General features: G+C 45.9%; 1 protein-coding gene across 1 annotated transcript; it reads left to right on the top strand.

Moving 5' to 3' along the window:
* Positions 1 to 57,829: 57,829 nt before the first annotated feature.
* On the top strand, positions 57,830 to 62,897 carry CCNO (cyclin O; the record flags this gene model as incomplete). Its single annotated transcript, XM_082253169.1, has 3 exons — positions 57,830 to 58,237; positions 60,046 to 60,231; positions 62,388 to 62,897. 3 exons carry the CDS (start codon positions 57,830 to 57,832, stop codon positions 62,874 to 62,876), a joined length of 1,083 nt encoding a protein of 360 aa, XP_082109295.1. The 3' UTR covers positions 62,877 to 62,897.
* Between the last annotated feature and the right edge of the window lie 9,192 nt (positions 62,898 to 72,089).

Here is a 72,089-nt window from a genome sequence, read left to right as displayed (position 1 = left end):
TTTTGCTCAGTGCAGTGAATTCCTGTGATTGTCAGCTCCATCCAGTTGCCATAATATGGTATGGTTCCTGGTATGGTGAGTAGCTGCTCCCCCTAGAAGGTTTGGGGGTGGACTTGGGCCCCTCTTAGGGATGGTCGGACCCTCAGGTTCCCCTACTTCCCGTCAGGCACCCCCCCCTTTCATCTGTCCCCCATCCTACCTCCCCCTCCACTTATGCTGGGGCTATGAGGGTGGTCTGCTCCACCTCTTGGGGTGGGGGCAGGGCGCTGGGCTGGCGATGGGGGCCGGGGGGGAGTGCGCCACCAGAAACCAGATGTGCGGGGGGGGGGGTTTACCTGGTGAGGGCTCCTGCCAGGGCCCTCTGTCCTGCCTGGGTCTGTCCTTGAGGCCTAGGGATTCCTCCTGGGTCCCTGGGAGCCTTGTAGTGCTGTAGCCTGTGTGTTTCTATGCATGGTGGCCATGTTTCAGTGGTTTGCCATTGAAAATAGTGGCAGCCATGACAGTGGAGCTCAGTGGGCGGCGATTTCAGTGGTGGGTGCCCCTCTTGATCCCCTGGTTGTGACTCCTGGATCTTTTCACTTCCTGATCGCCACACCTGGAGTGCAGACTATCCTGGTGACTGCAGGTGCCTGTTGCTGCTGGGTGGTGAGTCTGGTGGGGTTTCCTCCCTCTCTGCTGAGGATTGCTTAGTGCTTGTGCCTGGCGACCGGGTGTTTTACACTTGCAGTGTTTTACACTTTTTGTGGGATCCCTCTGGTGGCTCATGGAGTCTTTGGAGCACATCTCCCCACCTGACCCCCTCTCTAAGGCTGCGGGGCCCTCCGGGTCCCAACCATCTATTGATGCACTGATGGCGGTCCTGGAGACCTTTGTGTCCTGGGTAGAGAAGGTTTTCGGGCGATGGGCTAGCAAAAAGTGCCCCCCACCTTCCCCTGCCTCATCTGTCTCATCAGATCCTATATCTGATTTGGCCGCCGTGGACGCGGGTCACCCTGCTGGGTCTGCAACCACGCGCCCGGAATCCTCAGATAGTGAGGATGATTCCTCCACATCTGCAACCACGCACGAAAAGGCGCTGGTGGATGCACTGATTTGTATCTGTGCGTGAGAACTTGAAGATGGAAGATGCAGCTGCGACTGAGGCACAGGTTCCATTTGGCACTCACAAGCCATCCAGAGCGGCAAAGGTGTTTCCTTTCCCTGCCTATTTTGACAGAATTGACGCTAAAGAGTGGGGTTGACCAAAGCGTCCCCTTGGGGTCCCTAAGCGATTTACTAGGCGTTACCCCTATAGGGAGTCCCTTATTAAGAAGTGGACTGTTCCACCGGTGGTGGACACTCCAGTTTCCAGATTGAAAAAGGCAACCATGATTCCAGTTAAAAAGTCCATGGCCTTTAAGGATCCAGCTGACAGAAAGGCAGAGGCTGTGGCCCGCAATATGTACACTCTGGCTGGTTCGACACTGAGGCCGGTATTCACCATTGCCCTGGTGTCGCAAACTCTGACTGAGTGGGCTAAGCTTTTACGCTGTGACCTAGAGGGAGAGCAGCTCCCCCTGCCTTTGCTGAGCTGGCGGACCAGATGGTCCAGGGGCTGCAGTTTATCTGTGATGCCTCTTTGGATGCAGCTCCCCTAGTGGCTCGGCTCTCTGTTTTGGGCAGTGGTCTTTCAGTGTGCCTTTTGGCTTAAATGCTGGTGTGCGGATCAGACTTCTAAAAAGGCCTTGACTGATCTCCACTTTCAAGGGGATCGCCTGTTTGGGGCTACCCTGGATGACATAAAGATCTCACAGAGGGAAAGAGTATCTTTCTTCCGCAGGCTACTAAGGGCAAGGAACCTCGTCGTAGACGTGGGCCCTCCTTCTCGGCTCATACGTTTTTTTGTCCCTCAGGGTCGACTGACAAGGGCTCAAAGCCTTTCAGGGCCTCTTCTGGAGGATCCAAACAAACCTGGCCTGGCAAGCCAAGAGCGGGCTTCTCCAGACCCGCAGACAAGGCTCCTTAAGAATGAAGGTGCGCCCTCACCCGTATCGGGGATGGGGGGACATCTTTGTTGGTTTCCGGATCCCTGGTACGAGACAAGTGGATCCACAAAGTAATTCAGTCTGGCTACAAGATCGAGTTTCACTCTTGTCCCCCAGCAAGATTCTTTCCTTCCAACTTGAGCCTGTCCCAAGACCATTTACAGAGTCTGTTTGGGGCTGTAAAAGACCTGCTGCTTCAAGGGGTGATTGTCCCGGTTCCGACTTTGGAACGTTTTCAGGGTTTTTACTCAAACCTGTTTACAGTTCCCAGGAGAAAAGGCAAGGTGCGTTCATTCCTGGACCTCAAGGCGCCGAACTGCTTTCTGCGGGTGCAGAAGTTTAGGATGGAGGCCATTTGCACAGTGGGGGCATCCCTGCATCAGGAGGATTTTCTTGCCTCTATCGACATCAAGGATGCTTACCTTTTTACATTCCAATATGTGTCGGTCACAAGCGCTTCCTCCGCTTTGCTGTGGGAGAGGAGCATTATCAGTTTGTGACGTCACCTTTTTGTCCACCTCTGCTCCTCGGGTCTTCACAAAGTCTTAGCCCTGGTGCTAGTGTTGTTACGCCAACAGGGATCACGGTACTGTGCTACTTGGACGACCTCCTTCTGCGAGCGGAGTGGAAAATCTGGGAATCACCATACCAACTCTGAAGGAGTTCAGCTGGATTGTGAATTTTCAGAAGTCTGCTCTAGTTCCGTCCACAAAGCTGGACTATCTGGGTCTGACTCTGGACAAACTCCATAAATTGCAGGCTGCAATTCGTCTCCTGCTGTCCAGCAGATGGTCATCCTTCCAGACTTGCATGCGGGTGCTGGGCCTTATGGTGTCTACCTTTTGAGGTGGTTCCGTTTGCACAGTTCCATATCAGGTCCCTGCAAGGGAGATTCTGGCCAAATGAGACAAGACTCTGCAGTCTCTGGACAATCAGATCTGGCTGAGCTAGGGAACGAAGGAGTCCCTGATATGGTGGCTTCGGCTGGGCAAATCCTTCCTCCCCTTGTATTGGACAGTGGTCACCACGGATGCCAGCCTGTCCGGCTGGGCAGGCATCCTCGGCAAAAATTCTGCTCAGGGGATCTGGACCCTGGAAGAGTCCAGACTACCGATCAATGTTTTCGAACTCTGAGCAATCAGACTGTGCCTGGACCATTGGATGGATCGTCTTCAGGGATGTCCAGTGTGCATTCAATCAGAAAATGCCACAGCCGTGGCTTATGTCAATCACCAAGCGGGCACAAAAAGAGTCCTGGTGGCTCTCAGGAGGTAGCCAGCATTCTAAGGTGGGCAGAAAGGCTTGTTCCAGCCCTCTCTGCCGTATACATTCCCAGGGTAGAAAGCTGACAGGCGGATTACCTCAGTCGGCAGGCGTTGGACCAAGGGGAGTGGTCCCTTCATCCGGAGGTGTTTCATCAGTTGTGTCTCGGGTGGGGCATCCCCGAGGTGGATCTGTTGGTGTCTCGGCTCAACAGAAAGGTGCAGAGGTTTATGGCTCGGTCACAGGATCCTCTCGTGGATGCCACAGACACGCTAGTGGCCCCGTGGGGTCAGTATCGTCTGATTTACGCCTTCCCGCCTCTCAAGCTTCTGCCAACACTTCTACGCATTATAATGGCAGCAGGGATTCTGGTGACCTTAGTGGCTCAGGACTGACCCTGCTGGGCTTGGTACGCGGAGCTGGTGCTGCTGATTGCCAACATTCCTTGAAAGCTTCCTCTCAGGGAGGATCTTCTGTCCCAAGGACCAATCTTCCATCCTGCTTTACAGTCGCTGGCTTTGACAGCTTGGCTGTAGAACGTCAGGCGCTGATGAATAGAGGTTTATCCGAGTCAGTGATTCCAATGCTGTTAAAAGCTAGGAAATCTACTTCTAGGAAGATCTACCACCTTACATGGAAGTGGTACATTGCGTGGTGTGAGTCTCTTGGGGTTCATCCTCGCTCCTTCTCTGTGGCACGGATTTTGACCTTCCTTCAATGGGGGGTTGAACAGAAATTGGCCTTGAGTACCATCAAGGGCCAGTGACGGCTTTGGTGGTCTTCTTCCAACAACCCTTGGCCACACACTCACTGGTGTCTGACATTAGGTTCCTCCAGTGCGGTCCCTGTTGCCGCCTTGGAACCTCAATCTGGTGTTTTTGGTCCTCCAGAAGCCTCCTTTTGGGAATCTTATGGAGATTCCCTTGCTTACGCTGTCTCAGAAGGTGGCATTTTTGGTGGCAATCACCTATGCGCGCAGGGTGTTGGAATTGGCGGCGTTATCCTGTAGTTCACCTTACTTGGTGATTCACAGAGCTAAGGTGGTTATTAGCCCCTGTCCATCGTTCTTTCCAAAGGTTGTCTCTGATTTTCATTTGAATGAAGACATTGTGCTGCCTTCCCTGTGTCCCAGGCCAAAACATCCGTAGGAAATTGTCTTGCATGCCTTGGATGTGGTCTGGGCAATTAGGGTGTACCTGGCAGCTATGGAGTCTTTTAGTAAGTCAGACTCACTATTTGTGCTCACGGATGAGCCCCAGAAAGGGTTGACCGCTTCCTCTGCCACCATTTCTTAGATAGATCAGACAGATGGTGATTCAGGCCTATTCTATCAAGGGTCAGGTTCCTCCTTTCCCTGTCAAGGTGCACTCTACTAGGTCGCTCAGTGCATCCTGGGCCTTCCGTCATCAGGCGTCAGTGACGCAGGTTTGCAAGGCGGCCACCTGGTCGTCGGTGCACACTTTCACAAAGTTAGTTAAAGTGGATGTGTTGGCATCTGCGGATGCTTCTTTGGGCCTCTAGGTTTTGAAGGCTGCTTTTTAGAGGACCTGATCCTCCTCGAGGGTGTATTGTTTTTTTTTTCAGGTGGGCTCCAGTTGTTTTGGTTGAGCTCCTGTTGCCTGGTTGGCTACTGTTTGGCCTGGGGAATTTTTATGCTATTCTCACCCCTCATGTTTAACACTGCTTTGGGATGTCCCAATGGTTATGAAGATCAGGAGATGTGTCCGTCAATGAACGAAAGAGAAAATGGGATTTTTGATTTACCATAAAATGAATTTCTCTGATGTTCATTGACTGACACACCACCCACCCCTCTGTGGAGCTTTAATTTTTCTGATACTGCTTGTAACAAAACTGAGTACCTATAGCAGGGAGAGGGACTATACCCCCAGGGACTGCCCATAAGTGTAGACAGATTATTTTTCTGCCTAGTGTCCTACTCCTGTAGGGGACAGTAAACCCAATGGTTATGAAGATCAGGAGCTATGCCCGTCAATGAACATCAGAGAAATGGATTTTACGGTAAATCAAAAATCCATTTTCTCTTACGTCCTCCGACAGTCGCCGCCTCCTCTAAGTCATCACTATTGGGTATTGTCCACCTATCCGTAGGAATAGCTAGGCATATAGACTTGGTCAAAAGACAAAAGGTATTAGCATATACACACCCACGGGGGCTGTCCCATCTGGTCAATACCCCCCCTGCATCACCACTCCCAACTCAGTTTTAGTTTGCCTAGCATCAGGAATAGTTCAGGCTACCTTGTGCTGGGGCTTCAGTCTCAGCCTTCCTAAATATTTTATTTGATTTTCTTTTAAATGTCAGTTTTTTTCTCTCACTTTTCTAGCTGTTTATTTTGTTAGCTTTAGTGTTAGTTTATTCTTCGGATGAAGATGGATCATGCGGTGCTGGGATTCGGACTGGCCGCCCTGGTTCTCCAGGGCACAGAGGGTCAGATGGACCCCCAGCCCGCCATCGAGCGTTCAGCTATGGTTCGCCCTGGCATTAAGAACGACCCATCCCTGTTCGCTGTAGGGATGCAGCCGTGAGGTGGCTACCTCACAGGACTCGTCTGCGCTGCTGCAGCGTCATGTCCCTGGCTCACGGCACTCCCTGTCAGGAGAGGACAGAGGTTTATCCGTGCATGGAGGCTCCCCACGCTATCAGGTACAGGTAAGTACTTTTCTGTGTGGGGCCTCTGTCTGGGGTGGCAGTCTGTGTTGCTGTGTGTCCCCATGTCTGTGCCTGTGTGACTCCCTGTGCGATCCCTGCGGGGTTCGCTTTGTGCAGATCTGTATGTTTTTGCTGGGGGTCCCTGTGTCACCTTAGGTGCATGTTTGGGGGTACAGACTTGTGTGTTGTGCGGCTACTGCTGCGGGGGTATGTTCGCGCGGTCCGCCATGTTTTTTACTGCACATGGATATGGCCCCTCTGGGGCGAGTATACAGATCGTTTTGGCGCCCTCCGCCGCCATTTTGTGGGCTGTAGAACGATCGGTTCGGCCGCATGTCGGCGGCCATCTTGGTGTAGCCTCCAATGCATTTCCTATGGGCAGCCATTTTCCCTGAGGTCTGGCTTATAGCCAGCCCCTTCCAGCAGCATTTCCTTTTCCTCTCAGGCAGCAAGGACACAGGTAGCAACAATCTGCGGGCTCTGCAGTGTATCTCTCTGTCTTCTTCTGTATACTGCTTCTGGCTCAGTTTTTTTTCTCCTTTTGGGGGTCTTCATAGGTTCAACAGTAGTGGTGGGCTGCGCACTCCGCAGTGCTATTTAAGGGGACAGTACACTATTTTTTTGCACTGTAATTTTTTCTTGTCTTGAGCCATGGATTCTCAGGAAAGCAAGTTTCCTCCAGCTTTAGTGGGGGGCCCCAGTTCTCCTGTGGCTCAGCTGCGACCTGATCTGGCTGCTGTGGTTGCGACTTTAGTGGCAAATATGGAAATGCTGATGTCTGAACGGGCTGCGAGAAAACGGCCCAGGCTGTCTCTCTCTTCTGATTCAGATGGGGATATGGCTGCTGCTGCGAGCGTGCCCTTTTCAGGGTCCCGCTCATCCCTGGACCCCCCGGGGTCTGAGGGGGAGGCTGAAATTGAGAGTGTTGACACATCCTCCCCAGGGTCACCTGAAGAACGGGCGACCATGGATGAGTTAATTGTTTCTGTGAAGGAAACCTTGCATTTAGAGGATGAGCCCAACCCTCCGGGCGTTGTGTCCTCTTTTGGGACGCACAGGACCCGCAAGTCTGCGCAGGTTTTTCCCTGTCCAGCTGAATTTCGTTACACTGTTAATGAAATGTGGCGCACGTTAAAACGTCCATTCGTGGTGCCTAGTTGGTTAAAATTGCTTTATCCTTTTGCGCCGGCTACGGAATCGCGATGGTGTGTGCCTCCACAGGTAGATCACACTGTGGCCGTGTTGAACAAGGCTACCTTGGTTCCTACTGAGGATACTCTGGTTTTCCGGGATCCCACGGACCGGCGGTTGGAGTCTCTAGCCCGCCATTCCTATACGGTGGCGGGTTCGTTGCTCAAACCCGTTTTCGCGTCCGTTATGGTGGCTCAGGCGGTAGCTGATTGGATCAAGGTGCTTCGAAGCAACCTAGTGTCCGATGACGTGCCGCCTGCCCGACTGGAAATGGTGGACCAGATCCACCAAGGAGTCATGTATTTGTGTGATGCAGCCTTAAATGAGGCCCCCTTGGTGGCTCGCCTCTCGAGTGTCGTGGTGCTTAACCGGCGACTGATATGGCCGAAGAGCTGGTCGGCCGACCAGTCCTCGCGGAATACAGTTGCTGATTTTCCCTATGCTGGCTCTCGCCTTTTTGGCGAGGCGTTGGATACCCTGGTGAAAGGCGTCACGGGGGGCAAGAGCACTATGCTGCCCCAGAACCCGAAGAACAAGTCTTTCCGAGGCAAGCGGGGTTCTGCGCCTAGATCCACTCAGGGGTCCTTTCGTGCCTTTCGGAACCAATCCAAGGGCAAGCCCTTCAAGGCCCAGAGCAACCAGAAGAAGCCCTGGGCGGGTAAGCAGAAGGCCGGCAATGCCTGCTCGGCGGGACAATCCGCCTCTGCCTGAAGGGGCGCCCTCACCCATTTCAGGGGTGGGGGGACGTTTGCGCGGTTTCCTCCAACCTTGGCTGCTCCAGATATCAGACAGGTGGGTCCAGGAAATCGTTCGATCAGGATATCATCGGGACAACAGGTTTCGGGGGTTTTATTCGAATCTGTTCACTGTGCCCAGGAAGGAGGGCAAAGTGCGTCCTATTCTGGACCTGAAAGCGCTGAACCGCTTTGTGCGTGTTCAAAAGTTTTGAATGGTGTCTCTTCGTTCGGTTGTGGCCTCCTTGAGTCCGGGAGAATTCCTGGCTTCGATAGATCTGAAGGATGCGTACCTGCACATCCCCATTTTCGAGGGTCATCAGCGGTACCTTCGGTTTGCTATCGCAGAGGACCACTACCAGTTTGTGGCTTTACCTTTCGGTCTCGCTTCGGCACCAAGGGTGTTTACCAAGGTGTTGGCACCGGTCCTGGGCCTGCTACGGGCCCAGGGCATTGCGGTCCTGGGGTACCTGGACGATCTGCTTCTGAGATCAAGAGCCAGCCAGGACCTTGTGCGCGATCTGTCCATCACGGTACAGACGCTCCAGGAGTTCGGATGGACCGTCAACGTTCAGAAATCGGCGTTGTCTCCGTCGCTTCGCCTTCCCTACCTGGGAATGGTTCTGGACTCTGCTCAGGCAAAGGTGTTCTTGCCGGAGGACAAGCTCCGGACTTTGCGGGACGAACTCAGGTCCCTCAGGGACAGTCCGTCCTCGTCACTCAGGACCTGCATGCGGGGCCTGGGGTTGATGGTGTCGGCCTTCGAGGCGATTCCCTTTGCCCAGTTCCACACGCGGGCTCTCCAGACGGAGATCCTGGCCAGGTGGGACAGACTTCCTCAGTCCTTGGATCAGGATGTCTCCTTGAGTCGCCAGACCAGATTAGCTCTTCTGTGGTGGATCCAGTCCCTGGTGGTGGCGGAAGGCAAGTCCTTCCGCCCGGTGGTGTGGACGCCAGCCTGTCGGGCTGGGGTGGAGTCCTGGGCAACCTGTCTGCCCAGGGCACTTGGTCGGAGGAGGAATCCTCCCTCCCGATAAATGTGATGGAACTAAGAGCAATAAAACTCTGTCTCTTCCAGTGGTCGGACCGTCTCCAGGGCCTGCCTGTTCGCGTACAGACGGACAATGCTACCGCGGTGGCTTACATCAACCACCAGGGGGGCACCAGGAGTGCTCGAGCGGCCCGGGAGGTTACCGATATTCTGTCTTGGGCCGAGACTCATGTCCCGGCGATCTCGGCAGTTCACATTCTGGGTGTGGAAAATTGGCAGGCCGACTATCTGAGCCGCCAGACCCTGGACCAGGGGGTATGGTCCCTACACCCGGAGGTCTTTCAGATGCTGTGTGCGAGGTGGGGATCCCCAGACGTGGATCTGTTCGCATCCCGGCTAAATCGAAAGGTGAAAGGTTCGTGGCAAGAACGCGCTATCCGTTGGCGGTCGCCTCGGATGCGTTGGTGGCCCCTTGGCATCAGTGTCGTCTGATGTACGCCTTTCCTCTGATTCAGTTACTATCCCGGTTCCTTCGAAGATTGGCCTCGGAACCGCACATTTTGATTCTGGTGGCACCGGACTGGCCACGCCGGTCCTGGTACGCCAACGTTGTTCACCTGGCAGTGGCTCCTTCATGGCGCCTGCCTCTGCGGGAAGATCTCCTGTCTCAAGGTCCGATCTTCCATCCTGCTTTACAGTCGCTGGCTTTAACGACCTGGCTGTTGAGACCCAGGTCTTGAAGGACAAGGGTCTATCCTCTGAGGTTATCCCTACCCTGATCAAGGCTAGGAAATCTTCCTCTGGTAAGATCTATTACCGTACCTGGAAAGCCTATTTCACCTGGTGTGAGTCCAGGGGGTTTTCCCCTCGTTCTTACTCGGTGTCGAGAATCTTGGCTTTCCTCCAGTCTGGGGTGGATCAGCGCCTGGCGCTGGCCACAATAAAGGGCCAGGTGTCAGCACTGGCAGTCCTTTTCCAACGCCCTGTGGCGTCTAATTCCTTGGTGCGCACATTCATTCAAGGTGTGCGACATTTGGCTCCTCCCAGGAAGGAGCCTTTACCTCCATGGGACTTGAACTTGGTCCTGTCCGCATTGCAGCGTGCTCCCTTTGAAAATATCAGGGAGATATCGTTGCCGCTGCTGTCGAAAAAGGTTGCTTTTCTGGTGGCGATCACTTCGGCTCGCAGAGTGTCGGAGCTGGCGGCGTTGTCTTGCCGATCCCCTTATTTGGTAATTCACAAGGATAAGGTGGTTTTGCGACCACCCCCATCCTTTCTTCCCAAGGTGATCTCTGAATTTCACCTTAATGAGGACATTGTCCTGCCTTCGCTTTGTACGAAGCCTAAGCATCCGAAGGAGATTGCTTTGCATTCGTTGGATGTTGTCAGGGCGATCAGGGTTTACCTGAAGTTGACGGAATCCTTTCGGAAGACGGATTCTCTCTTTGTCCTTCCTGAAGGACCTCGGAAGGGCATGGCTGCATCAGCAGCGACTATTGCCAAGTGGATCAGACAGACCATTGAGCAGGCCTATGCCTTGAAGGAATGGGTTCCGCCCTTCCCTGTTAAGGCGCACTCTACCAGGTCTTTGAGTACTTCCTGAGCCTGTTGGCATCGGGCCTCGGTGGCCCAGGTGTGCAAGGCGGCGACTTGGTCGTCGGTGCACACTTTTTCCAAGTTCTACAAAGTAGACGTTCTGGCATCAGCTGATGCTTCTTTTGGCCGCAAAGTTCTCAGTGCGGCTGTGCCATGATGGACCCTTGTATTTTTCTCTGGGTCCCTGGCTGTTGGCATTTGCTTTCCTGGGCTGTTGCTCCTGTTGAGCATTGTTTTTTTCTGTTGCCCAGTTGGTTCTTACGGTGCATGTAAGATTCCTTTCTCTGATGTGGGTACTGCGTTGCCTTTTCTACGGTTGCGTCTCCCACCCCTCATGTCTATACTGCTTTGGGACATCCCAATAGTGATGACTTAGAGGAGGCGGCGACTGTCGGAGGACGTAAGAGAAAACTGAATTTTTGTAAAATCTTACCTGTAAAATTCCTTTCTCTGAGTCCTCCGACAGTCGCCGCCCCGCCCCTCATTTGGGGTTCTTATTACCTACTGCTATGCTACCAAACCGAGTTGGGAGTGGTGATGCAGGGGGGGTATTGACCAGATGGGACAGCCCCCGTGGGTGTGTATATGCTAATGCCTTTTGTCTTTTGACTAAGTCTATATGCCTAGCTATTCCTACGGATAGGTGGACAATACCCAATAGTGATGACTTAGAGGAGGCGGCGACTGTCGGAGGACTCAGAGAAAGGAATTTTACAGGTAAGATTTTACAAAAATTCCGTTATTTACCTATTCTGCAGCCGGTCCGGTCCCAGCATCAGCTGTCAGCGGCAGCTTCAGCGTGGAAGTGGATGCATAAGAGGCATAGTAAATCTATGGGTGACGTCACTTCTCAGTCATTTCACAGCCATTGTCGGTCCTCTCCTGCACAGGCCTTCCCCCGCTGGAGACCGGACCGGATCGGCTGCATAATAGGTAAGTATAGCGATTTTTGCTTTACATGGTTAGATTAGGGTTAGAATGTGGCAGAGAGCAGGTCTAGCGTTAGATAGCTTTTGGCCTAGACTTACACATTAAGCAAAATACAGTCACAATTGGCCAAGGATGTGCAAATTGTTGTTAATTTTGTCCAACAAATTTTAATAAATAGACCCCTTAAAGTAAACTTAAGATAAATTGGGTCATTGGGGGTAACTTGCATAATTCAACAGATTTATTCACTAGCAGAAGGCATGTTATATACTATACAGACATGGACAAAGAAGCTCAATGGGGTTTATTTCCTAAAGGCAAATCCACTGTGCACTACAAGTGTGCTTGGATGTGCAGTTGCTGTAGATCTGAAGGGGACTTGCAAGCAAAATAAAAAACAGCATTTTGCTTGTGTAGCACTCTCCTAGGTAGGTGCTAGAGGTAGAGTATAGTTTTTGGCTCTGTCTGCCTATCAGAGAAGCAGCAGGCAAATTCTATATTGCTTTCTGCTTAACATAGAGCAGGATCTGTGAGTTAGGTCTGCTCATGGTGCTCAGTGTGTGATTCATCTAGCCTAGGAAGTGTTTCACACTGGTCCAATAGGGAGGCATATTGGACAGTGGAGGAAACCAGGCCAATGGGTACATAGGTTTTGATACAGCCTCAGTGATTGGCACAGACTGGCTGTCTTGGTGCATTCTGGGGTGTGGTATAAAAGCCAGGAGCACACATGCTTGGGGTCTTTGGCTCGTGAGCAGAGTCCCGGAAGGAGGGTGGCGGCTGCCTCCTCTGTAGTTGTTGGCGCGGGGTCGCAGACGGTCAGCCTGGTGGACCAGAAGGAAGGTGCTGAACCCAGAGGTCCAGGAGAACTGACTGGAGGGGTGGAGACCCTGAAAAAACAGTACAGGGGATCGTGTCTAGGGGCCTGACCTGAGAGGGGGCCACCGCGGAGTAGTATAGTCAGAGGACGGGTGTCAGCTGGTGGAGTGAATGGGGATGCTAGGCGAGTACCCTGAAGATAGTTACTAAACCAGGTCATCTTCTCAGAGACTTAATCCTAAAGCAGTCTGGCTGCATCTACAGACAGGAGTCCTCATCTTTTGTGAATAGTTCAATTCTGGAGAATCCCTAGACTGTTTATTGACTGAGCCAAAAATAAAAGAGTTAAATTGTGCATGTTGCAGTTGCTAACGGTAACCCAGGGGGGGCTCGAAAGTGTAATATCCAGCATTCCTCAAGAGGGCAGTGCTACACTTGCACATGATTGGATAATAGAAATCAGCAGAGCTTCACCTAATTTCATATCTTCCCCACAGATTTAGAGCGACTGAACTTCCAAGTGCACTTCCACGTTCACTTGTAGTGCACAGTGGATTTGCCTTTAGTAAATAAACTCCAATGTGTTTTGCAGGCTAGGTGCTTACCCAAAAGGCTCGATTCAGGGGTGAAAACTGCTGGCCAGGATTTTTTATATGGGGGAAAGGTGGTAAGTTAATGTTAACAAGTGCTCTGCTTTAAGTCAAATGACAAATTACATTTGCCCAGCTTAATTGCTATTTTAATCTCCTACATTATAATATAGATCTAGTATTTGGCACACCACGGTTTCGGAAACGCCACACTGATTTGTAGTTTATTCAATATCTTTCAGCAGCTTATGTAATAAGATGTTAATTAAACAAGGAATTTGTGAGTATTTGCTTTTCTAAACCGCTGTATAGTTCTTGCCCCATCTTTGGCCTGCACTATGAAGTAACTGAAGGAAATATTGTGTTTACTGAAAAGTACCCAACACCTTTCTTGTACAAAGAACATTAACTGTAGCATACCTGAGCGCCTAGGTCACCCTGGTTTACTCTCTGCACAGTCCTCTTTACTGACAGGTCTATTGTATTAGGGCATTGTTACACTAAATAGTTTGAAAATATTTAAGACAATAAAAAAAGAACTAAAAAAAGAAACTGCAGCAGTCTTTTTTGTGTTTTTTTTTATGTACTTACATCTGAAATAGATCTGCTTATTGTAAACAATCTTATCAATGTGCATTCATATATGTTTCTATGAGTGGGTTGTGTATATATGTCGATGGAGCTGCCATATTTGCTCATTACGTATGCAAGCTCTGCTTCCTTCTAAGTAGCACTGTACAATGTTGTCCCTTGCTAAGTTTTTTATCTCCCTTTAAGACTTCAGTACAAGTCCTGCCTATAAGTCTAGGTTCTCACTGTTGCAGGTAATTGCAGGTGCAGGATGGCATGTAACTCACAAGTGCTCCTACATCCGCAAGTACCCCCAGCCATGGTTTCAGTGTTAGGGACCTTTTCACTGTGTTTTCCTGCAGGTACAGCAGCCTATTCAAATGAACGGGCTGCTGTACCCTTGCAAATGCGGCACACAGAAAGCATCACAGTGTGAACCTAGCCTAACTGAAGGGAACACACTTTCTAAAGTCTTTAACCACTTCAATACAGGGAACTTTCACCCCCTTCCTGCCCAGACCAATTTTCACATTATGAATGATAATTACTCAGTCATGCAATGCTGTACTGAATCAAATTTTTTATCATTCTTTTCAGACAAATAGAGCTTTCTTTTGGTGGTATTTAATCACCACTGGGTTTTTTATTTTTTTGAGATATAAGTGAACAAAGAGTGAAAAATTTTTGAAAAAAAAAAAAAAAAACATTTTGTTTTGGCTTCTATTATATAATTTTTCAAATAAGTAATTTTTTTTCATAAATTTGAGCCAAAATTTATACTGCTACATAGCTTTGGTAAAAATGACCCAAATTAGTGGATATTATTTAGTCTGTTTGACAGTTATAGAGTCTACAAGCTATGGCGCCAATCATTGAAAATTGATCACACCTGATGTACTGATGGCTTATCTCATTTCTTGAGGCCCTGAATTTTTTATTTATTTATTTATTTATTTTTTTACACAAAATTGTCAAAATAACAAGTTATTTCTCACACACACAGTATATGCATACTTGCAATTACACCCCAAAATACATTCTGCTACTCCTCCTGAGTATGGCAATACCACATGTGTGAGACTTTTATTGTTTTTTTTTTTAATCAATAAATTTTTAATCAATACATTTTTATTACGTTTTTACATAAACAAGAAACCAAAGAACATGACAATTTCAATGCGGTGCAACATGCACTAATAAAACAGAAATACACAGGATATAATTATCAAATGCATTACAGTATCTCCATACAGTCAGAAAATATGTCAAAATCAAGCATTAAAATGAGGAACGTGGTAGAGGAGCCTCATAAACAAGAAAGAAGGTGATATCTCGTAGAAGGGGGGGGGGCGGTGCACCGGTCTATCCACCTACGTCCCCCCCGCACCCCCAATGGGAACTAACTGTACAGGAGGGGAGGGAACGCCGGTATCCCGACCAGGCCCCATTGTAATGAAATGTCCGCCTCTAGTGGATAGTGTAGTAATCAGTCAGTTGTGTTACCCTTTAAAGTCCGTCCTCATCTTCCATCTGATATCGAAGGCTGCACATAAGCCCTGATTGATTGCTAGTAGGCGTTCAAACAGGTGATTGCGATTAACCGCTAATCTAACGTCAGATATGTTGAGTGGGTTTTGAGTGCCCCAAATGACTAGTATGTTGTGGCGTGTCGCTAGTAATATGTGGCACACAACTTGTCTCATAGATAAAGGAAACTTATCGATTCCAAGATTGAGTAGGGCCAGACCCATTAAGGGTTTTTGTATAATCCCTGTTAGGGAGGAAATCATTTGAAAGATAAGCTTCCAGTATCCTGATAGACATGGACATTCCCACATAATATGGGTTAGATTCCCCACCTGTCCGCGCTGTCTCCAACATTGGTCACAATGATGGAGCGAGAATTTAGAGAGTTTGTACGGCGTGTAATGCCATCTGTGAAGCAATTTAAGCATTGTTTCCCAATGTCCCACACATTTAGAAAAGCGATAGTTAGATTGAATTTCCCTCTGCCAGTCTGACAATGAGTGTGACATGTCCAGGTCTTTTTTCCACTTCTGTATAGCCACTGAAAGCTGGAATTCTGTTTTATATTGGAGAGCATTGTAAATAAGAGAAATTCCACCTTTACTGTGTGTTGGAGCCGTGAGGAAAGCCCAAACAGAAGGGTAAACGTATAAAACAGATAAGGGGTGTTTAGACAGAAATTGTGAAATGCGAAAGCAAATAAAATATAGTTTGGGAGGGAGGGAAAAACGACAACATTTTCTTTCCACATTTTCCAAAAACTTGTGGAAAAAAATGCCATGTTCAAAAGACTCATTATGCCACATAGAATATACGTTGGTGGTGTTTTCTTTCCAAAATGGGGTAATTTTGTGGGTAATTCCCTTGTCCTGATGCTCCAGGGCCTTCAAAAGTGTGATAGGTCGTTAGGAAATTATACAGTCAGGTCCATAAATATTGGGACATCGAGACAATTCTAATCTTTTTGGCTCTATACCCCACCACAATGAATTTGAAATAAAACAAACAAGATGTGCTTTAATTGCAGACTTTCAGCTTTAATTGGAGGGTATTTACATCCAAATCAGGTGAAAGGTGTAGGAATTACAATAGTTTGTATATGTGCCTCCCACTTTTTAAGGGACCAAAAGTAATGGGACAATTGGCTGCTTAGCTGTTCCATGGCCAGTTGTGTGTTATTCCTATATTATCCCATTTACAAGGAGCAGATAAAAGGTCCAGAGTTCATTTCAAGGGTGCTATTTGCATTTGGAATCTGTTGCTGTCAACTCTCAATATGAGATCCAAAGAGCTGTTACTATCAGTGAAGCAAGCCATCATTAGGCTGAAAAAACAAAACAAACCCATCAGAGAGATAGCAAAAAACATTAGGGGTGGCCAAATCAACTGTTTGGAACATCCTTAAAAAGAAAGAATGCACCGGTGAGCTCAGCAACACCAAAAGGCCCGGAAGACCATGGAAAACAACTGTGGTGGATGACCGAAGAATTCTTTCCCTGGTGAAGAAAACACCCTTCACAGCAGTTGGCCAGATCAAGAACACTCTCCAGGAGGTAGGTGTATGTGTGTCAAAGTCAACAATCAAGAGAAGACTTCACCAGAGTGAATTCAGAGGGTTCACCACAAGATGTAAACCATTGGTGTGCCTCAAAAACAAGAAGGCCAGATTAGAGTTTGCCAAACAACATCTAAAAAAGCCTTCACAGTTCTGGAACAACATCCTATGGACAGATGAGACCAAGATCAACTTGTACCAGAGTGATGGGAAGAGAAGAGTATGGAGAAGGAAAGGAACTACTCATGATCCAAAGCATACCACCTCATCAGTGAAGAATGGTGGTGGTAGTGTCATCCGTGGGCATGTATGGCTGCCAACAGAACTGGTTCTCTTGTATTTATTGAAGATGTGACTGCTGACAAAAGCAGCAGGAAGAATTCTGAAGTGTTTTGGGCAATATTATCTGCTCATATTCAGCCAAATGCTTCAGAACTCATTGGATGGCACTTCACAGTGTAGACGGACAATGACCCGAAGCATACTGCGAAAGCAACCAAAGAGTTTTTTAAGGGAAAGAAGTGGAATGTTATGCAATGGCCAAGTCAATCACCTCACCTGAATCCGATTGAGAATGCATTTCACTTGCTGAAGACAAAACTGAAGGAAAAATGCCCCAAGAACAAGCAGGAAATGAAGACCGTTGCAGTAGAGGCCTGGCAGAGCATCACCAGGGATGAAACCCAGTGTCTGGGGATGTCTATGTGTTCCAGACTTCAGGCTGTAATTGACTGCAAAGGATTTGCAACCAAGTATTAAAAAGTGAAAGTTTGATATATGATTGTTAATCTGTCCCATTAGTTTTGGTCCCTTAAAAAATGTGAGGTACATATACAAACTGTTGTAATTCCTACACCGTTCACCTGATTTGGATGTAAATACCCTCAAATTAAAGCCAAGAGTCTGCAGTTAAAGCACATCATGTTGGTTTCATTTCAAATCCATTGTGGTGGTGTATAGAGCCAAAAAGATTAGAATTTTGTCAATGTCCCAATATTTATGGACCTGAATGTATGTGTAATTTATGCTCCTAGAAAACCTGACAGTGCTCCTTGCATGTTGGGCCTCTGTGTGTGGCCAGGCTGTGTAAAAGTCTCACACATGAGGGGGGGGTGTGGCTCCGAGCTCTGTGATGGCTGCTTGATCACAGAGCTCCGCCGGACCGCAGAGACATTTGCTGCATAGAGGACACCTGGACACCCGCAAACCAGCAAAAACAGACAGTGAGTCTCGCACACACCCCAAGAATGCCACAGAGGAAGAAGGGAGGGCAAACTCAGCCTCATAAACTGCTGCAATTCCTGGGCACAGCACCGTTCCACAGGCCTCAAAATGGCCTAGGTTTTGGATCACATATGTCAAATACAAGGCTGGCGGGCCAAATACAGCCCTTCTGGCCATTTCATGTGGCCCTCAGACCTTTACTGTATCCATAGCTCCCCTTTCGTCTCGTTTCCCACCTTGTCTCAGCAGTTGGCAGGAGCGAGGAGGATAGAACTCCTCTGCAAGATCCTGTGAATCTCCATGCAGCTTCGGAGAGGCTTGTCTCAACCCCACAACAACCCCCCAGCTTAGCAGTCAACAGCAGAGCGGAGGACAGATCCCGTGCCTCTTTGTGCAGCCCAGCTACATTCAGCAGACTTCAGCCCTCCTTTGGTCCTCCTCCAGACCCTGCACTTTCTTTCAAATGACTTTTGAAGGTGAGGGGGCTTTTGACATCGGATGTACGGGGGGGGGGGGGGATGCTGTGGACATCTGCTTATAATTATTATGAGAATAATACAATTCTATGCCAGTTGAAAAAGAGGGTCACACATCGCTGGTATCATCTACAAGAACCTTTATTGGTGACTACTCAGAACACAATGGCAGAACCATGTTCTGTCTGAGCAGTCTCCAATACAGTTTCTTGTGGATTATAACCAGCAGTGTGTGACCCTCTGTAATGGACCAACCGTCACTCGTTGACGGATGCTCCTAGTGTTCCCGAGGGCTCCAAGCACTCCACCAGACACTATAACCACGTCAGACCCCACAAACCGCCGCAGCTTGGTTGGGGTCTCGCCGTCTCCTACCCACCATGGACCTACAACAAGGCTCCAGGTTCCCGTGGGTGAACCTCTCTTTCCCCAGATAGTGAAGCAGGAACAAGCTCTTACACAAGCTCTTACAAGAGCTTATTTATTATCCAAGGGAGTATGAAGGACATAGAAATCCCTTGTAGCATATTCCCCCAATGAGAGACAGGACTCTAGCTTGAGGGTGAAGTATAACTCAACTTTATTGAACAAGAAACAGACTTTTATACAGTTTACCCCCACAAGGTTACCGCCCAGATGGACCTTGTTGAAACAGAGTTTTACACTCCCATACAGTGTACACAAAGATGTACACTGTGGGATAATCCCCCCTCCCCCTTAGCAGCCAATCCCCATACACATATACATCCATAATAAGCACATCTTAGAGCAGACAGAACAATGTGAGGTCATTAACATTTAACAATGAGACAAGCACAATCCACATTCCCTCCCAATACACAAACAATAGGGAAGTCTGCCAATGACAGTCTGTGTGTCTCTCTCACAGACAAGCACATGGAATACAATGTGTAAGGTGGTATTAAATCTTCATATTTCTATCTGAAGATATGGTTGACAAATATTACTGTCCCACTTGAAGCAATCCAAACCATTAATTATCTGTCTTTCACTCATAGTGATGGTTAGTACCGTCACATATCTTCCCCCCAAAGGAAGACTAACCAGGTACCAGACCTCCAATCGGTCTGTGCCTGAGTTAGTCGGGTAACAAGTCCCAAAGAGTCAATTCATCATGGCAGCTTCCTTGACAAAGTTCCACATAGTTTATAAGTTTGTCCGGGCAAGGCACATGGAGCTCTCATAGCTGATCAGTCTGTGAAAGTCTGGTTTGGGTAGGCCAGACGGGGCTTCTTGGGCACCCTGTGTCCCTAATAGACAAAGGGTAACTTAGCCCCCTAGGCCTCTCTTATTTCTAAGAGAGTGATTTTCCATCCTCTCTAAGGTAGATTGTGTTCCATGGGCCCTCCCAATGTCTGCACCCACCCAGTACCCCAAACAAATTGTCTGGAAAACAGCGTTACTCACCCAGCCAACCTCTGCCTCTCTTGTAGCACATACCCGCCGCTAGAGATAAGTGTAGACTGGCCCTTCTGCTGGGAGTCCTTTCAGCCGCTGGAGAGAAGACAGGGTGGTGGGGCTCACTTCGTCAGGCTGTTGGGGATCTAGGCTGACTGTCCACCATCCCTGGGGTATACAAGTGAAGACTGTAGTCCCATCCACTACCACAGGAACTCCATCTTTTGTATGTTGAGGGTAGAGGCCAACAGCACTCTGCTCTGTTGCCATCTCTTCTGCTGGGCTGGGGTCATAATTCTAGGGCACCAACTGCTTCTGCGAAGGGGAGTCAGCTGCTCCATCTTCCTTACCCCCATCTGGCGGTTGGGACAACCTTTCTCCGGTACTGTCTCCCAGATGCACAGATCCTGGCTGGGGAGAAAAGACAGTTTCCTCCACTCTGACTGACTGTTGGGGAGGGAGGACAGCAAACTCCTCTCCCTTCTCACCCTGGGTCTCCGGGACTGCCACAGGTGTGGGGCAGAGGCCGTTGACTCTATGTCCGGTTGCCAGCGCTTCAGCTGAGTGTAGAAGCTTAACTTAATCAGCTTTTTGCTGGGGCAAGGGGCCGATTTCCCCTGCTTCCTGGAAATCTGTAGCTGTTGCAGGTGCTGGGCAGAGGTTGGTAGCACTCTGCCCTGTTGCCAGCGCTTTTGCTGGAAAGTAAACTGAAAAGTCAGTGGCCTTGCACACATCTTCATGGGTCACCAGTTGTTGCAGGCAGAGGTCAGCAGCGATAGGCCTGGATGCCCGCTCTTCTGCTGTAGGCTCACTGGAACGTTCCTCCTCAGCAGAAAAATCTATTAAATCCCCAGTCTCTGGAGTTGCTAAAAGTCCAGGGCATGGGCTGGTGGCACTTGGGCCCAGTGTCAACACTTTGGCAGGTGACTTATCATCCATAACATCCTCTGATGAAAAGTCAATTACATCTGTGATCCGTGGTTGAGGAATGAAGATGGCTTCTTCTTCTCCCATACCTTTATCCAGTGGCTAGACAGACGCATTCCTCCATCCACGCTCGTCCTGTGCAGAAACAGGTTCGTCCAGGTGAGTCAGCACTTGCTGCATCTGCCATAAGACATTCGCATCCAAGACCGTGGGTGCAGGGAGCAAAGCACACTATTACTTTGCCATATTGTCGATTCTTCAGTCAGGATTTCTGGACTGTCAGCTGGTTCTTCTGGATATTCCCAGGCAAGGGGAGCCCAGCCCTGGCGCTGAGCAGAGTCCAGTTTCTGTCTGTAGGCGATCTCCAGCTCCCATTCCTGAACGGACAGAAACTCCACATCTTCCAGTGCCCAGAGCATTTCCGAGATATTCAGAATCCTTTCTCTGTAATCCACCACCACTCCAAATCGCTCCCAAAATTAGGGGCCACCTACAACAGTCCCCGGCCGCCGTAGCCAAAGCCTTCTGTTGGGCTTTCATCCGCTATCCAAGGCCATGTTTGGGATACATGCCACCGGAGGGCTCTATAGCTCTCTTCCAAAAGGCATCTCTGCCCAGACCAGCCTGCTTAACTCAGCTGTCTGCTCCTTGTGCGGTGTATCTCCCAAAAACAGCTCCCGCAATCCATAATGCGACCAATACCTTTTCTGGATGGAGGGGAGGATTTTTCCCTGGTGGCACTGCTCGCGGGCTAGCATTTCCTTCCAGAGATCCAAGCGCACAGAATCATGCCATCCTAGCAGGACCTGTTATGACACTGGTCCCCTGTGCTGTATCTGCATCTCTCGCAACCTCCTTACGAATTCCTCTTCCATGGCGATGCTGCATGGGTGTTAGCTCACTCAATAACATTACTGGTGTCTCCGAGCTGCTTCTCCTCGCACTACGACCCCATCCTACCGCTTGCCACCAATGTAATGGATCAACAGGCACCCCAACCGGGCACCTCTGTTGACGGATGCTAATAGTGCTTCCTGAGGGCTCCAAGCACTCCACCAGACACCGCAACCACTTCAGACCCCACGAACCACCACAGCTTGGTTGGGGTCTCGCCGTCTGCTACCCACCCTGGACCTACGACAAGGTTTCAGGTTCACGTGGGGGAACCTCTCTTTCCCCAGAGAGTGAAGCAGGAACAAGCTTTTACACAAGCTCTTACAAGAGCTTAGTGATTATCCAAGGGAGTATGAAGGACATAGCAATCCCTTGTAGCATATTCCCCCAATGAGAGACAGGACTCTAGATTGAGGGTGGCCCTGACAATCCAATGAAAACAGAGTTTTACACTCCCATACAGTGTACCCAAAGATATACACTGTGGGACAATCCTCCCTCCCCCTTAGCAGCCAATCCACACACACATATATACATCCCATAATAAGCTTACCTTAAGGCAGACAGAACAATGTGAGGTCATTAACATTTAAAAATGAGACAGGCACAATCCACATTCCCTCCCAATACACAAACAATAGGGAAGTCTGCCAATGACAGTCTGTGTGTCTCTCTCGCAGTCAAGCATATGGAATACACTGTGTAAGGTGGTATTAAATCTTCATATTTCTATCTGAAGATATGGTTGACCAATATTACTGTCCCACTTGAAGCAATCCAAACCATTAATTATCTGTCTTTCACTCATAGTGACGGTTAGTACCGTCACACCCTCCTTTTCAGAATTTCATCATCTGCTACAGGAGTGTGAGTGGGCTCTGTGTTGGTCTGCACCTGTCCTTCACCAGTCTTAAGTTATTACTAAAACCAGTAATACTCGAATGCAGAGGCAATTATTATTATTTATTTTTTTTAATATATTTTCATATACATTTTTATATATTTTCATATTTAATATGATAAAACGCAGATACATTTATATACTCTTACAGACACAACTGGCCCTTTGACCATAATGCTTATGCATTTGACATCCCTGCTTTAGATCACATAAGAAAATTTGGCAGCAGAATTTTTTTTTTAATAATTTTAATAAAGTTTATCAATAAAGGTACTTTGAACCTCTTGCTTCCCACGTAACACATATTTGTGACAGCTCCCAGGCTCTTGTAAAAATCTGGAGCTAGTGGGCCCGACTCCCTATCATGTAACCACTATGACAGCAAATCACAGTGGTCAAATGATAAGGCAGTCCTCCCTGTCGTCCAGATATAAAGATCCTGTTAAAGAGATGCTGGGGCTACGCGGGAAGGGGTTAGAGACTATTTTTAGATTCAGCCAAAATGCAATATACATTTTCATGATCATACTATACATAAATAAATGTGAAAATTCATGGTAAAGTGCATCTTCTTAGTACTATATCAATGTACCAGTGAGCTCCCCTGGGAAATCAGACAACTAAAATATTTATTTGTCAGTTTATAAGCCATGGGCTGAGATGAATGAAGTAAATTATGTCAGTCCTAGCAGGTCCTGCATATATATTAGGTTGAATTTTCTTATTCTTGCTATATGCAAAACACTGTATACTGTCCGATGGAAGATTCACCTTTGTATGGAACCAGGCAATGCAGGTCATCTATTTTTGTATGATTTTCCTGAATTCTGCCCAGACTTATAGGAAAAGGGCGGCTTAATGTTTGAATTGTAATGCGTCTTAGCAAATGATCAGATATAGATCCCATATGCAGAGTTTTCACTTAGCAAAGAATGCACTGGGATCTGTATTTGTAAAGGGAACAGGTAAAATATATGTATTTTACCTTTTACCTTTTATTACTTAGAAAACTCTTCTGGTTTAATAGTATAAAAAAAGTGTAACTAAAGACATTTTTATTTTTAAATTTTGATATAGTTGAGATGGATTAGAACAATACTCAAAACTGCCACTTGCATTTGGCGAGTGGAAATAAGCTGAGGGCGAGTGTTCCCGCTCGGCTCAGGTGGGGAGGAAGGCTGGCCAGCTCCGCTTGGGTGGGGGTGGGTCCACTTGGCTCAGGTGGATGCCTCATTGTAACTACAATGAAAAATAAAGGCGTGCTGCAAATGATTATGTCTTACAGCATGATTATACTACAAAATATCCACACAAAAAGAAACAGGTTAATTATGGAGCTTGGAAACACTGAGTTAATACAACATAAGAATAGTAGTTTTAGTCTCAGCCTTGTAATGGAATGTCTCCCAGTCAGCAAGATGAATCTCCTGATAAACAGTGCTGGCAACCCTCCCTTCTCCTTCTTAGCATTTTGCCAGATTTAGGCCTTGTTTGCACCAGCTGCACTGTAATACATTTTGCAGCATTTCCCAAAACAAGCAAAATGAATGTGTCAGGAAGGCTCTGCCAGAAGACAGGTTAATGCCCGCAGGCAAGTCCCTGTTCCTCAAATCTCCCAAAGAAGAGGCGCGTTAGCGCATGCTAACGTGCGCACGCATCCGAGTACACACAGGCAATCCAATATGCGCCAGAATGCGAACGGATGATTCTCTCAAGACGACTGGGTATCATTACTTCCACCAGCTGAATTTGCTTACAACAATTCTAACCACTCCGCAACCAAACAATCTCCATTCTTTGCCAACTACGACTTTCATCCGTCATTTCTACCCAATACAATCCCTGAATGGTCCATTCCAGCTGTGATAGAAACAGTAACTTTCTTGGAATCCAACAACAAGTTGTTGCAGGAAGCAATAACCAAAGCGCAGGAATTCAACAAAAGAGCGTTTGACAGGAATAGACGTGGGGAATTAATTCTGGAACCTGGCGATCAGGTATGGTGGTCCACAACCAACTTAAAATTAGCTTGTCCATCAAGGAAACTGGGACCTAAATTTGTGGGGCCATTCCCGATGAAAAGAAGGATCAATAATGTGGCTTATGAATTGGAATTACCAGCCTCCTTTAAGATCCACCCACTGTTTCATGTCAAGCTACTAAAACCTGTCACTCCTGACCCCTTTCCTGAACGGAATATAGGCCCACCCGAGCCAATGATTATAGACAGGGAAGAGGAATATGAGGTTGAGGTGATTATGGATTGCAGAAAAAGGAGAAACCAAATCCAGTACCGAATCAAATGGAAAGAATATGGACATGAGGACAATTCTTGGGAACCCAAAGCAGTGTTGCCAACCCCCCGGAGGGAAATTTACTGGCAGAACGTCCAAAATTTACGGACAGCACCAATTTTTTACGGACACTGAAAAAAGTACCTAAAATAACAATTTTCAGTGCTAAACCGTGCAAATATCAATATTTTAACTATAAACATATAGCTAGTGCTATTAGCAATGTGTTAAAGTTAAACAAAAGTCAAAAAACATATTTCTCAAATTTACATGAAGGTTGGGTTACCATAACCCAGCCAGCACAGAGTTCCCCCTTACATCAGAGTCTGCAGACTCTGGTCAGACACGGTACAGGAGGTGGGCAGACACTGCGGACATGGTGAAGGGGGTGGGCAGACACTGCGGACATGGTGAAGGGGGTGGGCAGACACTGCGGACATGGTGAAGGGGGTGGGCAGACACTGCGGACATGGTGAAGGGGGTGGGCAGACACTGCGGACATGGTAAAGGGGGTGGGCAGACACTGCGGACATGGTAAAGGGGGTGGGCAGACACTGCGGACATGGTGAAGGGGGTGGGCAGACACTGCGGACATGTTACAGAAGGTGGGCAGACACTGCGGACATGGTGAAGGGGGTGGGCAGACACTGCGGACATGTTACAGAAGGTGGGCAGACACTGCGGCAGTGGCGTAGCGTGGGGGGTGCAGGGGGGGCCGGCCGCACCGGGCGCAACATCTGGGGGGGGGGCGCATTCTGCAGTGTCACTCTGTCTGTCTGACTCTGACATACACAGTTCACACACTGTCTGCGGCTGCCTCCATCTTTAGGCTGGGAGATGTCCCGTGTGGCCACCCTATGGCTGAAAATGGCGGGTCGGGGCGGGGCTGGACTGTGCCTCACCTGTCCATTGGTGTAGGGTGGGGTGGCGTTGCAAGCCAAGCCCAGCCTATGCCGTCTCTCCTCACTGCTCAGTCAGTTTAGCAGCGAGTGAGTCAGCAGCCTGGCGCTGTCACAGAGTGGGGTTTTTTTTTTTTAATCACCTGGCTCTAATAGGCTTAAAAAAAGGGTAGACCCGGGGCGCAGAGCAGTGCGCCCAGAGCCCACCCATTGTGTGCCAATAGCGAATGAAAATTGTCACATGGATCCTCCTGCTGGCCAATCAGGAAGCGGGTCCGAGACCCGCTTCCTGATTGGCCGAAAGGCAAACGCATGCCATTGGCCGAGGAGGAGGCGGGAGGACTCGAGGAGACGTGGGGAACTGAGGAGAAGCCGCCGCTGCAGGTAAATCTCTCTGCATTGAAGGGGGCACGCTGGTCTGTCTGCATTGAAAGGGGGCACGATGATCTCTCTGCATTAAAGGGGCACGGCACGCTGGTCATTCTGCATTGAAAGGGGGCACGCTGGTCACTCTGCATTGAAAGGGGGCACGCTGGCATCTCTGCATTGAAAGGGGGCACGCTGGTCACTCTGCATTGAAAGGGGGCACGATGATCTCTCTGCATTGAAGGGGGGCACGCTGGTCATTCTGCATTGAAAGGGGGCACACTGGTCACTCTGCTTTGAAAGGGGGCACGCTGGTCTCTCTGCATTGAAAGGGGGCATGCTGGTCACTCTGCATTGAAAGGAGGCACAATGATCTCTCTGCATTGAAGGGGGGCATGCTGATCATTCTGCATTGAAAGGGGGCACTCTGGTCATTCTGCATTGAAAGGGGGCATGCTGGTCTCTCTGCATTGAAAGGGGGCATGCTGGTCTCTCTGCATTGAAAGGGGGCACGATGATCTCTCTGCATTGAAGGGGGGCACGCTGGTCATTCTGCATTGAAAGGGGGCACACTGGTCACTCTGCTTTGAAAGGGGGCACGCTGGTCTCTCTGCATTGAAAGGGGGCATGCTGGTCACTCTGCATTGAAAGGGGGCACAATGATCTCTCTGCATTGAAAGGGGGCATGCTGGTCACTCTGCATTGAAAGGGGGCACAATGATCTCTCTGCATTGAATGGGGGCACGTTGGTCATTCTGCATTGAAAGGGGGCACGCTGGTCATTTTGCATTGAAAGATGGCTGGCTGGTCTCTCTGCATTGAAAGGGGGCACGCTGGTCATTCAAACTTGTATTTAAATGCATTTTACTTTAATTACATCAGTATTTTTATAACAAACAATATATGTGCTTAGGGGGTAAGGGTTTCTTTAACCAATCTAGTGGAAGAGACTTGAGTGCTAAAATCCCGCAGGTTAGGGGGTGCAAATTACTTGCCTTGCACCGGGTGCTGACAACCCACGCTACGCCACTGCACTGCGGACATGGTACAGAAGGTGGGCAGACACTGCGGACATGGTACAGAAGGTGGGCAGACACTGCGGACATGGTACAGAAGGTGGGCAGACACTGCGGACATGGTGAAGGGGGTGGGCAGACACTGCGGACATGGTGAAGGGGGTGAGCAGACACTGCGGACATGGTGAAGGGGGTGGGCAGACACTGCGGACATGGTACAGAAGGTGGGCAGACACTGCGGACATGGTGAAGGGGGTGGGCAGACACTGCGGACATGGTGAAGGGGGTGAGCAGACACTGCGGACATGGTAAAGGGGGTGGGCAGACACTGCGGACATGGTAAAGGGGGTGGGCAGACACTGCGGACATGGTGAAGGGGGTGGGCAGACACTGCGGACATGGTGAAGGGGGTGGGCAGACACTGCGGACATGGTACAGGGGGTGGGCAGACACTGCGGACATAAAGGACATACCCATCCATCTACCTACCTACCTGTGTGATATCAGGGGAGCTACTTACCTACCCGGTAGGTAGCTCCCCTGATATTACACGGGTAGGTAAGTAGCTCCCCTCATATCATTGCAAGGCAGTACAAGTTACACATGAAACATCTTCTCCAACTTCTCGTGATGCCAGGGCCAGTGTGTGCCCCCCCCCCCCCTCACCCTTCCATCCAGATGAGAGGAGCCGGCTCTGAGTCTGACTTACCCTGCGGCTGATCGGACGGTCGGTCAGTGGCCAGCATGGTGCCCAGCAGCATGGATAGGTAGGTGACGGTGTGGTGACGGTGACCCCCCTCCATAGCTCACGCCCCCCGTAGTCTCGTACTCCTCCTCCAGTCCCGACTCCCGGGCCGGCTTCCTCACGCAGGGCCAGGGACACAGGCGGGAAAACTTAAATGAGGAGAGGCGGAGGCAGAGGCGGGCCGTGGGTGGCACTCGTCGTCCGATGTAAATAACTCTCGGGGGCGGAGGCGGTGTCGGGGGTGGAGGCAGAGGCGGGCCGTGGGTGGCAGAGTGACTCGTCCGATGTAATTAACTCCGGGTCGAGGGCGGAGGCGGCATTGGGGGTGGAGGCAGAGGCCGGCCGTGGCACTCGTCCGACGGGGATCTCCGGAACTGCGCGCCGCACATGCGCAGTTCTGACAGTGCCGCCGCCGCCTTAGATTTACGGGCACTTTTCTCCTGCTACGGGCATTTACGGGCAGGAGAAAAGTGCCCTGTTTTAACGGGCTGTCCGTAAATCTACGGACGGTTGGCAACACTGACCCAAAGACAATGTCCACACCAGAAGACTCATCCAAGCGTTCAAACAGGCCCACCCAGAAAACATCAGGAGGCTGCCCTTTGGGAGGGGGTCATGTCAGAAAGGCTCTGCCAGAAGACAGGTTAATGCCCACAGGCAAATTCCTTTTCCTCGGATCTCCCAAAGAAGAGGCGCGTTAGTGCATGCTAATGTGCGCGCATATCTGCTTACGCACAGGGGAACCAATATGAACCGGAATGCGAGCGGATGTGTGCACACACAATTGTGCGCTGCGCATCCTATGACAGGTGAAGCTGCAAAATGGGCTATTTAAGCTGGACCAGCACCTAGGATCAGTGCTGTCTCGTCTACAGTGTTCTGTGATTGTCCTGTTTCCTGCATCTGCTTTTGAAATACTGACCTGGCTTGCCTCTGACTACTCCTGCTCTCTACCTGCATCGACCCCGGCCTGTTTCTTGACCATTCTCCTGTCTCACCATCTGTACCTGATCTCTCTGTGTTTAACCCGGCTTGTCTGACTCTGCTTATCTTCCCCTTGGAGCTACCAATTTGCTGCATCAGTCCATCTGCTACTGGAACATTTGCATCCATCTGGTGTTCTATTCAGCCGGCAGTCCAGCAGCCTGCATGTCCACTGGCACTCGTGCGACTCTGCACTCCTGCATCACCTGTATACTCTACCAGGGGCCCGAGTCAGAAGGGTGAGAGAGGCCCTCCTCTGCATATCCAGGCTCTACCCACCAGGTACGTGACAAAATGTGATCTTAGAAAATACATTGAGCCTAATTTACCTAGCTTAAAGAGAATGCATTTTATTCTGGGCCTGATATACTATAGCAAAATTTCCACTCCCATGCCCGCATTTGGTGAGTGTAAATAAAGCTGAGGGCGAGTGTTCTGGCTCGGGCGGGTCGACTTGGGGGGGGGGGTCTGTGGAAGTTGGGTTTGGTCCGCTCGGCTTGATGGCCCAGTTCACACTGCACAGTCACATAAGGGTGCCTTGCAAGGAGGGGGACCAGGAGAAGAGGATCCTGCCAGCTCCACGGCAAAAGCTCCTTCTTATTCATGCAGGCTACGGGTGGGGGTGGGTAAACTGTAGCTGCTCTTTTGCAGCAGCCCCACTCTTTCAGAGGATGTGTGGAGAAGAGAGCTCTGGACTAGAATGAAGGAAGAGGGGTGAGATCTGTACTGGGGGAGAACTTGGAAGAACACAGCACTTCCCTCAGCCCTGCTCTCCGTATGTAGTTCACCCCTCAACCCTGCACTCGGTACATAGCCCACCCCTCAACCCTGCACTCGGTACATAGTGCACCCCCTCAACCCTGAACTTGGTACTTAGAGCACCTCTCAACCCTGCACTCTGTACGTACAATTACTTACATATTTACAAGGCAGTAATGATGTGTACAGTGCCTATAGTAGCCAATGATATTTTATCCTTATTTTATTCATCAGTCAGATCAACAAAATAAGCTTTATGTTAATGTTTTTAAAGTTGTTAATATTTATTTTTGTAACTTAATTCTGCATGAAAAATGTAGCAGTGTTTTTTTTATGAGATAGTTTACAAGGGCGTGTTTAGGGGCGGGGCAGGTAGGGGGGTTGGGTGGGGCAACTGGTGGTGAGTAACTCTTAAGGTAGGAGTCTCAAAACTATGGCCCTCCAGTTGTTCAGGAACTACAATTCCCATCATGCCTAGTAATGTCTGTGAATGTCAACGTTTAACAATGCCTCATGGGACGTGTAGTTCTGCAACAGCTGGAGGGCTGTAGTTTGGCGATCCCTGTCTTCAATCCTGGCTAGAAGCTCAGGACATGAAATTTTGAGCCCTGGATTAAGATACCTGTTAGGTTGTTAGAGTAATATTGAGGTCTGTGCCCCTGTTATGGGGATTCATCCTCTCTATTTGTCCTGTTTACCTTTATTATTGAAAGTAAAGTAAAAGAAAAATCCCAAATTTCGGGAAAAGTAATAAGGGGGGGATAGATTTCCTTATTCTGCAGGGATTTGCTCTCAATTCCTGTTCGGCTTTCAGGAGGAAGTGAAGGTAAATCTCAATAATGGAAAAAAAATTTGACAGGGGTTATTATCCTTCCTTACTCTATCCAAAAAAAAAAAAAAAAAAAAATTCTGTAGCTCTACTTTAACTCTGTTTTAGGGACCTGACTTCTAGGCTAAGCCTCACATATAATCCTATAATCCACCACTAAAACATATCTTAGATTAAGATGCAAAGCAGATCAGCTAAAGTGGAGTGCAGAAACATTTTAACTAGGATCTGTACAAGCCTCCTAATGAGGCCAGTCGTAAACTGGTATAGTAAGGAGCTATGAAGTACCGTAATTCATAATTCCTGCTGTGATGGAGTTACATTCATAAAATGTGGTTCCACTAATATGCAATCTATAAAAAAATAACAGTAAATTAGATACAACGCATGCCTATATTACTAGGCTAAGAAGACTGATGTTTACATTAGATCTGGGCAAAATATGCACACATTTGGTCTCTAACGAATTGTGATTTCATTCTGTTCAGTAATTGTTTGGCAAAACCTTGTTATATGGAATATAAATATACTAATAATTGGAATGAAAGTGGTTCTTAAGTCTAAACATTTTTTACCTTAATGCATTCCTTGCATTAGTTTAAAAAACGTTTAGGTAAAAGTATCGCCCCCTCATTCCCAACCCCCCCCCCCCTCCTTCTCCTTCACTTACCTGAGTCCTGTTTGTTACTTGAAAAAAGTAAAAAATGTAGTTTACAATCTCTTTAAGGGAGTGTCAGCTGAAGTATAATAAAGCACTTCTGCTTGCCTACATCACACCCCTTTGGATATTTTGACTGGGTGGAAGTTGGCTTAGTGACACCCTCTAGTTTTTGAGGGTCAACAAAAAGCTGCTGCAGCTGGAGTTATCTTCTACATAGAAACTATGAAGGAATACTAGGTGTCATTTATAAGATCCAGTGACTCTGATACATAAGATTTGATTTACTAAACCAAAGACCAGGCAAACTTGAACTACTTCCTGCTTTTAATCCTGTTTATTTTACTGTAGCTAATTATTTGCTTTGTAATGTCTTTTCTGTTAATATTTTCGTGAATAATTTTTGTTATTTTTGCTCATTAAAACAATATTTTAAATTTCTGAGCTCAATCTCGAAATGTTCTGAAAAAATAATTCAGAGAATCCTTGCTTCTGTGAGGGCTGCTGAATTTTTAAACTCTGTTACCTTCCTATCTGGGCATGGCAGCAAGTGTCACAAATATTTATTAGGCCCTGTTTACACCTGAGCGTTTTTCAGCTTGTAAAATGCTCATCCCTGAAGTCTCAAAACGTCCAATAAGCAAAATCCCATTTATTTTAATGCCCCTGTTCACATCTGAGCATTTTGTCGCCTGAAGCAAAAGGCCTGAAGGTCAAAAAAGTACATGAGCTTCTTTTTTGGCAGATTACAGGCATTTTGTTAGATGGTCAATGCCTGCCCCTGAACACCTGCAAAAAACGCCTGAAAAAACACCTGAAAGCGCCCGAAAAAAGCGCCTGAAAAAAGCGCCTGAAAAAAGCTTGAAAACGATATGCTCAGGTGTGAATGGAGCTTCTAGAATGTCAAAATTGCTACTGCAGATCTTATGAATGGTGCTACTGTTTGTGTGTGAGTGTAAATTATTCGTTTAAAGTTTTTTTTTTTTTAAATAACAAACCTGTTATACTTACCTACTGTGTGCAATGGTTTTGCACAGTTCATCCCCTATCCACCTCTTCTCTGGTCCCCCGATGGTACTCCTTGCTCCCCCCTCCCCCGCCAAATGCCCCCATATTGAGCAACTTGCTATGGGGGCCTGCTCACTCCTGAGCCTTGTCCTGTGTGTTCATAAGACACACAGAGCAGGGCTTGGTCCCACTCCCTTATCAGTGGCTCTGATTGACATCACCGAGAGCCAATAGCTCCTGCTGCTGTATCTGAGCCATTAGGGAGTGAGAGAGCCTCAGCTCTTGTGCACATTGCTGGATTGAGATCAGACTAAGGTAAGTATTCAGGGGAGGTATTGGGGGGGGGGGGGGGGAAGGGTTCAGGGGGAAACTGCATGCAGAAGGTTTTTTACCTTACTGCATTGAAAGCCTTCTATCTTCACAACCACTTTACCCTACTTCACTGAGGATCACTTTCAGCCGGATGGCACTTAGATTGTTGTCCATGTCCAGTGAGCTGGACAAGATGTGTATTCTCACTGAGAAGAGGATATCGGCTGGAAGTCAGACTTCTAGTAACAAAGTGGAGCTAAGTTCAGGAGACACATAAAGAAGGCTTTTCTGGCTAATAAAGGAAGTAGCATATACAGCTGCAAGAAAAAGTATGTGAACCCTTTGGAATGATATGGATTTCTGCACAAATTGGTCATAAAATGTGATCTGATCATCAACTAAGTCACAACAATAGACAATCACAGTCTGCTTAAACTAATAACACACAAAGAATGAAATGTTGCCATGTTTTTATTGAACACACCATGTAAACATTCACAGTGCAGGTTCACATTCAAGTATGTGAACCCTTGGATTTAATAACTGGTTGAACCTCCTTTGGCAGCAATAACTTCAACCAAACGTTTCCTGTAGTTGCAGATCACACGTGCACAACTGTCAGGAGTAATTCTTGACCATTCCTCTTTACAGAACTGTTTCAGTTCAGAAATATTCTTGGGATGACTGGTGTGAATCGCTTTCTTGAGGTCATGCCACAGCATCACAATCGGGTTGAGGTCAGGACTCTGACTGGGCCACTTCAGAAGGCGTATTTTCTTCTGTTTAAACCATTCTGTTGTTGATTTACTTCTATGCTTTGATTCATTGTCCTGTTGCAACACCCATCTTCTGTTGAGCTTCAGCCGGTAGACAGATGGCCTTAAGTTCTCCTGCAAAATGTCTTGATAAACTTGGGAATTCATTTTTCCTTTGATGATAGCAATCCGTTCAGGACCTGACGCAGCAAAGCAGCCCCAAACCACGATGCCCCCACCACCATACTTCACAGTTGGGATGAGGTTTTTATGTTGGTGTGCTGTGCCTCTTTTTCACCACACATAGTGTTGTGTGTTTCTTCCAAACAACTCAACTTTGGTTTCATCTGTCCACAGAATACAGTGGGTACGGAAAGTATTCAGACCCCCTTAAATTTTTCACTCTTTGTTATATTGCAGTCATTTGCTAAAATCATTTAGGTTCATTCTTCTTCCTCATGAATGTACACATAGCACCCCATACTGACAGAAAAACACAGAATTGTTGACATTGTTGCAGATTTATTAAAAAAGAAAAACTGAAATATCACATGGTCCTAAGTATTCAGACCCTTTGCTCAGTATTTAGTAGAAGCCCCCTTTTGATCTAATACAGCCAGGAGTCTTTTTGGGAAAGATGCAACAAGTCTTTCACACCCGGATTTGGGGATCCTCTGCCATTCCTCCTTGCAGATCCTCTCCAGTTCTATCAGGTTGGATGGTAAACGTTGGTGGACAGCCATTTTTAGGTCTCTCCAGAGATGCTCAATTGGGTTTAAGTCAGGGCTCTGGCTGGGCCATTCAAGAACAGTCACAGAGTTGTTGTGAAGCCACTCCTTCATTATTTTAGCTGTGTGCTTAGGGTCATTGTCTTGTTGGAAGATAAACCTTCGGCCCAGTCTGAGGTCCAGAGCACTCTGGAGAAGGTTTTTGTCCAGGATATCCCTGTACTTGGCCGCATTCATATTTCCCTCGATTGCAACCAGTCGTCCTGTCCCTGCAGCTGAAAAACACCCCCACAGCATGATGCTGCCACCACCATGCTTCACTGTTGGGACTGTATTGGACAGGTGATGAGCAGTGCCTGGTTTTCTCCACACATACCGCTTAGAATTAAGGCCAAAAAGTTCTATTTTGGTCTCATCAGACCAGAGAATCTTATTTCTCACCATCTTGGAGTCCTTCAGGTGTTTTTTAGCAAACTCCATGCGGGCTTTCATGTGTCTTACACTGAGGAGAGGCTTCTGTCGGGCCACTCTGCCATAAAGCCCCGACTGGTGGAGGGCTGCAGTGATGGTTGACTTTCTACAACTTTCTTCCATCTCCTGACTGCATCTCTGGAGCTCAGCCACAGTGATCTTTGGGTTCTTCTTTACCTCTCTCACCAAGGCTCTTCTCCTCCGATAGCTCAGTTTGGCCGGACGGCCAGCTCTAGGAAGGGTTCTGGTCGTCCCAAACGTCTTCCATTTGAGGATTATGGAGGCCACTGTGCTCTTAGGAACCTTAAGTGCAGCAGAAATCTTTTTGTAACCTTGGCCAGATCTGTGCCTTGCCACAATTCTGTCTCTGAGCTCTTCAGGCAGTTCCTTTGACCTCATGATTCTCATTTGCTCTGACATGCATTGTGATCTGGAAGGTCTTATATAGACAGGTGTGTGGCTTTCCTAATCAAGTCCAATCAGTATAATCAAACACAGCTGGACTCAAATGAAGGTGTAGAACCATCTCAAGGATGATCAGAAGAAATGGAAAGCACCTGAGTTAAATATATGAGTGTCACAGCAAAGGGTCTGAATACTTAGGACCATGTGATATTTCAGTTTTTCTTTTTTAATAAATCTGCAACAATGTCAACAATTCTGTGTTTTTCTGTCAGTATGGGGTGCTATGTGTACATTCATGAGGAAGAAGAATGAACCTAAATGATTTTAGCAAATGGCTGCAATATAACAAAGAGTGAAAAATTTAAGGGGGTCTGAATACTTTCCGTACCCACTGTATTTTGCCAGTACTGCTGTGGAACATCCAGTTGCTCTTGTGCAAACTGTAAACGTGCAGCAATGTTTTGTCTGGACAGCAGTGGCTTCCTCTGTGGTATCCTCCCATGAAATCCATTCTTGTTTAGTGTTTTACGTATTGTAGATTCGCTAACAGGGCTGTTAGCATTTGCCAGTGACTTTTGTAAGTATTTAGCTGACACTCTAGGATTCTTCTTCACCTCATTGAGCAGTCTGCGCTGTGCTCTTGCAGTCATCTTTACAAGACGGCCACTCCTATGGAGAGTAGCGGCAGTGCTGAACTTTGTCAATCTATAGACAATTTGTCTTACAGTGGACTGATGAACAGCAAGGCTTTTGGAGATACTTTTCTAACCCTTTCCAGCTTTATGCAAGTCAACAATTCTTAATCGTAGGTCTTCTGAGAGCTGCTTCTTGTTAAAAGCAAACCCAGAACTGGTGTGTGTTTTTTATAGGGCAGGGTAGCTGTAACCAACACCTCCAATCTCATCTCATTGATTGGACTCCAGTTGGCTGACATCTCATTCCAATTAGCTCTTGGAGATGTCATTAGTCTAGGGGTTCACATACTTTTTCTACCTGCACTGTGAATGTTTACACGGTGTGTTCAATAAAAACATGGCAACATTTCATTCTTTGTGTGTTATTAGTTTAAGAAGACTGTGATTGTCTATTGTTGTGACTTAGATGATGATCAGATCACACTTTATGACAAATTTGTGCAGAAATCCATATCATTCCAAAGGGTTCACATACTTTTTCTTGCAGCAGTACCTTGTGGTTCTAGCTGTTAAAGCATAACTAACAGGAAAACTATATTATTTTAGTTTTAGATAGAGTAGTGAGGGATTAGAACCCCTATCAGTTTTAATTGCTGTCTGTGCCCCCCCCCCCCCCCAGAGATTCTCCACTTCTATTTGCCCTGCTTACCATTATCATTGAAATTAAAAGAAAATCCCAAATTTTAGGTTGTCCCCAGAAAAGTAATAGAGGGTAAAGCTTCCAATGGGCACCTAGGGACCCCCAAGGGATTCACTATATTTGTAGGAATTTCCTATCACTTCCTGTTTGGCTATGGGACAGGAAATGAAGGGAAATCACCTCAATAGGACACAAATGGCAAAAAAAAAAAAAAAAAATCTAACAGGGTTTATAACTCTCCCTTGCTCTATCCAAAATGAAAAAAAAAGTTTGCCATATACTTCTACTTTAGGCAGGACTTTTATTTGTTTTAAAAGGCAAACATGTTTATTTTAAGAAAAGTCATGTCAGCAATAAATAAGGAAGGGAGTGAGTACCTGCAATGGATATCGGCAGCGGTAGTGAAACGCGCTGGGCGCGTAGCATTAATTTCATGCCGCTGTAACACAATACAATGGTAATCATCATGGTAATTACATGGTAGGTGGAAGTCTGTCAGTGACTTGAGGCGCTAGTTGATGGATTATTTGCTAAATGCCTGGCTGAAATGATTTAGTGTGAAGATAAGAATGTGACAATATGCTGTGACAGTTTCTTCCTTGTTGAAGAAAACTACAAATGTCTAAGGCTGAAACACACTTGCGATTAAATGCTTTGTGGCAACCAGCACATTAACCCAACATACATACATACATTAGCGCAATGCAGTGCTATTAAGAGAATATATAGAATATATATATATGTAGCAAGGTTTCCAGGCCTGTGGCCTGATGTGGGTCTGCCATTGTTATCGGTTACCTTTCCAGCCCATGTGAGCTGTGGCCCTGGGTGTGAGAACTGACACATTGACAACTCCGGCATCTTTGTTTGGTTGTTTTATTGTAGTTTTAGGAGATGGGAGAAGGGAATGGGTAAGATACTCCTTTGGCTCAACTATGTACATTTCTGGGACTTTTGTAGTAAAAATGCCCGTTAGCGCTATCTTGACGCCAGCCGATGCTAGCCAACGCTTACTGACGCTTTGAACATTAAAGTTGGATCAAAGCTGCTCTGAATGTGGCATCTAAGTCACACTCTAGCCTAGTGGCTACGTTTCCACTAGTGCGACTCTTAAGTTGTGAGATTTAGAGTGCGACTTTGAGTGCAGCTTTGTTCCAACTTTATACTCTCTGGATCAAAGTCCCATCAAGGTAGAGCAGGCACTTTTTCAACGTTGCATAGATGGGAACGAGTGCCATTGAAATCAATAGGCTGTGACTTTATGTGTCTAAAGTCGCATGACAAGTCGCACTAGTGGAAACGGAGCCTATAACTCATTACTCACATGTAATTAGCAATAGACATTGATCTGTATCCTTCTAAACTTTCAAAAATGTTCCTTTGTACCTCCTTATTTCTTTCAAATATTGTGCCGGTCACGTAAGCCCCCCCCCCCCCCCCTCTATCTCCCTCATTCTCTCAGGAGAAGCTGCTAGCCTAAATGAGGATATGAAGACAGAATTCATGTACTGTGGGATGGGAGGGGTGGGGCTGGGAGTGGGCAGGTCTAGGCATATCTGTCTAAGAAAGACTGACAACCTTTTCAGGAAGTGAAAGACAGCTTATCAAATTCAGATATCAGGAAATAGCGCTGTAAGCAAAGAACAGGAAGAAGCTGATTGTCTAGTTTAGATAAGACTTTCTAAGCTACACATGCAGCTAGCCAGAAAAGGAATAATATCAAAGATGAAGATATTTAACCACTTTAAGACCAGAAGGATTTGCCCCATTCCTGACCAGGCCTTATTATGCGATTCGGCACTGCGTTACTTTAACGGACAATTCTGCGGTCTGGGACGCTGTACCCAAATAAAATTGATGTCCATTTTTTCCCACAAATAGAGCTTTCTTTTGGTGGTATTTGATTACCTGTGTGATTTTTATTTTTTGCGCTATAAAGAAAAGAAGATCGACAATTTAAAAAAAAAAAAAAAAAAAAACAATTACATAGTTACATAGTTAGTGAGGTTGAAAAAAGACATAAGTCCATCCAGTTCAACCTACAATATTTTTCACATTCTGCTATATGACATGCTCAAAAACATAATAATTTAAAAATCAAAATTTTTTAACATTTTAGGCCAATTTGTTTTCTGCTACATATTTTGGTAAAAAAAAAATCGCAATAAGCTAAAAATATGCACTGTTACTGTAATTATGCCATTGGCAAGAAAGGGGTTAACCCTATGGGTGATCAGTGGGTTAAATGTGAGCCTAGGGGAGTGATTCTAACTATGTGGCTTCTGAAATGACCATAGAGACAGGTGATCCTATATAGAAGGATCACATGGGCTCTATGATCATTTCAGGGAGAAGAACGGTCAGCTGTGTTTACAACAGCTGACTGTCCTTCTCTCTCAGAGGGGAGCGATCACGGGTGTCAGGCAGCAATCGGAGCTGCCTGACCCGTGCATCAGCTTCCCCGCTGCCGAGTGGGGGCGGGATCACGCTGCCGGTGGCGCTCGCTCGGCCCCTAGTTTCCCGCATGCGACTGACATAGGTGTACGTTGGTTTGCACAGGAGAGCCACCCTGCCGTAGTAAAAAGACGGCGGGTGGTTGGAAGTGGTTAACATCCAATAATTGGAAAAATGTCATTTTTGACTGGAGTTTCCATTTAATTTATTTCAGTAATTCTTTGATTTATAATATATATAGAGAATTGCTTTCTTTTAATTTTGATAATTATGGCTTACAGCTAGGGAAAACCCAAAATTCAGTATCTCAAAAAATTAGAATATCACATAAGACCAATAACAAAAAGGAATTTTTAATACAGAAATGTTGGCTTACTGAAAAGTATGTCCTTGTACAGTATTGTATGTACTCAATACTTGGTCGGGGCTCCTTTTGCATGAATTACTGCATCAATGCAGCGTGGCATGGAGGCGATCAGCCTGTGGCACTGCTGTGGTGTTATGGGAGCCCAGGTTGCTTTCATAGCGGCCTTCAGCTCATCTGCATTTTTGGTTCTGGTGTCTATTAGAGCTTCACAATTCTGGATAAAATGAGAATCACAATTCTTTTGCTTAGAATAAAGATCACGATTCTCTCCCGATTCTCGGCGTAGCATCGTCTTTTACATTATACAAATAAATTGGGCTACCTTTACTGTTTAGTTCTTTTTAATTCATTAAAGTGTATTTTTTCCCTAAAAACTGCGTTTGAAAGACTTCTGCACAAATACAATGTGACATAAAAGATTGCAACGATCACCATTTTATTCTCTAGGGTCTCTGCTAAAAAAAAAAAAGAAAATATATATATATATATATATATATATATATATATATATATATACAGTATATATAATGTTTGGGGGTTCTAAGTAATTTTCTAGGAAAAATCACTGATTTTAACTTGTAAGCAGCAAGTGTCAGAAAAAAGCTTAGTCTTTAAGAGGGTAAACTTAAACTGCCCTCCTTTAGTGCCGGTTCACATATGTGCAGCTGCGGAGATCGCATGTAATTCGGAGCGCACTGCTCCTTCATTACATGCGATCTCCTGTGCGGATGCAAATTCAGCCATACACTTTGTATGGCTGAAATTCGCACTGCACCCGCACCAAAGACGCACAGGAGGCATTTTTTCAGCCGCATCAGGATCGGATCGCCCAGTGATTCACACTTGTGCAATCCGATCCTGTGTGAACTGTCAGATCGCACTGCGATATGCGATCAAACTGGGGGTGTCGTTAACATTTAATTGACACCCCCTGCGTATCGCATATGGCAGTGTGAACTGCCTCTTGTGCGGATGCGATGCGGGAACAGGCTGCTTATTCGCAGCCTTCCCGTATCGCACAAGTGTGAACCGACCCTTACAGACGGAAGTTAATTCCTTTGATCTAAAAGAACGAAATGATACATTGTAAAGCATTGTGTTTACAGTTGTCTAGAAGCCTTAACAATGTTGATAAACATTTGCTAGAGGCTCTTTCTTCTTCCTCTTGACAATATCCCACAGATTCTCTATGGGGATTAGGTCAGGTGAGTGTGCTGGCCAATCAAGCACAGTGATACCTTTAACATTAAACCAGGTATTGGTAGTTTTGGCAGTGTGGGCAGGTGGCAGGCAAGTCCTGCTGGAAAATGAAATCAGCATCTCCATAAAGCTGGTCAGCAGAGGGAAGCATGAAGTGCTCTAGAATTTCCTGGCAGAGGGCTGACTTTGGACTTGATAAAACACAGTGGCCAAACACCAGCAGATGACCTGGCTCCCGCAAATCATCACTGTCTATGGAAACTTCACACTGGACCTCATGCAACTTGGATTCTGTGCCTCTCCCCTCTTCCTCCAGACTCTGGGACCTGGATTTCCAAATGAAATGCAAAGTTTTCCACAGTCATTGATGATTTGGGGAGCCAGGTCATCTGCTGGTGTTGGTCCACTGTGTTTTTTCAAGTCCAAAGTCAGTGCATCCCTCTACCCGGAAATTCTAGAGCACTTCATGCTTCCCATGGAAGATGCTGATTTCATTTGCAGGACTTGAAACCTGCCCACACTGCCAAAAGTACCAATACCTGGTTTAATGATCATGGTATCATTGTGCTTGATTGGCCAGCAAACTCACCTGACCTAAACCCCATTGAGAATCTGTGGGGTATTCTTAAGAGGAAGATGAGACACCAGACCCAACAATACAGATGAGATCAAGGCCGCTATCAAAGCAACCTGGGCTTCCATAACACCTCAGTGGTGCCACAAGCTGATTGCCTCCATGCCACGCCGCATTGATGCAGTAATTCATGCAAAAGGAGCCCCGACCAAGTATTGAGTGCATACTATACTGTACAAGGACATACTTTTCAGTAAGCCAACATTTCTGTATTAAAAATTCCTTTTTGTTATTGGTTGTATGTAATGTTATAATTTTCTGAGATACTGAATTTTGGGTTTTCACTAGCTGTAAGCCATGGTCATCAAAATTAAAAGAAAGAAATGCTTGAAATATATCACTCTGTGTGTAACACATCTATATAAAATATATGAGCTTCACTTTTTGAATTGAATTACTGAAATAAATAAACTTTTTGATGATATTCTAATTTTTGAGATGCACCTGTATAGTTATATTAGCATCCAAAAGGATAATATTCAATATGCATTTGAGAAACACATTTGTAACTTACCATATAAAGTATATCCATGTGTTAGGAGAGTACATGCGCTGCTATACTGCCAATGTCACACTCAGGTATCACATATTACAATGACACCAATGAAGTCAGATTGGCAAGTGAGAAATGATGTAGTTTGATGTTTTACCTCCAGGGGGAGTCAGAGCACTGTCTATACACAGTTTACTGATGGGTGAATTGTATTGGTAGAGCTTTAAATTGTTTGAAAAGAAAGTGCAATCTTTTCTTCTCTTTAGAAGACCTAGTTTACAGGTGAAAGAAGGTGGTAGAGCCACATTTTTACTACAACACCCCCCCCCCCCCACTTCCCCAGCTGAAAAGGCAGCTTTATGGAGCTACACATGCCATGGCTGAGTGGCGCAGCAAACATTTAATATAAGAAATTAAATTTAAAGGAATGGGGCTGTGTTACCGCCGCCTTGCAATACATGAGGTCGCAGCATGGTGGTGTGAGCTTTTAGAGGTTAAACCAGGCAGTGAGGAGGCGACATAATGCTTCCTCACCACCCATCAAACACCCTCTTTAAAGCAATACAGCACAGATTGCTCTTCAGAATGGTTTTGGGGCCCATTTTCATTACTGCTTTGTGACAACACATGTAAATCTCGTATTTCACTATGTTACTGCAGCACACAGTGACATATGACATTAAATGAGGTGTGTTGCAGTGCTGTTCATTGTGATTGGATACCAAATATACCTAGCAGGAACACCAGAATGAAGATGCATTTTAGCATACTGAGACGCATGGATGTGAGCCATCTGTGCATTGTGCTGCGCTGAAAAAAAAAAAAAAAAAACGGACCATGTCCGCTAAAACATATGTGTTGGGGTTCATTGGCAGCCTGTTCAAAATGAGCTGCCTGAACGCAGTGCAGATTAATGAGGGAAATATCCGACATTAATGCACATTCAATTTACCCACTGAAATGCAGTACTGGTGGGATAGACCACTAAAAGGAAAGTTACATATGAGGATCACAGAACATACACACATAAATGGAAAAAATAAACGTTATTACAAATAAAATCAAACCAATATTTCTATAAGCCTCCACTTTTTTCTTATTCCTAAAAACATGACAACATTGTCATTACGTATCATTTTTATTCACATTACACGCATTCTTTTTGACTACGCATGTTACAAGTAACAGCCGGAAATGTGAAATTTGTATATTGCATGTGGTATGGTGTGGATGGGGGCGTCTATTGTAATGACAATGTTATCATAATAGTTTTAATAATCATATATAACTTTCCTTTTGGTGGTCCATCCCACAAGTATTGCATTAATATACTGGAGTTAGAGGATCACCCCCTATATGGGGAAATGAGCACACACTTGTCTCATTGTATTTTTACTTTGGCAGTTATCTCTGAAACAATCTGAGCGGGCCGTGTGAAAATTTCCACACCCCCAGGAGCTCACACTCCAATGTATGGACATTAGAAATAAGCAGCGCTAATAATGGATACAATTAGATAAAATAATATAATATTAAATGTAATTAATATCCACACATAAAGTGCAAGTGCAACAGATTAAGTGCATAAAGAGTGAAATACAAACGTACAGACCCAATTAGGTCAAACTGTCAGGGTGCCAGGAAACCAGACTACACGAAGATGCAAGTAAAATAAAGCAATTTATTAGGGCCACAACAAAAAACGCACAGCAAGAATGAAGAGCAAAATCAGGAACAGCCAGGGTCAAGTCCAGAAGTGGGTAGTCATCCAAGCCAGGGTCAAGTCCAGAAGCAGGTAATCATCCAAGCCGTGATTGAGTCTAGAAGCGGATAGTCATCCAAGCCGGGGTCGAGTCCAGTATCGGGTAGTCTGCCGATGCGGGATCGAGAGTCAGGGAGGTCGTCACCCAAGTCAGGTCATGCACAGAGGACCACGGAGCCCAGGCAGCAGGCCAGTGATGATGCAAACAGAGTTTATAAAAGACAGCAGTCTGCACATGTCCAAGATGGCTGCCAACAGGAAGGCAAGGTAACTAAAGTCTAAAGTCCATTAAAATGTAAATGGTCCATTAAATAGAAATCAATAATAAAGGATGATCCAAAAAGTGCAGTTTGTGCAATGGAGATGAGGGGGGATCCACCACCAGGTGTTAATGGTTGACAGACATCTCTTACCACATAAGTAGGATCAAAACTTATAATGGTCAAACACGTATATGTCTCAGTATGAAAGGACCGGCTTCCAGTAGCCAGTACAGATGATTGGCTATATGCTCATTCTTGAAGACGTCATTGGTGACAAAACGCGTAGGTAGTGGCTGGTTTACAACATCCTCATGTACCTTTTGCCGTTGCCACCCACAGCTTTGGAATCTTGTGAGCCGTCAGCCTGCTGGAGTATCTGTGTTATAATGGACTAAGCTCTATTGGAGATTTTTGAGCATGAACTGTTTAAAACTAGATACTGGAAGCTGGTCCTTTTATACTGAGACATATGCGTGTTTAACCATTATCATTTTTGATTCTACTTATCTGGCAAGAGGCGTCAGTCAACCGTTTATACCTGGTGATGGATTCCCCCTCTTCTCCTTTGCAAAAGCTGCACTTTTTGGATCACCCTTTATTATTGATTTATATTTATTATACTGTTTACATTTAAATAGACTTTAGTTTGACCTAATTGGGTCTGTATGATTGTAATTTTCTTTTTTTTTTACTCACTTAATCTGTTGCACTTTATGTGTGGATAGTAATTTCATTTAATATTATAATAAGTTATCTAATTGTATCAATTATTAGCGCTGCTTATTTCTATTTTTTATTTATATGAGCTGGTATCACAGTTTATTAAGTAGCTGCTTGTCGTTTATTTGGTTGACCTAGTGCTATTTTTTAAGGAATTTAATGTATGGACATTATTGAACAGAGCTATACGTGTAATTTTTTTCAATATCAGATGTCAATACCCAGATATCAATACGCAGATACTCATGTATAAGGCTTCATGCACACGGGACGTTATCAAAACACCAGTAGAAAGCTGTAGCTGTAGAAGGAGTTTTTCAGCTTTTTTGCAGTAGGTTTTTTTAGCGTTATTAATCCTTTTTCAGCATTTAGCAAAACTATACTCCCACAAAAGCTTATGGCTCAAAAACATTGATAAATACCAAATAGCCGCGTTTTTCAGCTTTTATCAGAATTAGAGCACTTTTACAGCTCAAAAACTCCTCTCAAAACCCACTAGTTCTGTTTTTTTTTTTCCCCAGACAGAAAACGCCCCCACCAATAACTGCTGATAACAGCCTATGTGTGAATTTACACATAGGATAACATGCTGGGAGTTTATTGGCTGCAGAAAAAAACATCTGACGCCAAAAACAGCCGCTGTAAAAACATCCAGTGTGCCTGAGGCCTAAAACTGGTAATAATGGGATGTCAGAAAAAATGAAGCATACGCTGGACCCAAAATCATTTAAACAATGTTTTACTGAAGAAAATAAGCATTAAATAGTAAGCAAAATGTCCATGTGGCAGATTGTTACTGATAGGTATACATTTTTTTAAAGGCTGTGCGCTGCGGTTTGGGTGCAGTGCAATTTAACCGTATTTTACATGCGGTTTTAGGTGTGCTTTCATTGACTTCCATTAGACCACAGGTGTCAAACAGGCCAATCCCAGGCCATTTCATGTGGCCCTTGCAGCACCCCCTTGTCTCTGCCCCCACCTTGTCTCTGTAGTCGGCAGCACAGAGGACAGAACTCCTTTGCCAGATCCTGCACTCCTCTGTGCAGCTGCAGAAAGGCTCGTCTTTGCCCATCCCCTTCTCAGCAGTCCGCAGCAGAGGGCAGAACTCCTCCTACAGATCCTGCACCTCTCTGTGCAGCCGCTCCACCACCTTACCTTTGCCTCCCCTGGTCTCAGCATTCAGTAGAATCTGGAAGATGACTCCAGCTCTCCTCTGGTTCTCCTCCAGACCCTGCGCTTCTTCCCAGATCCACCCGCATCTTCTTCTTGGCAGCAGCACAAGGTAAAGGGGGGGGAGGGGCATTGTGATGTAAGGAAGGGTGAGTGACTCTTGACTTCTGATGGTGGAGGGGCTCTTGACATCTCGTGTAAGGAGGCGTGGGGGGCTCTGGACATCTAATCCTACAGATATAACCAGCCCTTTGAGGGCAACCATAATGCTGATGCGGCCCGCAATGAAATTGAGTTTGACACCCCTGCATTAGACTATGTGTTTTTTATGAAAGCATCAAAGTCCTGCATGCTTCATCTTTGATGCACTTTCAGGAAATGCACAGTCTAATAGAAGTCAATGGGAACCTAGCTTGCTGCAAGAGACACCCGAAAGGAGGGTGAAGCAGACAGCGCAGACAGGGTACTGGCAGAAGACGAGGAAAGTGCAATATTGTTGCACAGAGCAGGTAAGTATATCTTCTTTTTTATATTAAAAAGAAAATTGTAGCCTTTTGTATCACTTTAACCCTTTTGCTGCCAGAAATTTGGGGAATTTTAATGTGGTTGTAAAGGCACAAGTTTTTTTACCTTCATGCATTCTATGTATGAAGGTATAAAAAAACCTGTGTGCATCAGCACCCCCTAATACTTACCCGAGCCCCCTCTCGATCCAGCAATGTCCATGAGAGCCTTGCCTCTCTGGGGGCTCGCACTCCTGATTGGCTATTAGCAGCAGCAGGAGCCATTGGCTCCCACTGCTCTCAATCACAGACAGTGAGCAAATCAGGAGACGGAGGTGGTGGGGCCAAGTTGCGGCTCCGTGTGTAAATGGACACACAGAGCAGCAGCTCGGCTCAGGTGCCCTCATAGCAAGCTGCTTTCTGTAGGGTGCACCCCACGGGGGGGGGGGGGGGGAGTAGTCTGGGCCACTCTGTGCAAAACCACTGCATAGAGCAGGTAAGTTTGTTATTTTAATGAAAAAAAAAAAAAAACATTTTTATCACATAGGTGGCAAAAAGTCTCCTATGTCATGCACTTTTTAGTGATAGGCTCTCTTTCGGCACCCCTGGTCTAGAACTTTGGGCACTGCGGTACCCTTAGCACTTATTTTTTTACAGGACTACAAACTTTACTCACTCTCTGTTAGTAGGGTGTAGATATTTGAACTTGTCCTCAAAGTCTTGGGGGAGGGGGGGGGAATATAATCCCTATATAGCACTACTCCCTTGGGAGCTGCTGATTTCGGGTTCCCCTGGGTTACCATTAGCAACAGCACAACAGTTCAACATTTTCCAAGTGATTTTTGGCTCAGTCAGGAAACAGTCTAGGAGCTTTGGTTTTTGTGTTTTTATTGAGAACTTGGATGGAAGAAGGGAATGAGTGGGATACTCCAACTTATATAACTACTATGCACAATTAGCTGGGACGACTGAATAATGCTGAGTGTGGCAAGGCCGCTGCTTCACCTTGTCAGTAGCAGTGAAGTAGTAAGAAATGAACTGTCTGAGGTAAACTGGACTGTACTGCAGAACAATCTTCAGGGCCCTTCCTGGCACCCCCTTTGTTCCTATTCTTCAGGGTCAACTACACGGCACCCCCTTTACTGTTACACTTCCTGTGTGAGCTAGCACCTTGATCCCCTGACTTCTCTAGAGCGGTCCCCTTCCTGGGCCGACCCTTTGGCAGGTCCCTCAGTACTCACGGACACTGTTTTTCCCAAGAGACTCTGCCAGCAGCTCCACTGTCAGCGCTCTGGATCCTCTGCAGCTCAGCTCCACACCCGGTTCACTAGGCCGACCGCTTAAGACCACCTTCCTTACACTCTGCAGGAGGAGAGACAGCCGTCCACCTCCTCCTGGGACTCTGCTTCCCGCCAAAGACACCCTGTCACATGTCCCCTCTGTATTTATGGTCAATCCCAGGATGCATTACAGGAATGTCCTCCCACTGGGACTGCCATAAAACATGATGGCTAGGTTTCCTCCACTGTCCAACAAGCTCCCTTATTGGATACAGTGGGGACACTCCCTCAAACCCAGTGAATCACACCTGGAAACATGTGACAGGCAAACTAACAGATCAGGCTCCCCTGATAAGCAGAAGGAGCAAATAGATACTTTTTTCCTAGCACCTACCTAGGAGGGTGCTACACCTATAGTCAGGTTCTCTCCCTCCCATGTCCCCCCGAGGGATCCCCAGTCCCCATCAGTAGTCTCGTGCACCGGAGGATCAGGTCCAGAATCCTTTCTCTTCAGAGGAGGACCATGTGCACATCATGTGCACTTTTTGTGTGCTGTTTTATTGCACCTTGTGTTTAGTTTTGAATGTGTGCATTGCACAGTGGAGCTTGAAAAAAAAGAGGTGCTGTAAATCTTTTAATGGGCTTATCTGTTCTAGTGACAATTAACCACTGCTGGACCGGACTGATTTACCCCCTTAATGACCAGGCAATTTTTTGAGATACAGCACTGCATTAGCATTAGATACTTTAACTGACAATTGTGTGGTCGTGCGATGCTGTACCCAAATAAAATTGTCCTTTTTTTCCCCACAAATAGAGCTTTCTTTTGGTGGTATTTGATCACCTCTGCGAGTTTTATTTATTAAACAGGCAAAAAATTTGGGGGAGCATACCCATGTATTTCTAAAGCTGCTGCAGCTATGAACCAAGAGACATGTATATTAAAAAAGAAGAATAGCGCGCAAATGCAAAAGAAATAACTACCAAATCTGAAGACAATCCATAAATAAAAATGGGGGTTTGGTCCCACCATATGGCCATATCGTGCTCAAGCCCACTACTGCGTCAAAGTACCCCATTATCAGTGGGTCCTACACTATCCATGAAAAAGAGATGAATCCAGCCTTTCTAACCCTTGGAGATAATACTCCTTGCTGGGAAGGATGTGCAAATGCACTACAGGGGACTCCTCCTATATCCACTTGATGGTGGACACTGATTGAGTACAGGTGTGTGTGTGGGGGATGGGGAGGGTTGCTCAACCCCGATAGTCTGGTCAGACCGAATACATAATAAACAGGCAAAAAATTTGGGGGAGCATACCCATGTATTTCTAAAGCTGCTGCAGCTATGAACCAAGAGACATGTATATTAAAAAAGAAGAATAGCGCGCAAATGCAAAAGAAATAACTACCAAATCTGAAGACGATCCATAAATAAAAATGGGGGTTTGGTCCCACCATATGGCCATATCGTGCTCAAGCCCACTACTGCGTCAAAGTACCCCATTATCAGTGGGTCCTACACTATCCATGAAAAAGAGATGAATCCAGCCTTTCTTACCCTTGGAGATAATACTCCTTGCTGGGAAGGATGTGCAAATGCACTACAGGGGACTCCTCCTATATCCACTTGATGGTGGACACTGATTGAGTACAGGTGTGTGTGGGGGGTGGGGAGGGTTGCTCAACCTCGATAGTCTGGTCAGACCGAATACATAATAAACAGGCAAAAAATTTGGGGGAGCATACCCATGTATTTCTAAAGCTGCTGCAGCTATGAACCAAGAGACATGTATATTAAAAAAGAAGAATAGCGCGCAAATGCAAAAGAAATAACTACCAAATCTGAAGACAATCCATAAATAAAAATGGGGGGGGGTTTTATTTATTGCACCATAAAGAAAAAAAGAGAGACAATTCTGAAAAAAAAAAAAAAAAATATTTTTAACTTTCTGCTATATAACAATCACAATAAGTGTATATTCATTGGTTTGCTCAAAAGTTACCGCATCTACAAACTAAGGGAAAAATGTATGTATTTTCTATCATTCATATTTTTTTTACTATTTTTAGCGGGACTGCGGCTTTGCGGCGGGCAGATTGGACACCTAACTGCCATTTTTCACACTTTTGGCGGGGGGGACCAGTGTCATTACTACAGTAATCAGTGCTAAAAATATGCACTGTTACTGTAATAATGACACTGGCAGGGAAGGGGTTAACACCAGGGGCAATCAGAAGGTAAATGTGTCCCTAGGGCGTGTTTTCTAACTGTGGGGGGATGGGCTTTCTACATGAACACAGAGACCTGTGTTCCTAAATAAGAGGAACACAGGATTCCTGTGTTCATTATTGACAGAACAGCAGTCTGCTGTATTTACAATGGCAGACCGCTGTTCTGTCTCCACGATGAGTGATCGCGGGTGCCCGGCAGCAATCGCGGGTGCCCGGCAGCAATCACAGCTGCCAGACCCACTGATCGGCTTCCCCTGTGACCAATGGGTGGGCGCGTGTCCCTGCTAGCGGTCCCACGAAGCGATGTACAGTTACGTAGTTTCGTGTGTCAGAGCCGGGCGGTCATTAAGAGGTTAATAGGGCCCATACGCAAGTCGCGCCTCCCCAATGGCCGGGTAATCTTCTGGGATCTGTGACGTGTCCCAGAAGATTGCAAGGAGGGAGGGGGGAGAGTAGAACTTCCGCTTGAGTCGCCTAGGGAGCGGGTACCTGTCAAAAGTAGGTACACCCCCCATCCCCAAAAAAGTGACATCCCAAATGGGGCTTGTAAGGGGGTGAGGAGTCCTTAAAGCGGAACTTCCACTTTTGGGTGGAACTCCACTTTAAGTGGCTAAACATACACTTTAACGAAATTAGAAGAGCAGGGAAGATAAGATTTTGGTAATACCTACATACATTAGGTGGGTTATGTGCTGCAGTCATCATCCACCCACAACTAAATTATCAATAATAAAGTGAACACGGCTCTTATACGAGGGTTCTTCAAAAAGTTTCCACACTTTTTTAACTCTATTAAATATAAAAAAGCGCAGAAACTTTTTGAAGACCCTTCATTTCAGTTTACTAGGACAGATAGCAGAGTCTACTCCCTTATTATATAAGTGTCCTTACAGATATATTACAATAATTTACAAACTGTGATAAATATTATTTCAGACACACCTTGCAGATCACTAATTCCACGCTGCCACGCTGCTTCCCTTTCTTTTGCAGTAAAGACATCCGAATAAACAACAAGGTTTCATGAAAAAAAAAAAAAACAACTGAAGTTTATGAAGGGATACTTGGTGGGAACATCCATTTATTCATTTTCTGGCAGATTCTGAGCTTTCTTATTGGACATTCAGCCATGTCTATGGCCCATCACTGCTTTGTATTTAGTCATGTAAGGAACCATCATGGTGGAGAAAGGAAGATCTTTCCTGGCGTACAGTACAATATGTGAGTGCTCTTTTGCCATACAGGAATTGTGAGCAGTACAAAGTATATACACGTAGCATGTATACATCTGACAACGCCTTTGAAATGCACACATATCTTGCATGTAAAAAGAAATCCAATTCTTTCCAAGTTATAGCCAAGGCAACTTTGATGTGCCACGGGTGCCAGGCCCAATATGGTGTATGCCTCCACCCTGAGATCACGAGCAAACACCCAGGCCGTATTGAGGTGTCACCCCCCCAGTTAGGACTTAATCATCGGGATTCGATTGATTAAAATTTTTGTAAAACGTTATTTTTTTTTTTAAATTAAATAAAAAAGAGTTGTATACACACCTGCTCTGTGCAATGATATTGCACAGATTGGCCCTATACCTCTTCTTCTGGGGTCCCTGCCTGTGCTCTCTGCTCCTTCTCTTCTGTGTGTGCCCCTATAGGAAGCTGTGTGCTATGAGGGCACACCTGTGGGCCCACTCCAGAGCTGGGCTGTGTGCCTCCATAGACACACACAGCACACTCTCTTTTTACAGGATTTGACTGACAGCAGAAGGAGCCAATGGCTCCAGTTACTCTCAGCAAAGCCTGTAGGAGTGGGGAGAGGGGAGAGAAGACCTGCAGCTGGGCACAGCACTGGATTGATGGAGGAGTCAGGTAAGTGTTTGGGAAAGGAGTGGAGGTAAACTAGTATTGGAAGGTTGCAGAGAATGCATTAAGGTAAAGAACCTTCAGAGTTTAGAACTGCACTGATTGAGGATGGAATGCATCAACTGAGGAGTCATATTCAGTGGAAGTAATGATGTAAGAGGAGCCTTACAGTGGTTTGAATAAAGTTCACTGAAACTGAAAGAAAAAAAAAACACAGCGGCATGCGGCCTGGACGTTTGTTCATGATTATATGTGACAAGTGTGGTCGGACAAGTTTTTTTTCCTTTTAACAAAAATTGCTGAGTTGGCACAAATACAATAGAAAATCTTGTAAAGTGAAACTCATTGTCATGACAAGGTAAGTAGTTAATAGGTCAAAGTCTTTGAATTCTTAGTACATTTAGGCCTCATTTACACTTGCGGTGGGGGTGTTAAAAACAACACATGGTTGGGCTACGTATTTACAGCCCCCCAACCACCTCCCTCAAGCTGCAACCCATTAAACACAGCCACTCATAGCAATCACACGATTAGAAAGTCTGCTTCTGCCACCCGGCAGTATATAATATGGCAGTGGAAGCGGTGGACTGTACATATATTCCCAACTGCTATAGCAGCTGAGAGTAAGTTTACCCTCTGTAAGTTATTGGCTTTCTGATTAAAGTGATCCAGTGACAGTACAGCCACCTGATCTGTTTTTGTGACCCCCCTCCCCAGAAACTGTGTCCCCCCTTCCTTCCATGCTTCCAGGGCTATCCCATCTGCAGTCTCTATGTGTCATTAAAGAGAAACTGTCATAAAGAATGTATGTCACATAACTGAATTTTGTTCCCTACATGATATAAATAAAGTTTTAGTGAACAAAACTAATTTTGAGCCTGCCTCAACCCCCCCCCCCCCCCACATATGCCCACATGCAAATGTACACAAACCAATCATGGACGCCTACATATACGAAAGTTGCATGCACTACATGTTACATACATATCACTGTGCATGTCAGAGTGAGAGTAATAATTCTGGGGCCACTATTCATGGCTAACTCTAAAGTGATGACCTGCAGGGGATTTTAAAGTGTCATCTACGCAAAATATAAGCTACCAAGTTTAGTGTCATTTTGCAGGTGTGTACAAGTTTAAAGCTTGACATGTTGGGTATGTATTTACTAGGTGCAGCCTCATATTTTAGATTTTATAAAAAAAAATTATCTATTGTGTTTTATTTAAATAAGCATAAAATATCAAACTACTTGATAAACTATTGTCATCGCGTGACATAAAAAAATAAATAAACAATCACCATTTTATTCTCCAGGGTGTCTGCTTTCAGAAAAGACATACTTTGGGGGGTTTTAACTAATCTCTAGGCCTAAAATGATTTTTTAAACGTGTGCAAATAATGCAAAAACTTTGGCAGCAAAATAGTTCAGGCTGGGGGGTGGGGGGCAGCGGTATCAATGGATTAAAGTAAAACTAAAGTCCGCAATTTTCCTCTGCTTCAACAGTCCAATGCCTGTAAGGTCTGTTGCTGGTGCTGGTTTTCAACCATCTTGATTGACTGGCATAGGTGACATCACTCCCTCATGTGCAAAGTTCAATCATCCCCAGTAACTCTAATAAGTGTACATTTTACAGATTCTCCTTCAATGATGTGCACTGATGAGACAGCACTGATAGGCGGCACTGATGAGGAGGCACTAATATGCCGCACTGATGGGCACTGATAGTTGGCACTGATGAGCAGTGCTGCTGCAAGGATTTTTGACACCCTAGGTGAAACCTATTTTTGCCCCCCCCCTTTGGCTTTGTGGCAGCAGGGGTGGTGGTGGGATGGGTGGCAGCAGTGATGGGATGAGACCAGTGGCAGCTGTGGTGGGGGGAATAGGATGTGTGGCAGCAGTGGTGGCGATGGGATGAGATGGGATAAGTGGCAGCTGTGTGGTGCTGAGGATATGGGATCAGTGGGCAGCGGTGGTGGTGGGGGGGGGGATGGTATTAATGGCAGCAGTGGTGGGGGAGGGGGAATGGGATCAGTGGTGGGGGGATGGGATGTGATGAGTGGAAGTGGTGGGGGAGGCAGGAATAGAATCAGCAGTGGTGGGATGGGAGGCACTGATGAGCACTGAAAGGCATCACTGACTGGCATCACTAATGGGCACTGTTTGTTGTCACCTATAGGCACTGCTGGGGCTGTAATGTAATCAGTGCCCTGATGACCTGTACAGGTCTCCCCTGTGAGGGGATGCCCCTGATCGGCTCTCCTTGCCACACACTCTGTCAGTGTGAGCCAAGGAGAGCCAATAAAGGGCACTTCCTTGTCTACATGTGACCGGCTTTGATTGGACACAGCCGATCACATGGCTCTTTACCTAGATTGGGGTCGCACTGTGTCCTAGGCGGCGGTTCTGGGGTGCCGTCATATGACGTTGTCCCAAAATGAGAATGCATCCCGCCCCCTGTCATTTTTCTATAAGTCGGGTGGGAAGTGGTTAATAAATACAAGGCATTCCCTTACAGAATGGGATGGAAAGGTGATGAATTCACGATCTTCATGTGTATTTTTTTTCCTATCTTTGTTAATCCCCCATGGCAATTTGCACCTTTTCAAATCTATTAAAGTGACCCTAAAGCCTAGTATACACGATGAGAATAACGGATGAATGATTGTTCCTTATTTTTTGCATGCTGGTCTCTAGATCGAAAATGAAGAGGTTACTAAAGTACGAAAATTCTTGTACGACAGAATAAAAATTTGAAAAGTGTTGTCATGTGTTGTATTGTATTTATAATGTATGAGGTGGAACAGAGGCACTCCCTAAGTGCATTTATTTCTTTAACTTACTGGTGTTTAGTTTTTGCGCACCCATCGATGGTTCAGAAAATAAAACAAAATAAATAATCAGTCACTGTATAACCCACCCCTGTATTTATTTTTCTCCTTTTGTATAAAGAAAAAGATACATTGTATACATATAGGATGCATCTTATAATACATTGTATCTTTTTCTCCTTGCTAATGGAGAAAAGTGTAAACAAAGAAGTGTAAGGCCCCTTTCACACATGCGGACTGTTCAAATCCGCCTGTCAGTTTTTCAGGAAGATCTGAACGGATGCCCCATGCATCTCTATGGGGCATCGGATGTCAGCGGAGACAAGTCCGCTGACATCCAATCCATCGAATCCGGACAGATGGAAACCCTATTTTCCACCCGTCTGGCAGATCGGATCGGATGAAAACAGACAGACGGTCTGTTCTCATCCGATTCCCCCATAGAGAAGAATGGGGACCTGACAGCTCTGCCTCTGCACACAGCGCTGAGACAGAGCTGCCATCCGCCTGCTCAGCGGGGATCGGTCGATCGATCCCCTGCTGAGAAAAACGGAGTCCGCCGACAGACTACCGTGTGTAAAAGGGGCCTAAGCCTTTCACACTGACGGAGTCCGCCTGCTCAGCAGGGGATCTGTCTGCTGATCCCCTCTGAGAAGGAGGATGACAGGTCTTCCATCGGCCCGGCTGTAAGGGCAGAATCGCGGTGATGCGGGGCAAACAGTGAGAGATGATGTTTTTTGTCTGCTTGCCAGCTGCCGGTGCACCTCTGACAGCGCAGCCTTCGCTGCCTGGCTACAAACAGGCCACAGACCACGGGGGAGCTCTATGGGCAGTCGGGTGGAAACAGACCACCTGTCTTTTTCAATCAGACTGTCATCCGATCCGCCAGACAGATGGGGAACAGATCCCCATCGGTCCGTTTTTAGCGGACAGGATTGGATTGGTGTCTTCAGGTGTCAGCGGAAACGTGTCCTCTGACATTCACAGCTCCATATGGAGGAATGGAGGGTCTGATTGGGTCCACCTGAAAAACTGACAGGCAGACCTGATTGGTCCGCCAGTGTGAAAGAGGCCCAACAACAAAAAAGGGTTAGTGGGGGTTAGTGATAGGGTCAAAGGTCACGCTCAGTCAAAGGTCAGGGTATTTTAGATAGCGTTAAAAATAAGCATTTTAAAAATTCGTATCACCATAGGATCACACTAGAACGCGGTGCATGTTCTCCATACTGTTTGCAAAATGCACTGCAATTGTGATCTGCAGCGGGTATATAATGTTAATGATCTGCAGAGGGTATATAATGTTAATGATCTGCAGCGGGTATTTAATGTTAATGATCTGCAGAGGGTATATAATGTTAATGATCTGCAGAGGGTATATAATGTTAATGATCTGCAGCGGGTATATAATGTTAATGATCTGCAGCGGGTATATAATGTTAATGATCTGCAGAGGGTATATAATGTTAATGATCTGCAGCGGGTATATAATGTTAATGATCTGCAGTGGGTATATAATGTTAATGATCTGCAGCGGGTATATAATGTTAATGATCTGCAGAGGGTATATAATTTTAATGATCTGCAGAGGGTATATAATGTTAATGATCTGCATTGGATATATAATGTTAATGATCTGCAGAGGGTATATAATGGTTATGATCTGCAGCGGGTATATAATGTTAATGTTCTGCAGTGGGTATATAATGTTAATGTTCTACAGTATATAATGTTGAATGCAATGTTGCTACAGCTGTATAATTTGTATAATTTGAAATTCAATTTTTTTTCTATAATGGACTTGTTTGCTTTCATCATAATGGTGCGTTAATGACTCCCCGAATGCAGGCTGCAAGCACGGCGCTCCTTCCTGCACTGTATGGCATGGTATAAATCTACGTTGTATTACGTTTCCAAAAGTGGTGTGGGGAGTTGTGGCCGGTGTTGTAAAATTTTGTCGGACCCGTGAAAAAATCGGACCTCGTCACTTTCGGCTGGTGCGAGCCCTGGTGCGCATGCGCACATGGTCCGAGCAAATTCTAAGACTTGGCGAACAGCTGATTGAGAGGAGGAGAGGCTGAGGTGGGACGCACACACCGTCACGGGAAAATTGCTGTCACGGGCGAACCAAAGCTGGTTTGGGGTCTCGGGGATGAAAGGGCGCGGAGCAGTGACCCCGAGAATTTTTAACAGCTGTAGGGGAGCGTCTTGGCTACCTGCGATACAATTTTGGGGTCTCCAGCACATATGGTTCGCCCGTGACAGCAATTTTCCCGCGGCGGTGTGTGCGTCCCACCTCAGCCCCTCCTCCTCTCAATCAGCTGTTCTCTAAGTCTTAGAATTTCCTCGGACCTTGTGCGCATGCGCACTGGGGCTCACACCAGCCGGAAGTGACGAGGTCCGGAATTTTCATGGGTCCGATAAAATTTTAGAACACCGGTGTTCTAAAATTTTCTCGGACCCGTGAAAAAATCGGACCTCGTCACTTCCGGTGGCCCTGCGTCATGAAACAGCTGATGGGAGTCTCAAGTGCGCATGCGCACAAGACATTATCTTGGTTTGGTAAAATTATAACACATAGCGGGCAGTTGCCTGAGAGGAGGCGGGGCTGAGGTGGGACGGAAGACACCGCCGCGTCATATGCAGAGCTGAATAGAGGAGGCGGGACGGAGGTGCGGCCGTGTAATAAATGCAGGACTTTAGCGACTCCTTCTGTTTTATTATCTTTAATTATCGTATTATTTATCCTTAGGATTTCATAACATTTAGTATTTATATAATACAAAATAAGAAATACTAAATGTAATGAAATCCTAAGGATAAATAATACGATAATTACTAAAGATAATAAAACAGAAGGAGTCGCTTAAGCCCTGCATTTATTACACGGCCGCACCTCCGTCCCGCCTCCTCTATTCAGCTCTGCATATGTGCCTCCGTCCCTGTAATGTTTCAATGACGCGGTGGTGTCCTCCGTCGCACCTCAGCCCCGCCTCCTCTCAATCAGCTGTCTGCTCTCTGTTATAATTTTGCCAAACCTTGAAAAATGTCTTCTGCGCATGCGCAAGGACGACTCCCATCAGCTGTTTTTTGATGCTCTGTCCCCGGAAGTGAAGAGGTCCGATTTTTTCACAGGTCCGACAAAATTTTACAACACCGGCAATAATCGCATGCTAAAAATCCCACATGCTAGTTGTACCCAGGTCAATGATAATATAGAACAGGAAGTGAAGGGAAATCTCCCCAATGGGACACAGATGGCAAAAAAATACCTAAAACCTAAAACCTCCCTAATGCCATATTAGGCCACACTATACGAAAAATCGTTCAAACCCATTTTCGAAAAACAAACACTTGTCCGTGAGAGCAGACGATCGTGCCATCGTGTAATGGCTGATAAATCGTTCAATGGACATAAATGAATCCGTTTTTTGTTCGTTTTATCACATACACCGAGTGCAAACAGTTTGGATGAGGAACACATTAACCTTTCAATTTATCGTTTGTTCAGCAGAAAATTTCCAAACTTGTCCTTTGTTTTTTCAGCTCAAAAACATCACAACCGATTCGTACCCATTAACTGGCCGAAGAAGGAAAGAATGTCCAAATGACCGAATTTCAACCGATTTCTCGAATAGTGTATGGCCAGCATTACTCCATCCAAGAAAAAAGAAAACATGTCTAGATTTTGTTTCCCCTTTGTGATGAAATCATCCGGCCTACAAATGTTTTTTTCATGTACACAAAAGTTGTCCCCAGGACTAAAGTGGGTAAATAAAATGTTTGGGGTGACTGTGACCCCATTCTATACAATGGTACTGCAGCTGCTTAATATAAACTTGTGAACCCAGTAAAGATTTCATCCTTTTTTTGTTTTTAGATTCCAAACCGTCCCAGCACACTAATGACCATAAACATGACACGGCCCCTCAGGCAGTCCCAGGTAGGACTGTGTCCATTGGCGCCTCTGTGAGGGACCCCCGGCTGGGAGAGGAGCCGCCGTCTCCCTGGCAACAGACCGGCGCGTGCCTCCTCCAGCCGCGGGAGAAGGTTTCCCTCTCGAGCGGTTCTTTCGCCGGGAAAGCTCTCTCCGCTGACGTCACCCTCCAGAGGTTCCCCCGCTCGGCCAATCAGCGGGCAGAGAACAGCTGGATATAAAAGCCGAAGCTGTCCGCTTTGCAGGCAGATGAGAGCCGCAGACATGGTGATCTGTAAAGTCAGAGAGTCCGAGCAACATCTGCCAATGACAGGTGACAAGAGGAAGAGGGGGGAGAGCACCCCGGAGGACACCGGCAACAACAGCCTGTGTGACAGCAGCGGGCTGAGCCGGGGGGTGAAGAGAGCCCGGTACCGGAGACACAGGAAGCAGACCCTGGAGGCCCGGAGCTGTGACTCGGGGGTGGGGGACCTGTATGAGACCCCCAGTCCAAGCCCTCGGTCCCCGAGCTATGAGACCCAGGATGACCCTTGTCCAAGGATCTCCAATAGACTGGACCTACTCAACTTCAGAGACTATGGAGAGGAGTGCTATGTGTTCTACAAGAGCCTGGAGGAGACTTACCTAACCCACCACTGCATGGACAACCAGCCCCAGGTAAGTGTCCTCTATTATATACACCTACCTACCTACCTCACCCACCTACCTAACCCACCACTGCATGGACAACCAGCCCCAGGTAAGTGTCCTCTATTATATACACCTACCTACCTACCTACCTCACCCACCACTGCATGGACAACCAGCCCCACATAAGTGTCCTCTATCATATACACCTACCTACCTACCTCACCCACCACTGCATGGACAACCAGCCCCAGGTAAGTGTCCTCTATTATATACACCTACCTACCTACCTACCTCACCCACCACTGCATGGACAACCAGCCCCAGGTAAGTGTCTATTATATACACCTACCTACCTATCTCACCCACCACTGCATGGACAACCAGCCCCACATAAGTGTCCTCTATCATATACACCTACCTACCTACCTCACCCACCACTGCATGGACAACCAGCCCCAGGTAAGTGTCCTCTATTATATACACCTACCTACCTACCTCACCCACCACTGCATGGACAACCAGCCCCAGGTAAGTGTCTATTATATACACCTACCTACCTCACCACTGCATGGACAACCAGCCCCAAGTAAGTGTCCTCTATCATATACACCTACCTACCTACCTCACCCACCACTGCATGGACAACCAGCCCCAAGTAAGTGTCCTCTATCATATACACCTACCTACCTACCTCACCCACCACTGCATGGACTATCAGCCCCAAGTAAGTGTCCTCTTTCATATACACCTACCTACCTATCTCACCCACCACTGCATGGACAACCAGCCCCAGGTAAGTGCCCTCTGCCACCATCATATATAGATTAGGGGTCTCCAAATCCTTCAGTAAGAAGGCAACATCATATATTTTACATATATTCAGCCTTTCATACATCAGAGTCCCCCCTTACATTAAGGTCCTTGTGACTCAGAACCCCCTCCTACATTAGGGTCCCCATCAGGAGGCCCCTCTTACATCAGCGTCCCAATAAGAGCTCCCCCTTACAATAAGGTCCCCATCAGAGCTCTCTCCTACATTTAGAGTCACTATCAAGAGGCCCTTCTTACATCAGGGTCCCCATCAAAGCTCCCTGTTACATTAGGGTCTTCATCAGTGTCCCCTCCTACATATGGGTCTCCATCAGAGCCCCACTTACATTAGTGTCCCCATCAAGAGTCTCCTTCTAAATTAGGGTCCCCTTCAAGAGCACCCCTACATCAGGGTTCCCATCAGAGCCCCTCCCTTACAGCAGAGTCCCCATCAAGAGCCCCCCTTACAGCGGGGTCCCCTTTAAGAGCCCCCCTTACATCAGGGTCCCCATCAAGATCCCACCTTATATCAGGGTCCCCATCAAGAGCCCCCCCTTACATCAGGGCCCCCATTAAGACCCCCCCCCCACATCAGTTCTTTAGCGCAAAATTACCTTGTCTATGTATTGGAACTACATTGGGCAATATTGTCCAAATCGGGCTGGTGTGAATGGGTCCTGGTGTTGTGTTCTGTAACCATGCACTCCTACATATATACTATACTATACTATACTTTACTATACATAAATACTCCTTTGTGTGTTTGTAGATTTTAGGAATTTTATTCAGCAGTAGTAGATTATTGTACTGGGTTAGCCATAACTCAATACAGAATATTTGGAGTATAAATGATAACATTTATTGGCTGTCTTATTATAACAATGACTTAGATTTCTTCTTCAGGCTTTATTTATTTTACCTAAAAGTCATAAATAACATTCTTTTGTTATATAACAAGTGATATATTTCTAGATATAATAATAAAATATTTATCCTGTATTTACATGTTTGTGTTTCTCTTGCAGCTCAAACCTGAATCTCGCTGCAAACTGATCAGCTGGCTGATCCCGGTACATAAACACTTCAAGCTGGGCTTCGAATCCCTGTGCCTCGCCATCAATATCCTGGACCGATTCCTGGCCTGCACCCCTGTGGCTACTGACTGCTTCCAGTTAGTGGGTGTCACCTCCTTGCTTATTGCTTGCAAACAGGTATGCACAGCATCCAGATAAATGTTACTTTTTCTTCTGCATTACATGGGGTAACTGAGGATTTTGGAGAGGCATTAGGTGAAGATTGGTAAAATGCTAGCTATGTACTTTGTACAATGCAGAGTTCCAGCTCCAGGCAGCCGCTGCGCATTTCCTACACCGTGTTAAAAACGCACTGCAGTTGCGATCTGTAGCGGGTGTCAATGATAACCTATTGACGCCCAAAACACAGGTTACAATGTGTGCTTGCCTGCACTGGATCGCATGGTACTTCTGTAGTGCCTTTGCTATACATTTCCAAAAGTTGTGCATGCAGTACTTTTGGTGTGATTTGAGCCTATTCAAAATGAATGGATTCAAACTGCACCGCACTGATTTGCATGTTAATTGCACAGGAGTGTGTTGCGTGTTCCTCTGCGATTTATAGCGTGAACTGGAGCTAAGAGCTACCATGAATCAGGGTTCCTGCACCTGTGAATATCAATTTAATGAACTCAATGGATGGCTCATGAGATCTGGCATGTCACTGATGCTCAGAGATACATGTCAAACACAGACTCTCCACGTAACAAAAAAATACATTGTCACCCAATGTGTTCTAGAATACCTCAGACTTTCACAGAAGACTACAAATGTATCAATATATATATTGTTGTTATAATACAGCTCTACATGTCAATCTGTCAAAGTATAGCAGAAACTAGTCTGCATTTCTATCTCAGCAGAGAAAGCCATCTTACTATTTTTAATAATTATATGTTCTCAATTGTACTGTCTGTACTCAAACATCATAAAGCCATCTATCTAACATTTTACTACCACTAAAATCATAAGGTTTAGTAAGACCATAATAAAAAACCAATATGATGGACATGATCAGTTAGTATACGATCATTTCATATGTTCAATCCAATAGCAACACAGATCAGGAAAACTCATAGTGATCCATATGTTCAGTTCAATGCCCACGCAGAATAGAAGACATCATAGTGATCCATGTGTTCAGTCCAATGCCCACGCAGAATAGAAGACATCATAGTGATCCATGTGTTCAGTCCAATGCCCACACAGAATAGAAGACTTCATAGTGATCCATATGTTCAGTCCAATGCCAACACAGAATAGAAGACATCATAGTGATCCATATGTTCAGTCCAATGTCAACACAGAATAGAAGACCTCATAGTGATCCATATGTTCAGTCCAATGTCAACACATGGCAGAAGACCTCATAGTGATCCATATGTTCAGTCCAATGCCCACACAGAATAGAAGACTTCATAGTGATCCATATGTTTAGTCCAATGCCCACACAGAATAGAAGACTTCATAGTGATCCATATGTTTAGTCCAATGCCCACACAGAATAGAAGACTTCATAGTGATCCATATGTTTAGTCCAATGCCCACACAGAATAGAAGACTTCATAGTGATCCATATGTTTAGTCCAATGCCCACACAGAATAGAAGACATCCTAGTGATCCATATGTTCAGTCCAATGCCAATACAGAATAGAAGACATCCTAGTGATCCATATGTTCAGTCCAATGCCAACACGGAATAGAAGACTTCATAGTGATCCATATGTTCAGTCCAATGCCAGCACAGAATAGAATAGCTCATAGTGATCCATATGTTCAGTCCAATGCCCACACAGAATAGAAGACATCATAGTGATCCATATGTTCAGTCCAATGCCCACAATGCCCACACAGAATAGAAGACATCATAGTGATCCATATGTTCAGACCAATGCCAACATAGAATAGAAGACCTCATAGTGATCCATATGTTCAGTCCAATGCCCCCTCAGAATAGAAGACCTCATAGTGATCCATATGTTCAGTCCAATGCCCCCACAGAATAGAAGACCTCATAGTGATTCATATGTTCAGTCCAATGCCCACACAGAATGGAAGACCATATAATGATCCATATGTTCAGTCCAATGCCCACACAGAATGGAAGACCTCATAGTAATCCATATTCCATCTTACTAGAGTATCCATTCAGGAAAATGGGGAAAAAATGTGTGATACAAGCAACCACTATAATATTCACCATGGTTATGATTTAACTCCTTTATACTGACTTTACTCATTGCACCAGGAATCCTTATATTTTTACTTACTAATATTGCCCTCTTCCTTTCAGGTAGAGACACGGCCACCCCGAGTGAAGCAGCTGCTTGCCTTGTGCTGTGATACCTTCTCCAGAGAGCAGCTCTGCAATCTTGAATGCATCATCTTGCTTAAACTCAAATTCCAGCTGGCAGCACCAACCATTAACTTCTTCCTGCAGCACTTCTCCCTCCTTCAGGTTGCCGATGGTCACCCCTCAGATACTGATCTATCCCAGGCCTCCAGGTCACTAGCTGTAGCCAAAGGCATTGCAGAACTGAGCTTGGCTGATTATGCCTTTAACTCGTACCCGCCATCACTAATGGCGGTTTGTTGTTTGGCACTCTCAGAACGCATGTTGGGCAGTGAAAGCCCTATCAGTGTGCAGAGCAGCGGTTACTGTGAGAGCCAACTGCAGGAGTGCATGGACAAGATTGACTTACTTATCTCCCTAAATCGAGAATCTTTGCATCGCCTGCTGCCCAATGAACTCCCTGAGAAGAGTATGGATGTGGATAATTAAAGGATTTTCTTTAAATCCCAACTTCACCCAAAAGGAATGGTTTTGGGTAGTAGGCTGTGGGTGAAAATACCTTCTGGCCTTTAAAATCTCTTGATGGTTCCAGTGGTGATGTTTTCACTTGCCCACACAGCCATAACAGGGTGTTACTCCTGAAACTGAATCCCTGAATTATCCCCATTGAGTGATATACTATGAGGAAGATTTACTAAAACTAGATCACTCAGAATCTGGTGCAGCTGTGCATAGTAACCAATCTGCTTCTAACATCAGCTTGTTCAATAAAGCTATGACAATAAAACCTGGAAGCTGATTGGTTTCCATGCAGAACTGCACCAGATTTCGCCTCTCCCATTTTAGTAAACCTTCCCCTATGAGTATGTTTTACAGTGGCAAGGGCAGTTGGGCAGAGTTGGAAATTCTAGAGCAGGTTTCTCACCACTGGAGCTGCTGAGAAATTTAGGAAGCAACCCATGACTCATACCCATAACCACACCAAACAGAGATCTGTTTGGGAGGGATTCAACCTTCAAGTTTGTTGTACTATATCCCTTTGTTAAGTTGTTAACATCAGGTGAACACTCTCCAACTTTTAATGCAATGTAAAAAGCTGCTAAAAGTCTAATTTATTAACAACACAATGATTTTATTTAAATGATACCGAGGTGCTTCCAATCTAACAGTATTGCGTTTTAGCCAAGTACTTGAATATTGTTTTTTAATTTATTTGTAGTGCAATATTTTTTTTTTGATGTGTTAGAGTTTGAAAATCAAGTATGAAAGATGATGTGTAACTTGTAGCATTTATTTCTGCTGTTTTACATTGCTACTAATGTCATTTGCACTGATATTTTACACTTTTATATACTTTTTGTATATAGTGTAGATAACAAAACATTCACTGTTTATATTAAACAATATTGACAATGTCATGAAATTAATTTACTGACTGTTGACAGTACAAGAATGAATAAATTGGTTCATCATCCAGACCTGTGTGCTCTGTACAGATATAAATATAATATAGAATAAAACAATAAAAAAAAATAAATGTTTTGTTTTTGATGGAGGTGGGATTCAATAAATTGGTCCGGACCATTTGTAAGTATGCATGTTCCATACCTGGCTGATCCCTGTGGAAGCTGGAAGTCTCTGTAGTACTGCTAATACAAAGTTTGCCACTAGCTTCTGGGTCCCACGCCAAGTGAGTGTCAGTCCCTGGGTATGGGCGCCATTCAGAATACACTTAGAATTTTGTAAATGAAAGCAAAAAATGTTCTGATCGGATGAGTATATTTTTTGTATATAGTGTAGATAACAATACATTCACTGTTTTTATTAAACAACATTGACAAAGCAATTAAATAATTTAATGACTGTTGACAGTACAAGAATGAATAAATTGGTTCATCAACCAGATCTGTGTGCTCAGTACAGATATAAATATGATATAGAATAATGCTAAAATATATATATATATATATATATATATATATATATATATATATATACATACATATATATGATATAGAATAATGCAAAAAATAAAATAAAAAATATATACATATATATATATATATATATATATATATATATATATATATATATATATATATATATATATTTTTAGCATTATTATATATATATATATATATATATATATATATATATATATATATATAAAACGCCATACCCTCTTCTGTAATCATTAGAAAATCAGTCCAGGGATTTGAGTAAGCAGTATCAGAAATGTGTTGGTGTTTCAAAATATAAGCAACATGATTAAAGTACATCTAAAGCCAAATATTTTTTGTTTTTTATAGAGTTGGGATTCATTAAATTGGTCCGGACCATTTGTAAGTATGCATCTTTCATACCTGGCTGATCCCTGTGGAAGCTGGAAGTCTCTGTAGTACTGCTACTACAAAGTTTGTCACTAGCTTCTGGGTCCCATGCCAAGTGGGTGTCACTCCTTGGGCAAGGGCGCCATTCAGAATACACTTAGAATTTTCTAAATGAATGCAAAGAATGTTTTGATCAGACGAGTTACAGATTGTGATGTCACCAGCCTGCTTCTCCACCTTATCCAATCAGAGAATGGTTAGTATTCATTGAGAAAAAGGAAAGTGTTCTGTGAATGGTGCCTGTGCTGAGTGAGCGACCCCCATGCCAAGTGGCTGCCCTGTCCACTAAGCAGCATGGCAGCCATTTGCACGGAAACCAGAAGATTGTGGAAACCATAGCGGTGCCTACTACAGTGATTTCCAGCATCCATGGGAATCAACCAGTTATGGCTCATACCTGTACATACTTACTCTTGGTCCAAGATTGACCAATGTAACTAAGCAAAAACAATTCCACACCTAAACTTCAACTCCAAGACCTCTGTCAGCTGCTTTTTTTTTTTTTTTTTTTTTTAAACCATCTGTGTCCTATTTGGCCCCACAGACCCAACGAGATACACAGGGAATTCCCTCCAAAGTAAGGAAAATATTATAAAGGTATCACTGGAACAAGAGTACCCATTGTGAGATATCCCCTCCATTGGTGACAACTCAGAATTCTGAATTATTACTTTTAGTCTGAGTGAAAACAGTCAAATATACAGAGTGTGTAGACAGAGTTGCTAACCTTTCCCTGCTCTATCCAAAGCTAATAAAAACTTCTGGCTTTAGTTACTTTGCAGCCATTGTAGGGTGTGTATGTTGATTTCAAATTGTTAGCATCTAATTTAATAAATATCTGTACATTGAGGGTGGATAAACTATAGACACCAGAATTTAATGGGAATTGTAAAAGCCACAGTTAGTAACCACAGCTGCTACATATATTGGCCATACACAGGGCTGGCCCAAGACATTGTGCTGCCTGGGACCAAGAATGAAATGCTGCCCCCCCCCCCCCCCCAAAAAAAAAAAAAAAAAAAAAACACCCAACAAAAGGCCCCAACATCCATTATTTTATATAAATATAACATTTAGAAAATATTATATATACTGTTATCTTCTTCCCTAACTCACCACTGGACCAGTCCACCAAACACCCACTGTCTGTCCTCAGTCCTCCTGTCACCCCTGTGTCTGCCACGCCCACCGCCCTACCTAGAAGATCCAGCCTGTCCTGTGTGAGATGGTGTTCACTGATGTCTGACGTCATTGCGCACACCAGGATCATGTGAGGGACCAAAGGAAACCCTCAGCCTCCTCATACTCATCAGTTTGCACTACGGATGGCAGTATGAGCTGGGGAAATGCCGCCCGTAATACGCCGCAAACTGATGACACACAAAACTGCTGATAAAAAAAAAATATCTTGGGAGTCAATTTGCTGCCCCTCTCCACGTGCTGCCTGGGTCCAATGGACCCATCGGGACACATGGTAGGGCCTGCCCTGGCCCTACATATTACAGTTGAACATCACTTCCGGTCAGATGCGATGTGGCACAGTTCAGCCCCCCTCCTTCCCCCGCAGCCTTCTGGGCAGTGTTAATTATGATGTCAAATTTCGATTTCTTTTTAGTTATAGTCTTTTGACTAAAATGCCATTTTAGTTTTAGCCGTATTTTAGTCATCTGAATTGTTTTAGTTGTAGTCATATTTTAGTCGACAAAAATCACCAGTACATTTTATGTTGACTAAAATCTAATGAGTTTGGTTAAATTTGAATTCATTATTTCTTTAGAAATGCAAAACATTATATACTCCTGGAGTAAAAATCTAATAATATGTTTATTATTTCTGGTATTAAGATTTTAACATGCACCACAGACACAGATTTATCCATTGTGATATATTACGTCTTTATAAATAAAACCAAGTTTCATAAACAAACAAAAATATTGCTTTTTGACAAACGGAAGTACAACTTGAAAATATTAAAAACCCCAAAAAACTGTAAACTCTGTTGGCTATAATGCCATTGTATATATTACCTGAATATATTACTAACATTAAATATTACAAAAAGAGATAAGAAAAGCCTTTTTCTAAATTTATTTTTGTTTTCAGCAGCTTAGTAGATGACCCCTATGTATTCTTATGTGGTAATGCAGTGTTTATTTTTATGTCAAATTTCAATTTAGTTTTACTCATAGTCTTTTGACTAAAATGCCATTTTAGTTTTATTCATATTTTAGTCATCTGAATTGTTTTAGTTTTAGTTGTATTTTAGTAGACTAAAATAGTATTAATTTAGTAGATTAAATTAACACTGCTTCTGGGGCACATCACAGGTCCCAGAAGACTATGGGACCATTCACAAAGCGCAGCGCAACTCAAGCATGCGCAGTAGGAAACCAGCAGTAAAGCCTTAAAAACCTTTATTCCATAAAGAAAGAAAACTGTTGCTGCAACTGCTTATGTTCATTAAATCTGCTAGTACCAGGGGCGTAACTGCAGGGGTTGCAGGGGTTGCAATTTCAACCGGGCCCCATGTGGATAGGAGGGGCAGCGGGGGCAGCATGTAGAGAAATCACTGTCCTCCATTTTCCTTCTGTAGCTGCAGGAAGAAAATGGAGGAGATTGGTTCCTTTGTATTCTGCCCCCCGCCGCTCCTCCTATCCAGTTCACTTGTGTTCTGCTGTCTCTGGGCCCCTGTGTGCTCCCCTGCCCCCCCCCCCCCCCCCACACTGTGCTGCCAGCTTCCTCCCTCCCCTCTCCTGCAGGGGATGTGTCCCAATAGAGAACCAAGAAGGGGTTGGTAAATATGTAATTTACCAGCTCCTTCCTTTTCTGAATGGACAGAGTCTTAATCAGTGAAATTGTAAAAAAATAAAATAAAATAATAAAAAAAATAATACAATTAAAATACCAAAAAATAAAAACTACTGACACCAGTGGGTGAACTTCCAGGATCGCAAAGGTCACACTTGCGACCGGGCCCTGGCATTCCACCACTGTGGGGAGGCCCCAAGATGGCAGGAAGGGGGCCCACTGCAGAACTTGTGAAAGGGTCCTGCTGCGGGACTGTAATAAAGGGCCCCAGGATCAGTGGGAAGAACCCCAGGCTTGAAGTGAAGGGCCCCAGCTAGGGGTCGGGGGGGCCCCTTCATGGTTTCTTGCACCGGGGCCCTGAAGGTTCTTGTTACGCCTCTGGCTAGTACATATAACATTCAGAGCTGAGACACCCTCAAGCTGGCTACACACATTCTGTTTTATTTCCTTTAACCCAGCGGGCTGAACAAATAAAAACCTGACAGATTACTGCACCAACACAGGTGATGATATCCCCTGCTTATGTATTCTGACAGGGGGGACTCCCCCCACCAGAACACACTGATCAGCGCTCGCAGCCATTGGCTGCCAGCACCGATCTGCTGCTGGTTGGATGCTGGGTTTCCAGCTTTCCCATTCAACAGAAGCCGGGAGTGAGACTGACTTCTGTCAGACAGCTGTACAGACTCGCTGGATGTTGGCCAGGTCCTGCTGAACCAGCCAATATTCGCATAGTATGTACCCAGCTTAAAGCTGAGTTCCGGGCACAAAATCAATATTTTTTTTTTGTGCCCCTCCGCTAGTTAGACATCACCTGAAAAGGAATTGGATAGTTAGGTTTTTTTTTTTTGTTTACTCACCTTGTAATTGAAGTTCGTAAATACTCACCTCAGAGTACTTCCTCCCTCAGCGCCGCGGCTCACCCGTCACTTCCTGTCTCGCGATGATTCCTGGGAGCTGAACGTCATCGCTCCCAGGAATCAATGCGACGGCACCGGTCACTTCCGGGCGACGCCGCATTCCCCTGCTAAACAGCTTCTGGGCATGCCCAGAAGCTGTGGAGGAATGCGGCGCCGCACCGGAAGTGACGAGAGGGGTCGGTGCAGGCACATTCTGGGACAAGAAGACGCGGAAGAAGACACAGAAGAGGACCGCGCCGGCTTCAGCTGCCCACAAGATAGATGGAAACGCTGTGGAAGAAATTTTATAAGTAAGTATTTCTTCTAAAAGGTAAGTGCGAACCGGGACAGATCAGAGGCTAGCCATTGTGGAATGTGCTAGCCCTGACTGTCCCGGGGGTATTTTTATTGAAAAATGACTTCTGTGCCCGGAACTCCGCTTTAAAGCCTGGTAAGCACGGTAAAGCCTCCTACACAGGGGCCAAATATCGGGCGGTACCGGCCTGTTCAATAGAAACTGGCTGACATTCAGCTTGTGTGTACTACAGCCGGTCCGACAGAAGCTGGCCAAACATCTGGTTTTTGTTGAAGGGGCATGACCAAAAAACATCTGCTGATCCACATCCAATAAGCGCTCGCAGCCAGTGGCTCTGAGTGCTGACTAATTTGTTCTGCCGGGGGGGGGGGGGGGTTTGGGGACAGTCCCTCTGTCGGAACACAATAGCTAAGCGGGGGGAGGTCACTGTACTAATTAACATTTTTTTTTTTCATTTAACCTGCTGGTCTAGTGTGTACCAAGCTTAAATCGATAAGCCCAGAGCTGAACGAAAAAAAAAAAACCTGAGCAGCTCACGAGGAGGTCTCTGTACTAACTATTCGATGTTAGTACAGCGATCTCCCTGCTGTGCTATTGTATTCTGACAGGGGGACTGCCCCCCCTCCAGTCATTGGCTGAGAGCGCTGATCGATTGCCAATTGGCTGCTGGTTTTCCAGCATGCTTGTTCAACAGGAGATGGCCATGAGATCAGCTTCTGTCAAACAAGGACCTGTACACACGGCCTGAATGACAGCCAGTATCTACTGTACCAGCTGATTTCCGACGATATTCAGCCAGTGTGTATGGGGCTTAAAGCCTAGTACATGTATATGTACCTAATGAGACGATGAATGGTGTCCTGGGGTATTTCCAGATATGGACGAGGACATGACTGAGCTCCTGAACAGACTGAGGTGCAACCTGGTGGCCTTGGATAGATTGAAACATAATGTTCCAGAGGTGTTCTATAGGATTCAGGTCAGGCGAGCGTTGGGGCCATTCAATGGTATCAGTTCCTTCATCCTTCAGGAACTGGCTGCATACTCTCGCCACATGAGTCCCGGCATTATCGTGCACCAGGAGGAACCCAGGACCCACTGCACCAGCATAGGGTTTGACAATGGGTCCAAGGATTTCATCCTCATTCCTAATGGCATTTTGGATGCCATTGTCAAGCCTGTAGAGGTCTATGCATCCCTCCATGGATATGCCTCCCCAGACTATCACTGACCCACCACCAAATCGGTCATGCTGAATGATGTTACAGGCAGCATAACATTTGCCACTGCTTCTCCAGACCCTTTCACGTCTGTCACATGTGCTCAGGGTGAACCTGTACTCATCTGTGAAAAGCACAGGAAGCCAGTGGTGGACCTGCCAATTCTGGTGTTCAATGGAAAATGCCAAGCTCCACAGTGCCGGGCAGTGAGCACAGGGCCCAGGCCACCCTCGTGAAGTCTGTTTCTGATTGTTTGGTCAGAGATATTCACACCAGTGGCCTGCTGGAGGTCATTTTGTAGGGCTCTGGCAGTGCTCCTTGCACAAATAAAATACAGGTACCAGTCCTGCTGATGAGTTAGGAACCTTCTACGGTCCCGTCCAGGGCCGGTTTTAGACAAAGTGTGGCCCTGGGCAAACCTAAAAGTGGGGCCCCAAATATTTTTATATTCTGCCAAAAATATAGGCGCCATATATGGTGATATGCTGCGCGGCACCCAATTGCACCAACCGGCAAGGGAAAGGGAAGAGAGGGGCCGTGTCCTTCCACAGGTACGCTAGGAATCTGTAAGATCGGTGATATGGGCTCCTGACAGTGACGTGGCCCCTTTGTAAAATCTTTAGACACAAGGAACAAAAGTGCAATAATTTATAAACAAGTGCAATATAAATAATTCACAAACCAAGACCAGTGCATTACAAAAATCATACATAGACAAAACCAGAGCATTACAATAGTAAATTGCCAGGTCTAGGTGGGGTAGGGTTGCTACCTCACCCCTTTAATCCAGGACACATACGAATTACCAGTGGCGGCTGGTGCTCAAAATTTTTTTTGGGGGGGGGGGCGCAAACAGAAAAAATGTAATAGGCATTGCTTTGCGGCAAAAAACGCTGTAAAAAATTGCGTGACTTAACAAACAATCATTAGGTTGGTTCAAGATTGACCAGTGTGTCCCCATTCACTGCACAGTGACCAGCATGTCCCCCATCAATGCACAGTGTCCACAATGCACAGTGACCAGCATGTCCCCCATCAATGCACAGTGACCAGCATGTCCCCATTCAATGCACAGTGACCAGCATGTCCCCATTCAATGCACAGTGTCCAGCATGTCCCCCATCAATGCACAGTGACCAGCATGTACCCCATCAATGCACAGTGTCCAGCATGTCCCCCATCAATGCACAGTGTCCAGCATGTCCCCCATCAATGCACAATGTCCAGCATGTCCCGCATCAATGAACAGTGTCCAGCATGTCCCCCATCAATGCACAGTGACCTGACCAGCATGTCCCCCATCAATGCACAGTGACCTGACCAGCATGTCCCCATCAATGCACAGTGACCAGCATGTCCCCCATCAATGCACAGTGACCTGACCAGCATGTCCCCTATCAATGCACAGTGACCTGACCAGCACGTCCCCATCAATGCACAGTGACCAGCATGTCCCCCATCAATGCACAGTGACCTGACCAGCATGTCCCCCATCAATGCACAGTGACCTGACCAGCATGTCCCCATTCAATGCACAGTGACCTGACAAGCATGTCCCCCATCAATGCACAGTGACCTAACCATTATGTCCCCCATCAATGCAGTGTCCAGCATGTCCCCATCAATGCGTGACCCCCCCCCCCCAGAGGACTTCACTTACCTCTGGTGCCACTGCCGTCACCGTGTCTGGCGTGCTACTCGGGACTCGGTCGGACGTCTTCTCCCTCCGAGTCCTCGTCTCGACCTGCATGCGCGCCGCCCGTCACCGTCCCGACTCCCTGGCGACCGTGCTGCTCGGGAGTCGACTTCTTCCTCCTCCATGGCGCTGCGACTCGGTCGGCGCCACCCGCTGTCTCTTCTCTGACGGCGTACGGGAAGGTGTGGTGAATTTGGTGGGGGGATCACATATTAGGGTGGGGGTGTCAGTGGTGAATTGTGTGGTTTTGGGGGGGGGCTACACCGCCACTGTATCATACCCCCCCTCGCACACAATTCACCACTGGTCTCCTCACCAAATTCACCATTTCTGTGTCATTCCCTCCGAATGACACAGCAGTGGTGAATTTGGT

This window comes from Pelophylax lessonae (assembly GCF_965119305.1).
Source record: "Pelophylax lessonae genome assembly, chromosome: 1".
Taxonomy (NCBI): domain Eukaryota; kingdom Metazoa; phylum Chordata; class Amphibia; order Anura; family Ranidae; genus Pelophylax; species Pelophylax lessonae.
The sequence above is the reverse complement of the archived record's forward strand: the minus strand, read 5'-3'. Positions and strand labels throughout refer to the sequence as shown.